Raw genomic sequence first — 72,089 nt, forward strand, 5'->3', positions numbered from 1 at the left:
AGAGAGTGAAGCTGGTGACTTTGCACAGCTCTCCCTCACTTAAATTCAATTCATGGCAATTGTGAGATTTTGAGAACAAAGGACAAACAACAGCTTGACCCATATTTTTAGACTGCATTTGTTATTTCACTGGAATAAGGAGCTCTCTATGAGAAAACTCCCCATACCAAAACAGATCAGCACCTTCTCTGCAACCTAACATCTTGGGGAATTGACCAGGACACTGAGAATTTACATGACTTTACCCACAGTCACAGCCATATGCTTCAAAAGTGGGGCTTAAACCCAGGACCAGACCAGCTATCTATTCATTATACTATATTGCCAAGTCCTAACAAAACAAAGACCTTTCTCAAACATCTCTGAAAAGTGGTCATTCAACTTCTTTTGATGACCTCCAATTTGGGGAAATACACAACTTCCAAGATGGCTCTGATTCTTATGACTTTTTTCCCTTGACATCAAGCCTGAAATAACCTTTGTATAATGTCTAAGTTTTGCTCTAACTTACATTCTCCAGGGTCAAACAGAATATGTCTAAGAGTCCTTCAAATACTTGAAATAATCTGGCTTATCATAACCCTCCCAAGGAGTCTCTTCTCTAGGCTAGACAACACCTGGTTCCTTCAATCAATCCTCATAAGTCATGATCTTCAGTACCATCCTCATCCCCTCACCCTCTAATAGGTTCCAGTTTGGCAATGTGCTTACTAAATTATAGCACCCAGAAAGTAAGCACAATACTCAAGATATACTCTGTCTGAAAAGGTCCCTTGAAACTACTACTTCCATTTCTTTTCAAGGGACTCCTATCTCTCAGGTACTTCTATTGGTAAATGGGACAGCCTTGGGACCATTCTCCCTTCTATTTGGCTGGTTAGAAAGTTCTCACAATAACTACTGGGATAGGTGGGTAGAATTGACTAGGTTGGGAAGTAATGAAGGTAATAAACAAATATTCATTAAGTACCAGCCTAATGTGTGAGCCACTCTTCTTAATACTTTAAAAAATATTACTTTGAGCTTTACAGAAACCCTGAAAAGTAGATGATATTTTTCCTATTTTATAATTGAAGAACCTGAGGCAGTCAAAGATGACTTGCCAAGAATCACAAAGCTAGTAAGTGTCTGAGTCAGGGTTTAAATTTGTCTTCCTGTCTCCAGTACTAGTGCCCTATCCACTGCACTACCTAACTGCCTTTAGTGGGGATATTTTTCAATAGAAGAAATATAGATTCAAAGGACTTTCCTAGGAAGAAAAGTAGGAAGGACAGGCATTTCTTGAAGATAAGTGATAGATAGATAGATAGATAGATAGATAGATAGATAGATAGATAGATAGATAGATAGATAGATAGATAGATGATAGATAGATAGATAGATGATGGATAAACAGACAAACATATGCATAGATGTAGACAGATGATAATTTAAAGACATTAACATAGATCATATGTTCCAATTTCAATGATGCATGCCTGTCCAGTGGAGAACCCATGATCAGTTTGAAACTAATCTGGTCAATTTTAGTTTGAGGTAGGTCCAAGAAAATATTTTGTTCTTCAGGGAAGGAAGAAATCACTTGTGACAGAGCAATCTGTCCATCCTTTCATAAAATATCCCATTGGTTCAGCTAAGAATGCCAAACTAATGATTGTAAAGACATTGGAATGTTAAATTAAAATGAAGATTTAATTATTTATATATGGTACCATAAATGGAAGCCAACATTCCTAACACCCACCCATTCCAAAGCTATTACCACAAAGAATGCTTTCTCCTTTAACCTGATCTTGAACCCCCAGATATGACTCTGATCCAGGGTATATAAACTACATGTAGAAATAATAGCTTGATAATATTAATTTTCTCAGGCTATAATAATAGCACTGAATATTGAAGAATGAAGAATATTCATTTTCTTGGTGGTGCCCTGAAATAGACAATAGTTTACTCCCCAGGGGTATGTTAGTTTCTTGACAAAACATGGGATCAGGAATGGAAATAACAGATTTCCATCTGAAACCTCATCCTTTCCTAATTCATGCATGCCAAGCCATTACCAATGGTCTCCAAACAATGGGCAGCAGATCATTGACTCCAAAGCCCATAGGGTGATCTAAGGACAAGGATCCAGGCTAAAAACACTAGTTCTTAGAGATCTGAAACAAACCCATCAGAAAATCCATTGGTCTCAGTGGGTCAGAAATGTACGAATGTTAAGAAGCTGGATCGATTTTTCTAATTTCTCTTTGGTCCTAAAGAAATCTTGTCCTAGTATGAAGCTCCCTTGAAGTCATTGAAAATTTCAAAGACTATGTAGAGATAAGAGAACAAGAATGTACACAACTTTGACTTAATTTTTTACCTTTACTGAACAGGGAAAAGACTTTTCATATATTTTTGTTGTTCAGTGATTTCAGTCATGTCGGACTCTTCATGACCTCATCTGGAGTTTTCTCAGCAGAGATACTGTAGTGGTTTGCCATTTTTTTTGTCCAGCTCATTTTACAGATGAGGAAACTGAGGCACGGGATTAATGTACTTACCCAGGGTCACACAGTTAGTGTCAGATGCTACATTTGAATTCAGGAAGATAGGTTTTCCTGACTTCCAGCCCACCTAACACTCTAACCACTGCTCCACATATTGCAATCTCATAATTTTGAGTTGCTGATTAAGGAATGGACAGTGAAGTTGCTTCCCAGAAGTCCAAGACCAACAATCTAACAAATGAAGTCGTAAAGGCACATAATTGGAATAGCCTCACACCCTTTACTCCCTATATCCTCAGGAAGTAGGCATTAAATCAATCTTTGGGGAAGTCTCAAGAACCCTCAGTCCTATCCCTGCTTCCAGTAGACTCCTTAGGTATCTCAACCTTTACCGATGAACTTCCAAGCTGCAATAGGTTCCCTAAGATTAAAGGTCCAGAGCAGGAATTCTTATGACATCAGAGCATGTCCTAAAGGTCTGAGAGTGCACTTGTCTGATACTCTGAGGATTCAAATAGTGATTCTGACCCTGACTAGCTATTTGACCCTAGGCAAGGCATCTCTCTGATCTTTCTGTAGCTGTTTCTTCATCCTTAAAATGAATATGGCAGTCCTCAAACTTTGTAAGATTATTTTGAGGAAAGTGCTTTGATAACCTTAAATGCTACTTAATGCTATTATTATCGTGAATGAGTGTGATGGCAGAAGTCCAGCTATCAGGGCTCTAGGCAGTATGGTTAGAACCTTGTATTTCCATGCATTAGGGGAATTGCAACCCAGTGTAACCTCTCTCTGTTCAGTCTCCACCCCTCCTTCTGAAATCTATATAATCACATGCTTTTGAAGTTTCACCAAATCTAGAGGAGACCCCAGTTTGACATGCAATAACTAAGGTACATGATTGTATATTCTTTCATTTTGTTTCTTAAACAAATTACCTTTGAAAGGTAATATACCACTGTGGTTACAGCAATGCTTCTTAAACTGTTGGTCGTGTCCCCATATGGGGTCCCATAACTGAATGTAGTTGTCATGAAAATTCGGCAACAGTAAAAGGTTGCATTTGCCTACTTTATATACCTATATACTTGGGGTCACATAAAAATTTCTTGGGCAAAAAGGGGCCTCAAGTTGAAAAACTTTAAAAAGCCCTGGGTTAGGGTAACAGCCTCAAAGTCAATAAGACCTGAGTTCCAGTTTCTCTTGGCTAAATGACTTTGGACACTTGCATCTACATTATTGTTGTTCAGTCATTCAGTTGTGTCCAGTTGGACACAACTGCGTTACCTCATGGATAATGTTCATGGGGTTTTCTTGTCAATGATACTGGAGGGGTTTGTCATTTCCTTCTCCAGTGTGTCCCCATTTTATAGATGAGGAACAAAGACAACTAGGGGGCAACTTGCCCAGGGTCACACAGCTAGCAAGTGTCTGAGGCCATATTCAAGCTCAGATCTTCCTGATTCCAAGCCTGGTACTCTATCTACTGCACCTATACTATGCACTTAACAAAGCAGTCTGCCAGGTTCTGGACATTCAACAACAACAAAAAAGAAACCTTATCCCAGCCTTCAAGGACCTTCAGTTCAACATTTCAGTGCACCAAATTCAGTGGTGTACTGAGGAATGTTTAACAATCAGCTCTCTGAGGGGGAAAAATGTACCAACAAAACACTTTTAGTTGATCTACATTATTAATATTTTTCCATCTCTTTCTTTAGCCTAGACAATCAACAAAAAACAAATCCTCCTCTGACTTGTAGTGTCTTCCCAATTTCTGAGGTACAAATGCTCACACTGAAAATTTAAGGAGTAGGCCTTGAAATGGTACCTATTTGGCCTAAATTAATTGGTGTGACTTTCAGCTAAAGAAAATGAAACTCAATTCCTTCCCAGGGCAGCCAATGGGATGACCACACTTTCTTCTATTGTTGCACTTAATTTCTCAGTCTCCCCAGCCAACCCTATAAGACTAGTCTCTATTGATAGAAGTTTACTCACTGAAGCTCCAGTAAAGGACTAATCCCCCCCCAAAAAAAATGTCAATATTACCATAATTTTGCCTCTACATTCATTTGCCCATACATTGTGCAACTATTTGGGGGGTTTTAATCCTCTCCTTTTTTAAACAGTAGAGAATTTGTGATATGTACCATGTGCTAGAACAATGCTTTTGGTTGTAAAAGCATTAGGGTGCCAGGGTTAAGCATCTGGTCTTATAAAGCAGTGGTTGCAAGTTTGAAGGTAGGTGGCAAAGTGGATATAGAGCCCTGGAGCCAGGAGAACCTGAACTCAAATCCAATCTCAGAAACTTACTACCTTTGTGATCCTAGGCAAGTCACTTAACCCTTTTGCCTCAGATTCCTCCTCTATAAAATGAGCTGGCTAAGGAAATAGAAGTGATTACTTTGCCAAAAACAAATGGCATCATGAAGAGTCAGACACAACCAACTGAGAAAGAAAACAAAAACAACAGAGGCTTAAGAACATTTTGACAGAATACAGTACAGTAGCTAAGGTGCCTATTGCTGAATTAAAAAGAAATGCCTTCCACTTCTGCTTTGGATACTATACCTGAGACTTGGAATAAGTCATTTAATTTCTCTGGGTCTCATTTTCCTCATTTGTAAAATGAAGGGGTTAGACTCCCTGACCTCTAAGGTCCTTTCCAGCAAATTGGGTGATATTTCTACAAGTCTCTTTCTTAGCAACCAAGTTTATAAAGCAGGTCCTAATTTCCATTTGAATTTCTAAATCCCAATAAAATTATGACTCACATTTGTTCACAGTTTCCAGGTTCACCGAAGTGCTTTCCCCACAACCCCATGATGTAAACAGTATGAATGCAGTCAGCCTCATTTTATAAAAGAGAACAATGAAGTTCGGTAATTTTCCCAAGTCTGAGAAAGGATCCAAATCCAAATCTTTGTAATCACTACATGCCATGCATTAATTCATGACAAAAATTAGTTAGTGATTAAAATTATTTCTGTCCTAATAGGGAGCATACAAACACTACTGGAATTAGGAACAGAATAATCAAATTAAAATTAATACTGTGGAAACTGAGCCAAGGTAGCAATGTACTGGTATAGGGGGAGGAGCACTGAATTTGGTATCAGAAGAACTTAGATTAAATCTTGGCTCTGTATCCTATGTGTGGGACCTTGAAAGGCAATTTCAGATGTCAGACTTAAGAATCAGAGGAAATGGGTTCAAATCCTACCTCCCATGCTTCCTAATTCAGTGACCTTGACCAAGTTACAACCTACTTGCTCCTTATTCTCCTCACCTGTAAAATGAAGGGATTGTGATAGATGGTGTTAGAGTTTCCTCTGGCTTTGTGACCCTAGTGTTTTTCATTTTTTGTGCCTCAAATTCTCCCTCTGTAAAATAAGGGCATTGGAACAAGATTGCTTTCTACCTCTGAATCTATTGTATCAGATGATCTCAAAGATCTCTGAAACCTCAAATTCTGTAACTTTATGAAAATGACAAGAACAAAGCTAATCTTTGCAAATGTAAGATTTTCCAGTAAAATGATCATAATTTGATTATAAATTGAATCTGATACCATTAGCCATGAAATCTATTTTTTTGGCCAAAAAAAAAAAAAGGCATGATGGAATCAGCAGAGCAAGGAAAGTGATTACTGATGTGTTTGAATTATAGTCAGATTAAAGGTACAATGCCTGGCTTTTGAAGCATCACGCAAATTACCAAGCGTGAACTCCTCCAGTCCCATGTAATCTCCAACCACTGCCTTCTCTCAGAGTACATTAACAAGGTTCAAATCTGAGAACTCAACATTAGCATTTTTCTATATGGACTCTTTTATTATTAATATAGAATACTAACATAAGACTGATGAATGTGAAGACAGGACCTGCTTTTGCAAGCAGGGTTGATGACATAATTATAGAATAGACATTTTAATAGTGCAAAACTGCTCCTCCCCCCTCCCCCAAAAAATCCAACAAATAGCTCCTTGTACCACCAGCAATGGCTTTTTGCCTCCCAAACCTCCACAGTCCCTGGATATTAATAAACACCTCTGTAGCCAAATAGAAGGCAGAGAAAATAATTCTCATTAAATGATTATTCAAGAGCTGGGTGAGACTACATTTATGTTCAACTAGTTTTAAAAAAATGATGACTTTGTCTTTTATTGGGAATCATCCAGGTTTTTATTTAAAACAGAAATACTGCAAATAGGAACTCTAAAAAAAATTCTACACAGTTTCTTTTCTGGACCATTAATTTTTCAGTCAGATCTAACTATCATTTAATTGGTTCCTGATGCAAAAACTTGGATTCCACTTTAAACGATTGAAAGTAGAGCATATAGAATAATTTGTTATGCTGAGCTATTCATCCCAAATGTCCAGGGAAAATAAACCAATCTCAAAATCAAACTAGGCTACCTTCTGTGATGACACAAAATTAATAACCCAGACAAAGAAATAAACCTTGTGCCTGTACTTGCCAAAAAAAATATCATTAAAGTCTCCATGATAAAGAACTGATATTTAATTCATAGTAAAAATCAAATGTAAAAGGAACTCTGTTCAGACAGAAGAAAATAACAAACTGTTTTCATTGGATATTAACCGAAGAAGTTCTAGCCACAATGACAATATATAAAAATCAGAATCCAAGCAATCCATTTCTTTCAGGTATTTCTTGTTCTTTGGATTCATGGAGCTATTTCTGGGAAGAATCTCCATGTTAATTCTCCTGATTTTCTTATGAGCTGAAATCTCCAGTTATTTTGGAGGCTGCTATGTTACTGGTTTCCAGTGTGGAAGCCAAAAGGTGAATTACCCAGTAGCCAGTTGCAAGTAGAAAAAAAATTATCTGATAATTTTGGCACTCACCCAGAAAAGTGACTTGGAAGTCCTGCAGCTGAACAGAGATGATGTTCACACTAACCAGAGTCAATTTGTAATCTGGCTCCGTTAACTAGTTCAAAAAAGCCAGCCTCCCAACAGGAATTCCGGGGGGGGGGGGACGGGGTGGAGACAGACAGAGACAGAGAAACAGACAGTGAGGGACAGAGAGAGAGAGAGAGAGAGGGAGAAGGAGGGAGGGAAAGAAGAGGGGGAGGGAGAGGGAGAGGGGGAGGGAGACGGGAGAGAGAGGGGGGTGGGAAGAAATCACCAGTGGAAATCCTTGGTGCATAACTGCTGGTTTACTTAGCCTCAACAGCCTGAAGTTTGGAACCCAAGTTTCTGGGACCAGGCCAGATTGGCAAGATAATAGTTTTAGCCAGAACATAGCCACTGGGGTTCAGTGAACACATTCTATGGATCTATGGAAGGTTGGCTTCAAAGTCCTCAGCGGCAGACCTTGCAACATGGATAGCTGTGTTTATGTAGCTCCTATAAGCTCTAAATGCTTTATAAACAAATATTTGTCATTATGGTTGAAATGAAGCTGCTTTTTAGTGCTCTCAGTTCACCCATATATATCTATATATAGATATATACATATATATAGATATAGATATAGATATAGATATGCCTTAATTCCAGGTCCTATATTCTGTCCTTTGTCACACCTCCTCTCAAGCTGCCATATTAAGTCCAATCCTTGGGTTGAGAGATATAGTTTGTGATGATAGAAGCAAATTGTGAAGCTGCACCCAGAGAACAAAACACAGTCTCATTATTGAGAAAATTAACGAAAGACCTAATGGGTTCAGATCTCCAAAGATAATACCCATCTGCTGGATCAACCTCGAGGACTCCTGTACCAGCCTGGGAAGTTTGTGAGACCTAACAGGATCCGCGAAGACAGAGCACAGTCTTTGGCCTGACAGGAAGTTATGTCAGCATCATATGGTGAGTTTGGTTTCTGAAAGTGAAGAGAATAACAAATGCCAGGATGGGGAGGGGTGGGGGGATGAAATTTTCCAAAAGACATCCTAGAGACTAGAAAAAGAGAGGAAGGGGATTTTAAAAAGTTTAGACACTAAGGAAACCACAAATCCCTTTTCTCTCCTCTGTTCTCCCCTATCCCAAAAGCAACACTGAAAGGCAAAGGAGAAAAAAATAAGCCCTGATCTCCTCTCACTAAATGTTGTAAATATTTTTTTCCTTACTCTGTTACTGGGGTGTCAGTATTTACTCATAGTGCTATGTTATTCAAGCTGGAGAAGCGAGAAGCGAAAGAAAAGGAAGGCAAGGCAAGGCAAGGGGGGGAAAGGGATTGATTTTACTCAAGCACTATCTTCAATGTAATTTACCCTCAGTTCCTTATTTTTTCTATCTGCTACCATCCCAATAAAGGGCAAAGTTTCTGCCTGGCTTGGGACCTTCTGTTGCTTTGTTTATCTGCTGTGAAGTGTTATCACAGAAAGAAAATTACAAAGCACATTATTATTCCAACTATAATTTATATGAGAAGGAATCTTGGGTTTTTATTTTTTTTAAATGGCAAAGCCATCCTATTAAGACATGATGGGATTCCAAAAATTTTGCTCAGGAATGGGTTGTTTTCTCTTCCTTATGGTGGGAGAGAAATGAGCACATCAACACAGCAGGAATAAATAATCTGTGATTTATTTACAGATCCTGAAGTGCATGGTTTCCAACAAAGATATTACCCAGAACAGCAGCAACAGGTCTGACACAGAAACAGGCCAGTTTCAAACTCCCAAGCTCCTTTTTTCCCCCCACTAAGGTTTACCTCCCTCTTGTCTGCTCTGAGATCAGTAACTTCATTCATTCACTTGTTCTCAGTTAAAGCCTCCCAAGTCATGGCTTCAAGAATACAGGCATGGAGAGCAGGCTCCCACAATGCTACTCCAAGAGGATGTCTGCGGTTTGGCCCTACTTTTGTCAGCATCTTATATGATAATTTCTTCTATAACTAAATGAAAGCTCCCTTGAAGGCAAGAATTGGGGTCTTTTGTCTGAATCCTCAGTGCTTTGAACACGGTAGGCAATTAAAAATTGTTGTTCTGTTTTAAATTTAATCAAATTAATTGTCTAATTCCTCATAGACTCAATAGGGTAAATGATGAATTAAATGATGTTGAGACGGTCCTGTTCAATTATAAATGAACCTTATGGGGAAAATCAGGATTTACAATAACCCCTCAACTGTGAGTGTTCTCCTTCCCAAACTACCTTGTATTCGACTTGTATTTGCATTTATTGATTATCTTTATATATTATATTATATATTGTATAATTATATATATAATATAATATATATTATATATTATCTTTATATATTTTGTACATATTTATGTATTTATGTATGACTTGTCTCCCCACCTTAGGATTTCAGCCCTTTGAGAGTACGGCTTATCTACATATCCACAACTTCTGCACAGTATCTGGCACATAGTAAGCACTTAAAAAGGCATTGATTGATTGATTGATTGATTGACTAATTAGAATTTCAGATATTTGCTAGACACAAGTGAATTACCCAAGGAAAAACAGCAATTTTCTATCAGATCCTTGAATAGAATTCAGGTGTCTAAGTCCCAACTGACTTTCCCCCACTGTATCATGGTGTCTTATAACCTCTAGAATGGTGCTATATGTTGCTTACTTTTTCAGTAGCTAGGGAAGAGGGTGGGAGGAAGAGAATAGTTACCTTGTAAGAAGACTTTCACCTGTGTCTTTGGAGTTCCCCTAAAAGTGAGGCAAAGGCTCAACATGAGGAATAGATTGAGAGTCAGAGGACCTAAATTAAAGTCCCAGTTTACTACCAGTGGGGTCTGGAGAAAGGAAATTCACATCCATGTGCCTTGGTTTCTTCTTCTATAAAATTAGACTGTTAGACTAAATTAAAGATTCTAAAACTAGAGTTCACGAATATATATGCACATATATGCATAAACTCTGGGTTCATGAATACATATATGTTCATATATATCTTTCATTGTATGTACATATATGTACATGTATGTATAAATATATCAAATATATCCATTTATGTGTATATGAAAGTATGCGTACACATATGTTATGATCATGTTTCAATATAAATTGATTTCTTTTGTAGTTCTTGGTATTTTGTTTTACGTAGCTTAAAATATTCTGAGGGGGCATCTAGATGGCGCAGTGGATAAAGCACTGGCCCTGGATTCAGGAGGACCTGAGTTCAAATCCAGCCTTAGACACTTGACACTTACTAGCTATGTTACCCTGGGCAAATCATTTAACCCTCATTAACCCACCAAAAAAAATATTCTGAGAAGGAGTCCATATGCTTCCTCAGATTGCTAAAGGGGTCCATGACACACAAAGACTAAATCCTAAAGCTAAAGAACTAGGCCTATAAGCTTTGAGGGCTGTTTCCATGGATAGATTCCATGCTCCCATAATGCTTCAGGGGGAGGGGAGTAATATAAGCACACAATATTGGGTCATGGAGATGGAGGGAGAGCAGAATGGTGAGTTTCACTGAAGGAAATTCTCTGGATTGCATTTCCCAGAAGACTGTGGATCAAATCCACAGCATGGAGATGTCACCCAGGGTGGAATACTATTGGGAAGGAAGACATCCAGAGTGGGAAGCTGTTGGAGTCTTGTGGCAATACATGGTTATGATAACTGAGACAAACAGGCAGAGGGATGAGGGCAAAGGGACAAAGTGGCAGCCACGTCTGGACCATGATGAGGGGGTGGACTCTTGCTGTAGAAGTGTACTGGAAAGGCCAAAAAGGCAGAAAGTCACAGAAAGAGGCAGGTGGCATGGAGCTGGCATGGACATCCTAGAGCTCTGGTTTCTGAGAGGTCAAAGCTGCACTGCTGCACTGGAACAAGCAATATTCTCCAATTCTATTGCCAAGAATACAACAATCCCCAAACTACTGCTCTGGCATTGGAGAAAGCATTGTAAATAGAGCCAGCTCTCACACACTAGTCTTTAATGCCTGGTCCCATAAGTGAAGAAATGTTTGCACTTTTCCTGTGATGAGGACTATGAAGGTTTTTTGGGGGAGTTGACAACTTAGGATACATTTGAGGAGTGTCAGCCATTTGGCACTGAGTGCTTGAGAGCGTTTCATACTAGGTCCAATTCTTGCCATTCTACTTTAATTAAATGTCTGCTTTGAATTCATGTGCCATGTGGCTCGAACTGGTGTGGAGAAACATCAATGAGGGAATCCAAACTGTAAGTACAAAGAGAAGACAATCGAAAGAGAAACCTGAACCTGGGCATCACTGGAGAGAGGAGATGTCAAGGGGGAATCTGGATTTCATGTAGCCACTGGTAATGAAAATTTTTACAAAATCTAAAAGGATGTAACAATTACATTTAATAGGAAAAGGATTGAAAACAACTCTGTGTCCCACATCTTCATTTGATCAGAGGAATTCTAACCCTCAGCTAAAAGTACTTGGAGGTGGTATTAAGGTAGGCAATGAAACTGGAAAATAAGTACCATAGGGCTGAAGATGTTAATGCTACCAAGGGGAAATTATGCTCAGAGAAAAAGGGGGGAGGTCGGAGGGGGATTTCTCTTCTGATTACTCCTTCCTAATTGCTACCATTTTTCAGACTATACTAGCTATCTTGGGATACCTAAGGTCTACCTAAACCTAAACCTAAACTAAGATTGTTTTATAAGTAGCAGTAGAAGTCCTTCCTATAAAGCCCAAACATTTACATCTCATGTTAGGCTAAGAATAAATTTTAAATATTTAGGGAGCATGCTTCAAGCTATCAAAGTGGAGAAATATGATCCTTAAACATTTCCCAGTTGAAGAATTTTTGTTGTTTCCCTTTACACAGGGAATATGCCAATTAAAAGAAAAATGTACTACTCAAAAAGGAAGATAGAAAAAAATTCTTGAAAAATTTGTCATTTTCTATCAGTTAGAGAAATTTTATACTCTAACAGTTATTTATTTTGTTGTTGTTGTTGTTTTTGGTTTTTTGGGTTTTTTTGCAGGGCAATGGGGGCTAAGTGACTTGCCCAGGGTAACACAGCTAGTAATTGTTAAGTGTCAGAGGCTGGATTTGAACTCAAGTCCTTCTGAATCCAGGGCCAGTGCTTTTATCCACTGTGCCACCTAGCTGCCCCCTACTCTAACAGTTATACTGATAGTGTTTATTCAGTTTAATATTCAACTTATAGAAAGGTAAATGCATTTCTCCTTAATATTTTAATGGCTCTGCTCACTAAGAAAATAAAGGACATTTTTCCTAATCTTTTCTCTCCACCAATAATCTTAAAAATTCTGGACCCAAAAAGAAAATGAGATGTATGGAAATATAAATGAGCAGAGAGGAGGGGGAAATAGTATTGAGTGTGAGGGCAAATGGAATCTTATCTAATCTCAATTAAAGCTAATCTCATACATGAGCTATTCATTCGGACACCTGGAGCACAAAGGGAGCAGCTCTGAGAATCTGGAGAATTGGGTTTGAGCCTGGACTCTACTACTACTCATCTTTATGACCTCAGACAGGTCAGATAACCTCTCTGGGTCTCAGTTTCTTCATCAGCAAGATAATCTATTAATAAAATGTCATAATACATAATATTTTATATAATACTTATATTATTTGTGATGTTTATAATAATATTGCTATTTCCTGTAATGCTTTCTCTTACATTAATAAAATAATCTAATTATGGGACTAGCTAATAATAACTCACATTTATATAGCCCTTTCTTCACAACTACATGAGACAGGTCATGTATTATTGTTCCTTATTTGCAGATAAGGAAACTAAGGTGTAGAAAGAGAACCTGGATCCAAATCCCACCTGACACTTCCTACTTGTGTCACTTAACCTCTGTGGGACTCAGTTGTTTCATCTCTAAAATGAAGACATTGGACAAAATGGCCTCAGAGCCCCCTTTCAGTGTTGGGTCTATGATCTCTTCATCTTAAGTGACTGGCCTGTTATCACAAAGTTAATATCTAAGGGCAGATTTTCATTTTGGCCTCCTGACTCCAAATATAATATTCTCCCCCTTAGCAGAGGTGTCAAACACCTGGCCCCAAGCCACATACAGTCATAATACTCCCAATTGGGGTCAGAACTAGATGAAAATGTAATTGGGAAATATTTAACAGAATAAATAAAAATGCAATGGAGCATAGATAACATGACATTTTAAAACTCAATCAATCTGCTGCCTTCAGGGATCCTTAGGTATGGCTTAGTGGCCCCCATTTCTATTTGAGTTTGACACCACTGCCCTATACCACAACCTTTGGCTCTAACAAGCTATGAATCCCCGCCTTTAGCCACAACAAGCACATATAGTGTCCAGGAGTTGTATTATTCCGTAAGAACATTGTCAAACATCTTGTATAAAGCCAAATTAAATATGGGTCTGAAAGCCAGTTAGAAAATCCCCCAACTGCATTTCTTTGAGAGTGCAATAATATAAATTGCAGAAGAAGAAAAAATCTTCTGGAGAAAGTCCACTATGAATGTAACAAACACCACAGACAGCAATCCAGAAACATAATTCATCAACAAAGCAAGATCTCCTTGCCAGGCCATCCCCCAAAGGAAGCTCAAACATCTGCAATATCTCTGAGTACAGGGGAAAGAAGACATTCTCTGAGTCCTCAGGGAATGATATTCACAAACTTCTCCCCATCCCCCTGCCAAGATTATAAAACATCATCTTATAGCACTGATCTTGTCAACATCATTGACCCAAACCACCTATTCCCCATCTGAATAAGAAAGAGGGACAGAGACAAAGACAGAGAGACAGAGGCAGAACAAATATGAAAGACAAGGTTAATGATGGCTAAAAAGTGTCAAGATTGCCTAGTTTAACAGGTGAGTAGGCAATCTAGAAGGAGGGATTTTTAATTTTTACTCCTTTTGTCTTTTATCACAAGCACAAAGCAGAGCAATATTTGACATTTTAAATGGCATAAATTGTCATTTCTGGAAATAAATATCCAGGGTATCCCAAAAGTCTTCTAGAAGTTTTAAGTTTATTAAAAACCTATTAAAGCTTAAAACTGCAGGAAGAGTTTGGTATATTCTACAAATCAGTCCACTGAGGAAGGAGGACATAATATCCCAACACTAAAACCTATACTTCTAGCAAAAACCTTTGAAGTCAGGAAGCATCTTGAGGTAATGGAAGAGAAACAACTTGGGATGGGTGCCTTGTAGAATGAGAAAACCAAATCTTGCCCCTGCTTCTTGCTGCCTGTATAACCTTGTGCATGACCCTTCATCACTCTGGGTTTCACTCTTGTAGTCTCTCAAATGATGCAGTTGGGCTGGGTGGCCTTCAGGCCCCTTTGAGCTCTATGTCTATGATCCATACAATGACCAGGTTGGACTTAGAAGAATTCCAAGGTTCTTTTTAAGTCTAAGTCTATGATTTTATGGCTTCTCCTTCTCACGAAGAATCTACCAGAGCTATATCACTGCATCCTAAAGGTTAGGAAATAGAAATTAATGGAACACCAACAAGGCAAATTCCAGAGTCTGCAGTTATCTAGAAGTGAGTTCAGATGCTTCAGAGTCATTTTATGCACTTGAGAATAAAAAGTACAGAATTTTATCTTGAACTAGCCACTTTAGAAGAGTGAGGGGAAATATTGGCAGTGTTAAATAACTACCCTACTTATCATCATTCCTGCTGTTTAATAAATGTTTTTTGATGGTCAAACATATATGTGTGCATGTGTGTATACATATATGCATATAGAGAGACAGAGACAGACACAGAGAGAGAGAGTCTACACTAGAAAGTAAGTTAAAAGAGCCAAGATGGGGGCAGAGCCAAGATGGTGAAGAGAAGTTATGAACTTGCTTGAGCTTTCCCATATTTCCCTCAAAAACAACATTAAATCAAGCCTCTAAACAGAATCTGGAACTACAGAACCTACAGAAAGAGAGAGAGAATCCTGCTACTTGAGCTAATTTAGAAGACTTCAGGAAAGGTTTACCTCACCTGGGTGAAAGTGGAGGGTGGCTCAGCACTACTCATCTCAGCTAGCAGCTCACTTCAGAAAAGCCCAGCTCAGTGGGCAGCTCATCACTGCTGCAACTTGACACAGATGAGAGTGGGACAGCTGAGAGTGGGACAGCTGAGAGCAGTAAGAAGCTTCCAACAGTGAACCCTGTGCCCCAGGAGCAGACTCCAACTTTATAAGTTTAAAAATAGCCTACACAAAAAAAATAACCTACGACATGAGCAAGAAACAAAAAAAGGACCCTTACCACTGACAACTTCTATGGTGAAAGGGAAGACCAAAACTCAAACTCAGAAGAGTTGGTCAAAACGCCTACAAGTGAAGACTTAAGTGGGAAGATGATCTTATCTCAAGACCAAAAAGGCTTCTTTGAAGAGCTCAAAAATACTTTTAAAAACCAAATAAGGGGGCAGCTAGGTGGCACAGTGGATAAAGCACTGGCCCTGGATTCAGGAGTACCTGAGTTCAAATCCGGACTCAGACACTTGACACTTACTAGCTGTGTTACCTGAGCAAGTCATTTAACTCCCTTTTCCCCGCAACAAAAAAAAAAAAAAAATAAGAGAGGTAGAAGAAAAAAAATGGTAAAAGAAATGAGAGAAATGAGAGTTAAACTGCAAAAAGAAGCACAAACATTGACTAAGGAAAACAATTCCTTTAAAAAAGCAATTGGCCAAATGAGAAAAAAAAATGGCCAAATGGGATTTTTTAAATGGCCAAATGGGAAAAGAAGTGCAAAAGCTTACTGAGGAAAATAAGGCCTTAAAAATTAAAATTGAGGAGATGAAAGCTGATAACTCCATGAGGCACCAAGAATCTACTGAACAGAATAAAAAACTGAAAAAATAGAAGAAAATGTGAAATACCTCATTGGAAAAACAACTGACCTGGAAAATAGATCCAGGAGAGATAATCTGAAAATTATTGGACAACCTGAAAGCCATGATCAAGAAAAGAGTCTAGACACCATATTCCAGGAAATCATCAAGGAAAACTGCCCTGAAATTGTAGAATTAGAGGATAAAATCATTGAAAGAATCCGTTGATCACCTCCTGAAAGAGACCCCAAAAGGAACACTTCAAGAAATATTGTAGCCAAACTCCAGAATTATCAGGTGAAGGAGAAAATACTCCAAGCAGCCAGAAAGAAACCATTTGAATATCATGGAGCCACAGTCAGGATTCCACAGGACCCGGCAGCTTCAACATTGAAGGATCTCAAGGCTTGGAATATGATATTCAGGAAGGCAAAGGAGTTTGGATTACAACCCATGATCAACTACCCAGAAAAACTGAACATTTTCTTTCAGAGGGACATTCAATGAATTAGGGGACTTCCAATGCTTCCTGAGAAAAAGACTAGAACTGAACAGAAAATTTGATCTCCAAATATAGACTCTAGAGAAATATAAAGAGGTAAACAAGGTAGGGGGGAAGTTGTTCAATGATGTTAAACTGCTTGTGTCCCCATGAGGGAGGATAATACTTTTAACTCTTGGGATCTGTATCTCTGTTAAGGTATTGTTATTAAATCAACTTTGATGTGATGGTATAAAGAAACTTAAGGGGCAGAATAAAAGAAGACTAGTGGAGGAGAGGAAGGGGGAGGTGGAATGGGGTTAATTACATCATATGAAGAGGCACAAAAAGAACCCATTACAATGCAGGGAAAGAAGAGAGGGGTGGGCATTGTTGCAACCTTACTCTCATCAGATTTGGTTAAGGGAGGGAATAAAATACACTCCCATTTATATAAAGAAACTTAGCTTACTTTTTAAGTAAACAAAAGGGGAAGGAGGAAAAGGGTGGTATTGATAGAAGGGAGGGCACAAGTGGAGGAAAAGGGAGCAAGAAAAAGAAGGGCAGCTGATAAAAGGGAGGGCAGATTGAGGGAGGCACTGGTCAGAAGCAAAACACTGGTCAGGTGGAATAGGGTGAAAGAAGGGAAAAATAGTACAAACAAAGGGGAAAAGAAGATGGAGGGAAATAAACAGTTAATAATTTTAACTGTGAATGTAAATGGGATGAACTCTCCTATAAAATGGAAGCGAATAGCAGAGTGGATTAAAAATCAGAATCCTACAATATGTTGTTTGCAAGAAACACATTTGAAGCAAAGAGATACACACAGAATAAAGGTTAAAAGTTGGAGCAAAATATATTATACTTCAGCTGACATAAAAAAGCAGGAGTAGTAACTCTTATCTCAGACAAAGCAAAATCAAAAATAGATCTAATTAAAAGAGATAAGGAAGGAAACTACATCTTGCTAAAAGGTACTATAGATAATGAAGTAATATCAATACTAAACATATATGCACCAAGTGGTATAGCATCCAAATTCTTAGGGGAGAAGTTAAATGAGTTACAAGAGGAAATAGACAGCAAAACTATACTACTAGGGGATCTGAATCTTCCCCTCTCAGAATTACATAAATCTAACTGCAAAATAAATAAGAAAGAAGTTAAAGAGGTGAATAGAATATTAGAAAAGTTAAATATTATAGACATCTGGATAAAACTGAACAGGGATAGAAAGGAATATACCTTGTTCTCAGTAGTACATGGCACTCAAAAATTGACTATGTATTAGGGCACAAAAACCTCAGAGTCAAATATAGAAAGACAAAAATAGTTAATGCATTGTTCTCAGATCATGATGCAATAAAAATTGCATGTAATAAAGAGCCATGGAAAGACTGAAAATTAATTGGAAACTAAATAATCTCATCCTAAAGAATGAGTGGGTCAAACAACAAATCATAGAAACAATCAATAACTTCATCCAAGAGAATAACAACAAGGAAACAACATACCAAAATCTATGGGATGCAGCCAAAACAGTGCTTAGGGGAAATTTTATATCTCTAAATGCTTACATGAATAAAAAAGAGAAAGAGGAGATCAATGAATTGGGCATGCAACTAAAAAGCTAGGAAAAGAACAGATTAAAAATCTCCAACTAAATACAAAATTAGAAATTCTGAAAATAAAGGAGCACGTAATGAAATCAAAAACAAGAAAACTATAGAACTAATCAATAAAATGAATAACTGGTTCTATGAAAAAAACAATAAAATATATAACCTTTTGGTTAATTTCATTTAAAAAAAGAAAGAGAAATACCAAATTACCAGTATCAAAAATGAAAGGGGTTATTTCACGACCAGTGAAGTGGAAATTAGAGCAATAATTAGGAGCTATTTTGCCCAACTGTATGCCAATAAATTTGACAATCTAAATGAAAGGGATGAATATTTACAAAAATACAAATTTCCCAAGTTAACTAAGGAGGAAATAAAATCCTTAAATAGGCCTATTTCAGAAAAAGAAATTGAACAAATCATCAATGAACTCCCTAAGAAAAAATCTCCCGGGCCAGTGAATTCTACCAAACATTTAAAGAACAATTAATTCCAATACTATACAAACTTTTTGGAAAAATAGGTGAAGAAGGAGTTCTACCAAACTCCTTTTATGACACAAATATGGTGTTGATACCTAAACCAGGCAGAGCCAAAATTACAAACCAATTACCCTAATGAATATTGATGCAAAAATCTTAAATAAAATATTAGCAAGGTGATTGCAGCAAGTGATCAACAGGATAATACACTATGACAAAGTGGGATTTATTCCAGGAATGCAAGACTGGTTCAACATTAGACAAATTATTAATATAATCAACCACATCAATAACAAAACTAACCAAAATCATATGATCATCTCAATAGATGCAGAGAAAGCATTTGACAAAATACAACACTCATTCCTATTAAAAAACATTAGAGAGATAATAAATGTTGGAGAAGCTGTGGAAAAATTGGAATGCTAATGCATTGTTGGTGGATCTGTGAACTGATCCAACCATTCTGGAGAGCAGTTTGGAACTATGCCCCAAGGACTATAAAGCTTTGCATGCCCTTTGACCCAGCAATACCACTATTAGGTCTTTTTCACAAAGAGATCATAAAAAAAAGGAAAAGGACCCACATGTACAAAAATATTTATAGCTGCTCTTTTTGTGGTAGCAAGGAATTGGAAATTGAGGGGTTGCCCATCAATTGGGGAATGGCTGAGCAAGTTGTGGTAATGGAATATAATGGAATACTATTGTGCTATAAGAAACAATGACCAGGCAGATTTCAGAGAAACCTGGAAGAACTTGCATGGACTGATGATGCATGAGATGAGCAGAACCAGGAGAACATTGTACACAGTATCAACAACATTGTGTGTTGATCAACTGTGATAACCTTGATTCTTCTCAGCAATACAATGGTCCAAGATAGTTCCAAAGGACTTATGATGGAAAATGCCCTCCAAATCAAGAAGAAGAAAAATGAACTGTTGAATCTGGATGCAGATCAAACCATACTATTTCTATTGTTTATATTGTTATTGTTTGTCTTTGTTTTTTTTTTTGAGGTTTTTCCTTTTTGCTCTGATTCTTCTCTCATAACATGTCTAATGCAGAAATATGTTTATTGTGTTTGTACATATATAACCTATATCAGATTACTTGCTGTCTTGGGGAGGTGGGAGGAAGGGGAGGGAGGGAGAAAAATTTGAAACTAGAAATATTATAAAAACAAATGTTGAAAACTATCTCTAAATGTAACTAGAAAATATTAAAATATTTATATGGGGAAAAAAACAAAAAAAAAACCACTAGAGAGCATAGAAATAGGTGGCGCTTTCCTTAAAATAATAAGCAATATCTACCTAAAACCATCAGCAGACATTATATGTAACAGGGATAAGTTAGAGACATTCCCAATAAGATCAGGGATGAAACAGAGATGACCATTATCACCTCTATTATTTAATATTGTATTAGAAATGTTAGCTATAGCATTAAGAGAAGAAAAAGGAATTAGAATAGGCAAGGAGGAAACAAAACTTTCACTCTTTCCAGATGATATGATGGTATACTCAGAGAACACTAAAGAATCAACTAAAAAAACTGCTTGAAACAATTAACTTTAGCAAAGTTGTGGGATATAAAATAAACCCACGTGAGTCATCAGCATTTCTATACATGACCAACAAAGCTCAGCAGCAAGCAATAGAAAGAAAAATTTCATTTAAAGTAATGGTAGACAATACAAAATACTTGGGAGTCTACCTACCAAGCCAAACCCAGGAACTCTATGAACACAATTACAAAACACTTTTCACACAAATAAAATCAGATCTATGTGATTGGAAAAACATAAATTGCTCATGGATAGGCCAAGCTAATATAATAAAACTGACAATTCTACCTAAATTAATTTACCTATTCAGTGCCATACCAATCAGACAACCAAAAAATATTTTATATAGCTAGAAAAAATAATAACAAAATTCATCTGGAAAAAACAAAAAGTCAAGAATATCAAGGGAATTGATGAAAAAAAATGCACAGGAAGGTGGGCTAGCCATACCAAATTTGAAGCTATATTATAAAGCAAGCAGTCATCAAAACTATGTGGTACTGCCTAAAAAATAGAGTGGTGGATCAAGGGAATAGGTAGGCACAGAAGACACATTTGTAAATGACTATAGTAATCTACTGTTTGATAAACCCAAAGACTCCCGCTTCTGGGATAGGAACTCAGTATTTGACAAAAACTGTTGGGAAAACTGGAAGATAGTATGGCAGAAACTAGGAATAGAACATCTTACACCTTATACAAAAATAAGGTCAAAATGGGTTCAAGATTTAGACATAAAGGGTGATAGATAAATTAGGAGAGGAAGGAATAGTTTGCCTCTCAGATATATGAAGAGGAAAACAATTTATGACCAAATGAGAGATGGAGAATATTATGAAAAGCAAGATGGAAGACTTTGATTACATTAAATTAAAAAGATTTTGTACAAACAGAAGCAATGCAGCCAAAATTAGAAGGGAGGCAGAAAACTGGGAAACAATTTTTACAGCCAGCATTTCTGATAAAGGCCTCATTTCTAAAATATATAGGGAACTAAATCAAATTTTTTTCTGGGCAATTGGAGTTAAGTGACTTGCCCAGTGTCTGAGGCCAGATTTGAACTCAGGTCCTCCTGAATCCAGGGCCAGTGCTCTATCCATTGTGCCACCTAGCTGCACTGAACTAAATCAAAGTTACAAGAATCCAAGTCATTCCCCAATTGAGAAATGGTCAAAGGATATGAACAGGCAGTTTTCTAATGAAGAAATCAAAGCTATCTATTGCCATATGAAAAAATGCTCTAAATCACTATTGATCAGAGAAATGCCAATTAAAATAACTTTGAGGTACCACCTAACATCTATCAGATTGGCTAATATGACAAAAAAGAAAATAATAAATGTTGGAGAAGCTGTGGAAAAAATGGAACACTAATTGTTGGTGGAGCTGTGAACTGATCCAACCATTCTGGAGAGCAATTTGGAACTATGCCCAAAGGGCTATGGGACTGTTCATGCCCTTTGACCCAGTGGTACCACTGCTAGGTCTGTATCCCAAAGAGACCATAGAAAAGGGAAAAAGACCCACATGTCCAAAAAATATTTATAGCAGCTCTCTTTGTCATGGCAAAGAATTGGAAATCAAGGGAATGTACATCAATAGGGGAATGGCTAAACAAGTTGTGGTATATGAAGGTAATGGAATTCTATTGTGCTGTAAGAAATGATGAGCAGGAGTTCAGAGAAACCTGGAAGGACTTACATGAACTGATGCTGACAGAGAGGAGCAGAACCAGAAGAACATTGTACACAGTAACAGCAACATTGTATGATGAACAATGGGGATAGACTTGGCTCTTCTCAGTTGTGCAATGATCCAAAACAGTTTCAAAGAACTCATGATAGAAAATATTCTCAACATCCAGAAAAAAGAACTGTGAATTATTAATGCAGATTGAATCATACTGTTTCTACTTTTGGACTGTTTTTTTTTTCCTTCTTGTTTGAGGTTTTTGCTTTGTGCTCTTATTCTTCTTTCACAAGATGACTAATGTAGAAATATGTTTGATGTGACTGTACATATACAACCTATATCAGACTGCTTTCTGTCTTGGGGAGGAGGGAAAGAAGGGAGAGGGGGAGAAAAGAAAAATTTGGAGCTAAAAATCCAGTGTAAAAAAATGTTGAAAACTATCCTTATATGTAATATATAACTGGAAAATAATAAAATTAAATTTAAAAAAAAGAAAGTTAAAGAGTATAGTAATTTCTCCAAATTTTTCAGATATGTGCCAATGTTACACTTTGTTTTGTGCTGTCTAGATTTCATCTTAGTATTTAATATGTATGTGTGTATTCTACAGAAACATACGCACATATTTGTATATATTTCAAATACAATAGCTACTTTTTTTTGCCTATTTTTTAAGACTGGATCTTCCAATCTCACCCAAGCTGGGAGTATAGCAGTCTCTCATAGGCTTGATCCCTTGATCAGCACAGGAGCTGCTCTGTTTCCAACCTCAGCCAGTTCACCTTTACTTAGGTACTCCCATTTCCAGGCGCTCACCCAATTGATGCCACACAGCATGGATATCCAGTCAGCTTAACTCTGAATCTCAAAACTTTTGATTTTAAACAATCCTCCAGCCTCCCCAGTATCAAGGATTACAAGCATCCATCACCACAATGTTAACTGATTCTTACTGTTGTTGTAAGCATATAGTTCACTGGTATACTGCATAGTGTTTAGCTAACCTCTTGGGAGTTCCAAATATGACATCTTTAATACATTCAGATTGTGCAAAACTGAGCAAAGTCAACTTGTTCTTAGTGTCCCAGGCAGGCCTATATAAGACTAGAAATTGCAAGACAACTGTTAATCTGTATTGGTGAAGTTTACTTCCCTACTGGGAGTTTCCTCTACCAAGGAATTTAATTTTTTGAAAGAAAAGTTAGAGAGGTGGAGCCAAGATGGTGGAAGAAATGTTACTCACCTTAGCTCTCCCCAAAACCCCTCTCAATATCTTTAAATAATGCCATAAGACAAAAAAAAAATGTCATAAGACAATCTCTGGAGCAACTGAACCCAACAAAGGACAGGATGAAATCATTTTCCAGCCAAAGACAACTTAGAAGGTCATCAGGAAAGATCTGTCACACCCAGGTGGAAGTGGAGCATAGTTCAGCACAGGCTGCACCAGCTCAAACCCAGACCCAGCAAAGCAGAAGCAGGCCTTGGGAGCCACTGAATCAGCAGTGGCAACAACTAATTCCAGAGCTCTCAGCCCACATATAGGAAGGGGGTCAAATAACTGATCAGAAGGAGATTTCAGGAATCACCTTTCCAACATTGAGGCAGGGCTCTGTTTCTTTGTCTATACTTTGATCTGGATATCAGTCCTGGGTAGATGTCACAGAGCAAGGAGAAACACCAGCACACCAGAGCTTGTGACCACAGTGGAGCTGGGATGCTCCTCATAGTTCTTGAGCATAAAAGAGTGATCATGGTCTCTCACAGACGAGATCACAGGCCAGGAGAGTAATAAACACATCTCTCCTTAGATCATGCCACCGTGGTAGAACTGAAAACTTACAGGTCTCTAGATATATCCCTGAAAACAGCTGCATAAAACCCCTAAAACTTTGGACAGTGCACCCTCCACCCTGGAAGTAGAGCCCCACTTTAACAAAGAACTTAAAAATTCAAAAAATAGGCTGGGAAAATGAGCAAACAACAGAAAAAAATCTGACCATATAAAGTTACTATGGTGGCAAGGAAGATCAAAACACACCCTCTGCAGAAGATAACAAAGTCAAAGCTCCTATAGCCAAAGCCTCCAAGAAAAATATGAATTTGTCTCAGGCCACAGAGGAGCTCAAAAAGGACTTTATAAATAAAGTAAGCGAGAGAGATAAAAATTGGGAAGAAAAATTAAAATGATGCATGAAAAGAAAAGAGTCAAAAAATACTGAAGAAAATAACATCTTAAAAAAACGATTAGGCCAAATAGTTTAAAAAAAAAAGTACAAAAAGCCAATGAAGATCATAATGCCTTAAAAAGATTGATCAGATCACTACTTTCAGAGGACCACTACCACCTCCACTCAACACTTACTCAGACTACGGCAGCAGGGAAAAAGTGAAGAACAGTAAAGGTGACTTTTTAAACAAGACCATAAGCCCTCAGGAAAGTCTACACCCTTAAAAGAGGAGTCCCCCCACTAGAGGCACATTAAGCAGAAACATTGGGAGGAGGAGTAATACAGCTCCCAAAGCAGGCAAGGCTTGATGATGGTGATCTGATCCAGCTATTTGTCTCTGCTTCAAAAGTACAAGATGTTGCTGAATTAAAAGAGGTTATCTTCTACAGTTGAGATTCACACAGCATCACATTTGTGTGAGCTAGTTTAGAGTCTGCCCACTTGCATCTGGAACCTATTTTATCTTTGGGTTCCTTAAAGAATGGGACCTTTTGGAAGGGAACCCAGCAGTCTATGACTTTTGGGGGGAATAGGAAAAATACAGGGAAGTGGTCTGAGCTAGTCAGATTAATATGTCAAATCAACAATGACATGTTAAAAAAAATTGATTCCAGACTAGGCTAAATCTGTTCTTATATTGCAGCTCTGAGGTGCCCCCTTATTATTTGCTATTTTTAAACTCTTAATGATTAAAATTTCTCTAAAACTTTTGAAATATCTTGTATATAGCAACTGGGAAAATATGTCATTGTAAGAGGCAGCAGCAAAGTATAATGGAAAGATTTAGAGTCTGGCTGTAATCAATCAGACATAGGTTACACATTTATGATTATGTAAAACATTACCATATGAGTCATTTTGTACAATGTGGGGGCCAAATTTAATATATGGAGAGTTGAGTGGCTTGCTGAAATATTGGGGTCCCAGAAATAATGAGGGACCTCTAGGTTCAAAGCTCCCTCCCCTCCAAACTGCCTTTTTAGATATTTCTCCCAGACCAATAAGAAAGGAGCCTAACAGCCTCTTTTCCACAAATGAATCAGGTTTTATTAATGGGAATAAAGTAAACAGCAAAGGTGAAATTAATGAAATCAAAGACAAAGGAATAAGGGAAAAGAAATACAGATAATCCTCCTAGCTCTAACCTAAGTCTCTTCAAAAGAGCAGAGTTTGTATATTAACTCACCAACTAGAACTTGTAGCTTCAATGGAAAAAAACAGCTTACACCCAGACCTGAAGAACTCATCTGCTGCTGCTGCTCATGCCATCGGGAGGAAAAAAGACTCCGGAAGAGAGAGAACACCCCTCAGGGAGCATTTACTCTTCCTCCCCCAAAAGGAGAGGTCCTTCAAAACTGCCTATGGAGAGTGGTTTCTCATTCTGACATCAGCAGCATACATCACTTCAGGGTAGGCCAGTTGTGGCCCTTCCCAATGAGTCAGCCAATTTCCAATAATCTTACCACAACAAGAAAACTTGAATAAAAGAAAATAATGAAAGAAAGTGAAAAGTTGCGTGCTTCAATCTGTGTTCAATCAATATCAGTTCTTTCTTTGGAGGTGGATAGTATGTTTCATCAATAGTCCTTTGGGATTGTCTTGGATCATGGATTGGATCAAGTCAATCACAGTTCTTCATCAAACAATATTGCTGTCTCTGTGCACAATGTTCTCTTGGTTCTGTTCATCAGTTCATACAAGTCTTTCCAGGCCTTTCTGAAATCATCTTACTAGTCATTTCTTATAGTACAAAAATATTCCATCATCCTTATATACCACAGATGGTTTAGCCATTCCCCAATTGATGGGCATTCCTTTGATCTCTAATTCTTACCCATCACAAAAAGAGCTGCTATAAATATTTTTGTACAAATAGGTCTTTTTCTCTTTTGGGTCATGTCTTTGGGATATGTACCTAGCAGTAGTATTGCTGGATCAAAGAGTATGCACAGTTCTACAGCCCTTTGGGCATAGTTCCAAATTCTGAGCAAATCAGTTAACCACAGTTTCCATGACTAAAAAATGGGGGTAATAATAATAGCACCTACCTTACAGGGTTATGGTGAAGATCAAATGAGACAATATTTGTAGAGTGTTTCACCCAGCACTTGACATATATTAGGTACTAGATAAATACTTATTCCTTGCACCTTTCCCCACCCCCTGCCCTTTTAAATAAAATTCCCTACATGTTCATGCCATGTTAGGGTCTTGGGACTGAGGGGGAAAAAGACAATGAAAAATAAACATCACAAAATTGCTTAATTGTGATTTCCAGTTTTCAAATAGTGGTCCAAGAGTCCAGCACCAATTATTTTGATAATCTGGTGCAAACAATGACTCACTCCCTCCTTAAAAAAAATCTCCCTAACACTGTTTTGGACAAATACTTTTTTGTCTAACTAATTAGCAGACAGACAGCATCTGGTATTCCCACTCTTGTTATAGCCAAATGAGATTCTCCTACTCAATTCAGAAGCAAAAGGGGGTTTTCATAGAATTATAGATTTAGAACTGGAAAGAGTCTTGAAGGTCACCTTAGGCCAGCTCCTAAGTTTACAGCTGAAGAAATTGAGACCCTGGGAAGGGAAGTGACTCACTCAAGGTTACACGGGGAGTATAGTTGGACTGAGAATATCCAATCCCAAATAAAATGTACTTTTCATTACATTATGTTCATTTCAAGAAAAGAACCTTCAGGTCATCAATAGGAAAGAGTTCCCACTTACATTGGAAGCTTTATATCACTGCTGCTAGGGCAGGAGCAAGGATGGACCTCAAACTCATACCTCCAAGAATCATTCCAAATCAACATAACATTCTCTTTTCTTATTCGCCCAAGTTTTGGATGTTCCACAGAGTACTTTTTTTTTGCAGGGCAATGAGAGTTAAGTGACTTGCCCAGGGTAACACAGCTAGTAAGTGTCAAGTGTCTGAATCCAGATTTGAACTCAGGTCCTCCTGAATCCAAGGCTGGTGCTTTATCTAATGTTCCACCTAGCTGCCCCCCACCGAGTACTTTTTAAAAATTCAGACAATGTCCCAAAATATATATAATCAATAGGAAATTTTTTGTTAATTGATGTCATTTGATGAGCTAGTACTGCAGTGAATAGAGTACTGAATGAATTTGAAATCAGGAAGGCCTGGATTCAAATCTAACCTGAGAGACACTAGCTAGTGTCACACTAGCTATGTGACACTGGGCAAGTCACTTAATCTCACTGTGCCTCAGTTTCCTCAACTATAAAATGGGGATAATTACAGCACCTACTTCCCAGGGTTGTCATGAATATAAAATGAGATAATATTTATAAAGCATTTTAGAAATTGTAAAGCCCTAATGGTTGCTGTTGTTATGATTATTATTGTGTACTAACACACCACATCACTATCTCAAACTTTGCATCATAACAAAGAAGAACAATTAAGCAAAGCCAACCAACACTGTGACCACATTAGACATGATATGCTAAAAATCATTACCCATAGTCCCTCACTTTTCTATAAATCAATTATTAGCTACCTACCATATACCAGGCACTGCACTCGGTGCTCATGCTCTCAATGAGCTTATATTCTATCCGAGAAGGAAGTATGCCTCATTAATATAAAAAATTTAGAGCTGGAAGGGCCCTTGAATAATGTCAAGTGCAAATGCCTTGTAACTGTCTTGTTATGTACCTGCTCTTAGGCACTAAGAAGAAAAGTGGGCCTTCTTTCAATGACTTTGAAAAGGAGTTGCTATTATCCAATTATATGAGTGGAGAAACTGAGGCACAAAAAATTTAAAGGATTTGTCCAAAGTTACAAGAATTTATGTTAGGTCTAAGACCAAAATCCAGCCTTGCAGGCCTTGATTTCTAACCCTAACCATGCACCCTCTCTACAAAAGATCTAAACATTTTAAAAGTTTATGAGTCTGACAACTTCAATGGCATTCCTTGCTCAGGCTGTAAAACTCTAGCTCAGCCCCTGCATGGCTGTTTTTCTTAATTTCACAAACTTTGAGATAAGACTGACAAAAGTTTTCTGGCTGGCAAAGGTAATGGAGCCTGGTACACTACTCTAGTTCCAACTTTTAAGACTAATTTCACAACCTAAAAGAACTTGTCATCTTTAAAGGCTAGAAAAGTTATTTTTCCTTAAAGCAGAGATTTCACATTTTTTTAAAAGTATGATGAGATTTCATACTAAGGGGATCATAATTTTTAATCATTTTGCAGACTCTGGATTTCCTTTTGAAATTATGTTCTATGGATTGTTTTATTTGTATCAGAGAGGGGGAGGAGCATGCTTCCCATTTTTCACAAGATTTATAGAGCAAAAGATACACTCGAATCCATTCCAAAATGAAATAATCTGCCTTGAAAAACTTGACTATGCTGAGTAATTTTGTGGTTGAAATAGTTCTCACTTAATACTTACTACACTTCACAAAAATGTACAAACGTGGTTAACTCATGTCACCATTATGCAAAAGGCACACTAATTTATGGTCTGACTGTAAGCCATAATAGTTTCAGGTATAAGCAGTTAACATGGAGTAGTACATAGACTGTTGAACATCAGGGAGAGTTGGAGTCAAATCCTACCTCTGACATTTACTAGCTATATGACCATGGTGAATTACCTAGTACTCCCTTATTCATCTGTAAAATGGGAACAATAATATTATATCTGTCCTGTAGTACTTCCCTCATGAAGTTGTTAAGAGGCTCAGATGAAATAATCCTTGAAATAAAAATTTTGCAAGCTTTTAAGTACTATGGAAATCTCAGTATGGTGATGGATTAAATCTCCACAATCATGGTAAGGTAGAGTCGTGGAAAATGTCCCATCTCTAAGGGAAGATAATGTCTCAAAAGAGTAGAGACGGGGGGGGCAGCTAGATGGCGCAGTGGATAGAGCACCGGCCCTGGAGTCAAGAGTACCTGAGTTCAAATCCGACCTCAGACACTGTGTGACCCTGGGCAAGTCACTTAACCCCAATTGCCTCACTAAAAAAAAAAAAAAAAAAAAAGAGTACAGACCATATGTAAGGTAGGAGAATTGATTAGGTCTTCTCTACCAGGGATAACTGCTGTCACTACAATGTGTTAGGAAGTCTTCACATTGCAAAACTTAACCCCTTCCCAACCCCATCTACCACATTGCCTCATGTTCTTCTAATACTTATAATGTAAAATTATTCACATATATGATTTAATAAATACCACAATTTTGCTGCCTCATTATAACCTTACCCAGAACTCTAGGAAAATCTCCAGAAATATAGTCCATGGACATCATTTCCCATTAAGATTCTTATCTTCTGTCCACTTCAAAAGACCCAAAAGAAAGACATGCTTCTAACATATATAAAACTCCAAGCAGACATACCTCCATTCATTCAGGTAAAAAATCAGCTAGTTCCATTCGCAGGAGCAACAGTTAGTTACCCCATGAATCATGTAATTCAAAACTTTACTTTATTCAAGGGAATTGAGCCAAACATAGCACAGTGTAGGCTCTTCTCTCCCCTACTCACATTTCTTCGATGTCTGCACCTAAAATCAACTAAGCCTTCATGTTTTTATTAATGAAATATTCCCCCGTGTCCCTGAAGTCAACATCTCAAAGAGAAATAGAAATAATTCTCTCATGAACATCAACTTCAAATACCACCACCCAGGGTCACACATATTCCCTCTGAAGCCATATCCCTGATGCATCTCTGGCAGGGTTTCCTCCAGTTCCATGCAACAACCTCTCTCCAAAAAAATAATAAAAAAAAATTGTTGAATGCAGGAAGTCATATGATCAAAAGGCTCTTTAGCTCCCTCCTAATGTCCTAGGTATCTATTAATATTAGCTTAGTCCTCTGCTAATACCTTAGTTGGTAACACCTTTAACAGGTATTAGTTAACAAATAAGTATATATCATGGATGCCAAGAAAAGTAGGAGAGAGCAAGGTAAAGAAGAAAGAATTCCTCTATAACCATGCCAATCTCTCTGAAGAAGAGCCTTGACTTCAATGTATCACATGGAGTCCCAGGATATCATGTGGTATCCCAAAGATGGCTGTTCTTCTTTGTTGCTGTTGTTAAAAATTTTCAATTAACAAGCATTTATTTTACTCCCTCCTACCTTCTCCCTCCACTGAGAAAAAGATATATATATATATATGGCAAAGTAAAATACATTCCCATAATGGTCATGTCCAAAATTATGAGTCTCATTCTGCATATGACCTCTTTATCAGGAGGTGGGGAGCATTCTTCATCACTGTTCCTCTGCAATCATGGTTGATCATGGTAAGTTTTCCTGAGTTCATTTTTACAACTCTGTCATTGTATTTTAAATTGTTCTCCTTATAATTGTTATATTATAAATGGTTCTACTCTCTTCACTCTGCTTCAATCCATACAAGTCTTCCCAGACTTCTCTGAAACCATCTTTCTTCATCATATCTTATAGCACAGTAGTATTCCATCACATTCATAGACTATAACTTGTTCACATCAGGTGAATATTCTTAAAAGCCCCTTTGTAAAGACAATTGACAGGCCTGTCACATTGCTGCCTCTCAATCTATTGTATCTAGGAGCTAGAGTTCATGGATCTGTGTGGAAATCAGGGAACTGTGAAGGCATATAATTACAACTATAATAAGATTATCCTTATATATCCTGCTGGACCTAGTGATATTTTACAAATATTCATTTGCTTAGAAACTGTAAAAGCAGATACAGAAATGACTCAATATAAAGTATCAATGGCTCCAACTTACACGGTGTATGGTGTCCATTGCCCAAAGGGCAAAACCTGGATTTGTTTGGCCTTTCCAATAACACTGTCATGTAATTTTCAAGAGACACTAAATCACTTAACCAGACTGGTTCTGCTTCCATGTGCACAAATCCAACTTATGACCACATTACTATGGAGATGTTATTATTTGCTTTTGTCATGATTTTAAATAGATAACCTAATGTGTAGGCATTGTCCTTTGGAGTTAAACAGTCAATGAGTCAATCACCAAGTATTGATTAGTACCTATTCTGTATCAGGCAGTCTGCTAGATATTGGGGATATTAATATAAGAGTGAGACAATCTGAAAATGAAAAAAGACAATTGAAGAAGAATTGACAGGAACAGAAAGCAGTCCAATCAGAGCCCTCAGAAAGTGGGAAATAAGAAATGGAACAACAAAATCAAAACAATGGTGAGTCAATCATAGATGTGTCTGTTTAATTGGTTTTTGCAATATTCAGGATTAGAAGAGGATTAGGAACACTCCTTAGGGTGTATGACCTAACAATAAATGGTGACAGAGAAAAGAACAAACTATTCAATGATTATCATTTTTTCTGCTTTTTTCTGCCTAGAAGATTGGTATTTGAACTGGAGAGAAAAGGGGGAGGGGAATACTTCATTGGGAATTAATACACAAACCCATAAAAGAGAAAGTAAGACAGTAGCAAGGTCAGTGGCAATGAGTTCAAGTCATGAGGACCAATTGAAATATGTTCTAGTGAATCATCCGATGTCATTCTTATACCACTGACAGTGAATGGAAGAGTTTCTGAAGAATAAGAAAGGGGTAAATGTTGTCCTTATATTCAGAAAAAGGGAAGGCAGTAAGGTCAATGAGCTTGATTGAAATTTGTAGCAAAATTTTAGAAAGAGTTGATCACACAGGACCAACATGGTTTCATTGAGAACAATTTGTGCCAAATTAATCAAAATTCCTTTTTCCACATGGTTAATAGATTGGTAGTTCAGGGTACTGATGCAGAGGTTAGTTTACATATTAGTGGAGAATTTAACAAGACATCTCATGACATTCTTGTGTATGCAGAAATGTAACTTAGATAGCAGTCTAAATGGGTGCATTCAGTTGTGCTTGAATGACTGAAGCCAAAAGAAAAGAATCATTAGAGAATCAAAGTCAAGTTGGAAGAAGGTCTCTAGGAGCATGCACCAGGGATCTCTGTTGGGCATGTAATAACATTATTGTCAATAACTTAGATAAAGATATAAATGGCTTTCTTCTCAAATTTGCAGAGAGCAACAATCTAGGAGCAAGAGTAAACATATAGCCTAACATAGTTCAGATCCCAAAAGATCTCCAGAATCTAGAATATTAGGCTAAAACAAAATTAAAGTTAATAACAATTTTTAAAAAGCCTTAGTTCAAACATAAGATGGAACAAGCTTGGCTGGAGAGCAAATCCCCTGAAAAATTTCAGGACTCCTTTAGTGGACTACAAACAAACTGTGAGCAAACAGTCAATAAACATTTATTAAGCATCTACTATGTGACAGGCACTATGGTAAGTGCTGGGGATTGAAAAAGAGGCAAAAGACAGAGCCTGCCCTCAAGAAGCTCATAATCTAACGGATGTCATATTTTAGGAATGACACTGATGAATTAAAGAATATCCAGAGTAGGGCAACCAGTATGATCAAGGGCTGTAAGATTGTGCAATATGAAAATCTGTGGAGAAACTGGGCATGTTTATCCTTTTAAGGAATAGACTGGAAGAAAGTCTGAATTCTCTCTTCAAATATCTGAAGAGCCATCATGTGGAAAAGGGATCAAATTTGTTCTACTTGGTCTTGGAACACAGAATTAGAACACTGGGTAAAACCAGGAAAGAGGTAAATATAAACAACATCTTCCAATGCAAATATTAGGGACTGTTATAGGTCTCCTTCAAAAGAAGAGGAAAGACTCTCATTTTCCACACAAGCACTCAGGCTAACAGGATATTTAGTGTGGGGCAGGTTTTACTTAACCCAACTCTCCTCCCATCAAACACACAAAACACACACAATGAATTTGTACCAGAACTACATATAGTCAATTTCTTCCCTCTCTAGTGGGCCTCTTGCCCATGGACCAATATAATCCTCCATACTTAGAATACTGTCATCAGGTTGAGGGCCTCCAAAAGACAAAAGAATTCAGAGGCTCTAGAGCATCCCCAGAACTGCACGGTATTCATAAGAGAGGAAGAGAAGGCATAAGTATTCTTATAAAAGGCCTACCATGTCCCAAGCACTGTGCTAAATGCTTTACAAATGTTATCTCATTTGATCTTCACAACAATTTAATATTTAAAACTGCCATAAGTTAGGTGCTATTATCCCCCATTTTACAGTTGAGGAAACTGAGACAAGCTCAATATGAGCAAAAGTGTGACTTCCATCCAAAAAAGTTAGGCAATCTTATGCCGTGTTAAGAAAGGCCCAATATCCCCAAATGATAAATGGTTAAAGCATATGAAGAAATCAAAGTTATAATAATCACATGAAAAATGTTCCAAATCACATGAACAAAATGCTCTAAATGCAAATGGAAACAAATTCTGAGATATCCTCTCACACCTCTTAAATTAGCTAACATCACAAAAAATGAAAATGACAAGTTCGGGAGGGGATAAGAGAAAATAGGTACATTACTGGTTCAATCATTGTAGAGAACATTTTGGAAATATGCCCAAAGGGTTATCAAACTGTGCATGCCCTTTGACCCAGAAATACCACTACTTGGTCTTTATCCCAAAGAGGTCAGAGAAAAGGGGAAAGGATATATTTGTACAAAATATTTATATCAGCTCTCTTTTTAGTGGCAAAGAATTGTAAATTGACATGATTCCCATCAATTGGGGAGTAGCTGAACAAGTTGTGATATATGATTGTGATAAAATACTATTGTGCTATAAGAAATCATGTACAAGATAGTTTCAGAAAAACCTGGGAAGACTTATATAAACTGATGCAAAGTCAAGTGAGCCCAACCAGGAGAACATTGTAAACAGTAACAGTAATATTGTAGCAATGATCAAGTGGCTCAGCTACTCTGATCAATACAATGATTCAAGGCAATTCCAAAGGACCCATGATGAAAATTGCTATTCACCTCCAGAGAAAGAAGTGATGAGCTCTGAGTACAGATTGAAGCATACTTTCTTTATTTTCCTTTTCTTCTTTTTCTTTTCTCTTTTTTTTTTTTGGAACATGGCTAATATGGAAGTGTTTTGCATGACTTCACACATATAATTGATATCACATTGTTTGCTTTCTTAATGGGTAGAGGGGGAGGCTGGAAGGAGGGAGAAAATTTGGAACTCAAAATATTATTTTGAAGTTTTTTAGAAATAATTAATTTATTTATTTTTTTGTTGTTGTTTTGAGAAAGGACTAGTGTACGGAACAAGAAAAACACTAGCCTGTTGTACTGTGCCCTGGTCAAACCATATCTAGATTATGATGTTCTGTTCCAGGTAAACTTCGACAACCTGAAGACACACAGAATAGGATGAGATGAGAGTATGAAAAATGATTCTATGTACAGATTGGTTGAAAGACCCAGGAGTGTTCAGCCTGAAAAACACAGTGTATGGAGAGGGAGTAGGAAGTAAACATGCTAGCTGCATTTTGGTATTTAAAGGACCATGATATGGAAGGAGAGTTAGACTTGTTTTCTTTGGCCTAGGGGTATAGAATCAAGATCAATAATTACAAGTTTCAGATAAATTTAGGCAAATACTATTCACCCTAAGAGCTGTTCAAAAGTAGGATGGGATGGGCTGCCTCAGGAGCTGCTGATATCCTGAAAACTTCATCTGAAGTTTTCAAATGGAGGCCAAATGACTACTTATTGGTCATCTTGCAAGGAAAGGTTGCCCAAGATAACCTTGGAACTTCCTTAAAACTCTAAGACTTTTGTATGTATGCAGGCTGTCACCACACAACTGGAGCTCAGCTCCCACTGATAAACAATGGAGTCTTCCTCTAAAAAAGTCACCATGGTGAAGAAGAGGGGCATATAGCCTTCTGTCTCCCCCAAACTCAGATACCCCCCAAAAAAGAACCAAGTGCATTACATTATTATTTTAAAAGTTCTACTAATTGTGATTTTCTGAGTGTCTTGTAAGGATTTATTTCAAATCAAGTCAACAGGCATTTTAGTACCTACTATGTGTTGAGTGCTTAGGATAGAAAGAAAAGCAAAAATAGTTCCTGTTCTCACAATTTAATAGGGGACAAAACATATAAATATCTATGTACAAATGAGATAAAACAAAATAAATTGAAGATGATTTCAATCCTTCAAATGCAAAGACATGTTTATTTGATTGTGAGCAAAGTGTAAGAGTTATTTCATGTCCACAACCCATCAGGACACAAGTCAGGGATCAGCCAATAGTAAACTCTAAATTTGTGGTTATGAAAGAATAACTGGAAAGACAGTATTTTGTTAATCAAAGGACTGTCTTTCTATTTTTAAATGCAAAACAGTCTTCCAAGTCATTTCACTTTCTTTTTTTTTTTTAATTTTAGTGAGGCAATTGGGGTTATGTGACTTGCCCAGAGTCACACAGCTAGTAAGTGTTAAGTGTCTGAGGCCGGATATGAACTCAGGTACTCCTGACTCCAGGGCCAGTGCTCTATCCACTGCGCCACGTAGCTGCCCCAAGTCATTTCACTTTCAAACATTATAGACAAGAGCTTTTTTAAATAAATTAATTTTTGAGTTGAAATATTCAAGGTCCTAGGAAATATTTAAGCTAAAATACCTTTTATAAACAATTCCCTGAAACTCATTTTATTAAAGTCTTTTCCCCATCTCTCACCCCTTTTCCCTTATGTTTCTATTGCTCAAATATACCATTTGCTTCACAACATTTGCCTGACACAAATGGGTGCCCTTTCTCTTTAACTGTATGAGCCACATGTGAGCACAGAAATATGTGTTACAGATTTTCTTGTATTAATCTTGATGAGAGTGAAATTCTCCACGAGTCATGCAAGACTCACGTGATGTCTTTGGGTGCCACAGTAAGTTGTTTACATTAGCAAATACATTTCAACAAAAACACATGTTGGCAGTTGGCTTATTCTCTGCTCCATCTCCAAACCCTATTACACACAAACTATTATTTTGAAAGCTAAATTTCTCATGGACTTGGTTAGAACAATTTGAATTAAAATGCTACCACTTTATATTTATGTAGTAGCTTCTGTTGGGACATCACAAAGCATTTTTATTGTCTTCATTCTCATTATGTTCCACAGGATTAATCATTTGCCAAGACTTATAATACAAAGAGTTACCATGATGTATCCAAGGTAAATCTGGAATTCTTTTCCCAATGTGGCATATCTCCAGAACTCACTCTTTTTCCATCCCTTTTTACCCAGCAAAACTTTTTGGTGCTACATTAGGGTGACCATCAGAAAAGAAATAGAAGTACACATAGTAATAAGTTTAGGGGTCCCCAGAATAGGCAGTAAAGGGCACAAGGTCAAAGGATACTAAAAAAAAAACACAACAGACTTCATTGCCCAGATATCTTAGGGACTTTGAAATGGCTATAAAGAACAAAAAAAAAAAATTCTAGATAACTGAAGAACCCCAAGGAACTTTGCTTAAATGTTTTGCCCCCTTATTTTACTCCAAAGTAGTTCAATAATTTTAAAATAGTGATATTTGTTTTTTAGATCACCTTCATGTCTAAATATGTCCTTTTCCTCTCCCATTCCCAGAAAGCTATCTTTTTTTTTCCTTACAAGGCAATGAAGGTTAAGTGACTTGCCCAGGGTCACACAGCTAATAAGTGCCAAGTGTCTGGTGTCAGATTTGAACTCAGGTCCTCCTGAATCCAGGGCCGGTGCTTTATCCACTGCACCACCTAGCTGACTCTGAAAGCTATCTCTTCAAATCTTGCCAACAAACGAGTCAGACAGCATTCCATACTTATTATTCTTCCACTTATTCAAAAGGGAAGAAGTCATTTTTTTTCTTTTCAATATGGACAAATGTGATTACATAATTGCATAGCAGTGAATTTCAGATTTTTGTTCTTTTTGTACATTTTTATAACCATTGTACATATATTCCTTCTTTGGTTCTGCTTATTTTATGTTCTATCAGTTCATATAATTCTTCCCTTGCTTCTCTGTAGTCTTCATATTCATCACTTCTTATAGCACAGTAATATCACATTATATGCTTACACCCCAATTTTTAGACATTTCCCACTTGATACACATCAACATTTTTTCTACTTCTTTTCGACAGTGAAAGGAAAGCTAGATTCTGAATCAAGTGAAAGATTTAAATCCAAATTAGCCACTTACTATCTGTGTGACTTTGGGCAAGTCATCTACCGAGGCCTCAGATTCCTCATCTGTAGCATAAAGAAAATGAACTTATATATGGCCTCTAAAGTCTATGGTCTATGATCTAATCTATGGTCTAAATCTATAATCCTATGATATGCCTAGTTCTGTGTTCTCCGGACTACATCTTTATACATCAAATCCCTTCACTTAAGAGATAAGGTAGTTTTGTGACTTCTCCAAGATCACTTAGGTAGTTATCATCAGAGAACAGTTAGAAACCAGGGCCCCTTACTATCATTCCAATAATCTTCCCATTACATTATACACAGAGCACACCACTAAGAATTCATTCCTAGACACTTCCTTAAGGTAAAGGACTATGAGTTATTACTTGAGTTCAGACTTTTTAAATTCTAGTCCTATCTCAGGTTCAAACGCTAAGACTAGCTAGGTCTCTTAATTCATGATTCCAGTCGTCTCCATAATATAGAACAGTTCAACCCCACTATGGCTGGGGCTCAAGAAACCAATTCAAACATTCCTTAATTGTTTTAGATATGTGAACATCCACAGAAATTCAGAGTATTTTCTTCTAAACTGATAAGCTTTTAAGAAATCTTAAGGCTGGGAAAAAATCTTTACAGCAAGTTTGTCTGATAAAGGCCTCATTTCTCAAATATATAGAGAACTGAGTCAAATTTATAATAATATAATATTTTTATAAGAATACATGCAATTCCCCAATTGATAAATGATCAAAGGATATGAACAGATTTTAGATGAAGAAATCAAAGCTATCTATGAAGTCATATGAAAAGGTGCTCTAAATCACTTTTAATTAGAGAAATGCAAATTAAAATTACTCTGAGGTACCACCTCACATATATAAGACTGGCTAATATGACAAAAAAGAGAAATGAAGGGGGCAGCTAGGTGGCACAGTGGATAAAGCACCGGCCCTGGATTCAGGAGGACCTGAGTTCAAATCCGGCCTCAGACACTTGACACTTACTAGCTGTGTGACCCTGGGCAAGTCACTTAACCCTCATTGCCCTGCAAAAAAAAAGAGAGAAATGATAAATGTTGGAGAGGAAGTGGGAAAATTGGAAGACTAATATGTAGTTGGTGAAGTTGTGAATTGATAGAACCATTCAGGAGAGCAATTTGGAACTATGACCAAAGGGCAACCAAACTGTTTATGCTCTTTGATCCAGAAATACCTCTAGTAGGTTTGTATCCCAAAGGGATCATAAAAAAAGAGGAAAGGACCTACATGTACAAAAAATATCTATAGCATCTCATTTTGTGATGGCAAAATATTGGAAATTTAGGGTATACCCATCAGTTGGGGAATGGCCAAACAAGTTGTGGTATATGAATGTAATGGAATACTCTTGTGCAATGAGAAATAATGAGCAGGCAGATTTCAGGAAAACCTGAAAAGGCTTGTACAAACTGATTCAAAGTGAAATGATCAGAACCAGGAAAATATTGTGCATAGTAACAGCAACACTATGTGATGATCAACTATGAATGACTTAGCTCTTCTCAGCAACAGAATAATCCAAGACAGTTACAAAGTATTCATGATGGAAAATGCTATCCACATACAGATAAAGAACTGATGGACAGTGAATGCAGATTGAAGCATAGTTTTTTTTTTCCACTTAATTTTGGAGGGTTTTTTTCCTTTTGGTCTGCTTCTTCTTTCACAACTGTGACTAATAAATGTGTTTTACATAATTGCACATATATAACCTCTATCAAATTGCTTACCATTTTAGGAAAAGAGAAAGGGAGGGAGGGAGAAAATTTTGGAACTCAAAATCTATAAAAATGAATTCTAAACATTGTCTTTACATAAAATATATAAAATCTATTTTATTATAAAAATAAAACACTATTTAAAAATAAATCTTAAGGGTGAGGGGGAAAAGGGTCAATTTCTTTTTGCTAGCCCTTAAAACTAATAAATCACGCACACACATTCTAAAATATCAGGATCTCCTTCATCCTTTTATCAAGAATGTCTCTCATTCTGAGGCAACAATTTGGGCATACCAAACATAACACATGCCAAGTTGGCTATGCATTTAAATCAAAGATCCCTCCATCACAGCAGGCAGCTCCAGGATAGCAAACAAATGTTTGGACAGAGAATAAACCAGTGTATACACAGGCTATAATGTTTGGATGTCAAAGCACACACCACTTTTTTTAACCTTCATTTCAAAACATTTGTTTTGAAGAGAATTTTTCCAGACACAAGCTTCCTGGTTGGTCGTTAATGAGTCATTCTTGTCAGTTTCAAAGGCAAAATGTTTTCTTATTGGTTAGCCTAACCTTATCTTTAACAGCTTCTCTAGATAATGAAGACAGAAGGGGAATGAGAAAATACATTGGTCAAACAGTAGAACACAATTTGTAAATCCTTGCCTTTCACAGCTGAAACTATCCTCTTCTGGACCTGACTGACACCAGGGGTTACTAAGACATTCTCATAATGTCAGCTTTCAGCTTATGGTCTCGAGATTTATCATTTTTCCTTCAAATTGCCTGTTTGTACAACCAGTCATGAATACCCACTGTCTGTAGGTCACTGGCCTTGTGTCTCAGTTCTCCAGATGCTTATGGTTGGATAAGATAAACATGTTTGAGAAAGGCATTTATAAACTTCCAAGGAAATACATGAATAAGTGCAAATTATTATCATCTTCCTGAAAAGTGAATTTTTCAATATCTCTGATTGCTTTCCTATGCAGTAAATAAGGAAGAATTGCCATTTCTAAACAGCCATGCAAAATTAAATCCTGGTACACATATGTCATACAAATACAATTCGGTCTCATGTTTTAGAGATTTTCTAGAAAATTGTACATTTTTTATCTCTGATTGTTCTTTGGGGCCAATTCTCCTCATGTCCACACCATGTAGAGAGGATTAACTTTAACCTTTAAACGCTCAGTGGATTATATTATCCATAAATCTCAGTAAATAAGTGTTATCTTTATCCTTTGGTATACAAGATTTTAACATTCTTGTATTTTTACTACTTATTCCAAATATTCAGTAATAACCTTTAAGTTTTTAAGAAACTGCTCTGTGACCAGCCATGGAAAAAAAAAATTCCCTCTTCTCTGTTTGCTCCAGGCTTCTCGTACCAGAACCACCTTCCAGTTATTTCTGAGTTCTGCTTCATTCAGTACTGAAGTAATAACTGTAATGTTATTTTCCTGAGAAAAGTCATAGGATCAAGTACATGAAAGGTACTTCAGAGGCAAATTAATCCAACCCCCTAATTTCAGATAAGGAAATAAGCTCAAAGGCCATTAGTGGCTTCATTTCTCTCTCGGCTTCATTGCTGATGGTTTGGACATTGTTTACCACTCCACAACAGCCTTTTCAACCTGGAAGCACATTCAGCCCCTAAAGCTCCTTCCTCTGATTAGTCAATTCCTTCCAGAATGTCCATTTTAAGAAGAGTTCCCAGGCAAGCCAGGTTTTCATTTCTCTTTGTGCTTCCCACATTGTACTCTGGATACCCCCTTTCCCCAAGCCACTTTTCCAGATCCTTTTTCTACATTGTCTTCCCCCATTAGAAATAAGCTCTTTGAGAATAGGGATTACATCCAAAAAATTGAAGTAATTGAAGTAATATTTATTGTTCATGGGTTCATTTTAAGTGACAATTTTACCTAATATAAGGACTCAATGTTATCCCAATTAAATTACTAAAAAACACTTACTGAGTTAGAAAAAAAAAATAACAATGTTCATTTGGAAGAACAAAAGGTCAGGAGCTTCAAGGAGACCAGGGGAAAAATATGTAAAGGAAATAGTTTTAGCAGTATCAGACCGTAAGCCATATTATAAGGTGAAAGCATTATTGAAGTATAAAATGGATAATTTCAATTATTTTAAATTGAATATATATATATATATGGGTATTGGTATAGCTATATATGTATATACATATATGTGTGTGTGTGTGTATCTATACTAAATTGCAGCCTTCTTTAGAGTGGGGGAAAGGGAGAAATAACAAAGTAAAAAGTGCACAGCACAGAACAAAAGGAAACCAACAAGGAAGCAAAGAAAAGCTGGGTATGTTTGAAAATAATGTATAGTATTTATTATATATGTTTTTTAAATGAAAATGTATTGTTTTATATTGAATCCTCTCCTACGTTCTGCTGTGTACCTAGAAACATTTTTCTTTTCTCATTTTGTATTTAAGATCAAAAAAAAATTTTTTTAGTAAGGCAATTGGGGTTAAGTGACTTGCCCAGGGTCACACAGCTAGTAAGTGTTAAGTGTCTGAGGCCGGATTTGAACTCAGGTACTCCTGAATCCAGGGCCGATGCTCTATCCACTGTGCCATCTAGCTGCCCCCAAGATCAAAATTTTTTAATTAAAATTTTAAAAAGAATAGGGATTGCCTTTCTTTCTGCTTCTAATTGTATCCCCAGTGCTTAAGGCAGTGCATAGTAAAGGTTTAATAAATACTTATTGACTTGACTTGACAGAGGTTAAGTGAGTTAGCTAAGGTCATTCAAATAGTAAATAACAGAGCAGGGAACTAAACTCAAGTCCCTTGGTTCCAGAGAGCTCTTTTAACTGCACCTTTCAAAAAAAATGAGGGATTTATTCAACTACCTGTATTTGGAACTTATCATTTAAAGTATTTTTGAATTCCTTACTGTTGGGGGAGAAGCACTGAATTGTCTATGACTTGCAATTTAGAAAACATTACTTATCACATTTGGATTGTGCCACTGGTGCTGTGATATTCTTTTCCAGCTGGTCCTAACATATTTCCATCTGTTATAAATGAATAGCCTCTCTTGACTAGGAATGATCACCCTCTAGTTTGAGGGAGAAAAACATAAGTTGGTGCATGAGTCATTTCTCACTATAACCCTCCATGTCTAGCCCACTCCAGATCATGCTTCCGCCAGCCAGCCATCTGCCAGGACATCAAGTACAACCAGCATGGTCATGTTGACATCTATCAGCCCTGCCATGCACAAAACCACCCATCTGCTTCCTCTCTTCACCTCTTGCACAGAAGACAAAAGATAAATCCATATTACTATTTGTTTAGGGGGGAAAAGTATCCCAATATGACTACCTTGACCAAGGTTCCCTTTCCCTAGCCACCAAAGCCTAATGGATCAACTTAGTATAAATGTAAGCTCCTTGAGAGCAGACACTATCTAACTTTTGTATTTGTAACCTCAGTGCTTAATATGTGTCTAGTCTATAATAAGATCATAATAAATGGTCACTTATTTATGTAAATGGAGGAGCCTAGTGTGATAAAAAGATCAACAGACATGAGTCAGATAACATGGATACAAAGCTCTAATTCATATGTTCACATCTATGTGACCCTGGGGAACTCATTTTCCATTTCTTGTCCTTTCAGCTTAGTGCATGCATCCCTAAATAGGTAAATGCATACATGGTGGAAGTCAAGAAGGATTTACAGGTAGAGTTCTTATGAAATTAAACACTTTGATGGAACACTACTTTACTGTCAGAAATTATATAGGGGATAGTTTCAGAAAGCCCCAGGAAAATTTGTATGAACTGATAAAGAGTGAAGTTAGAAGAACCATAAAACAGTTATACAATAACAACATTATAATGAACCTTGGAATTCTGATCACTGCAATGACAAACCGCAAACCCAGAGGACTCATTTGGAAACATGCTGCCCACCTTCTAATAGAGAAGTGTTTCATTTGGTACAAATTGAGGCATGTTTTTGACATGGACAATGAAGGAATTTGTTTATTTGACTATATATCTGTGATAGGGGTTTTGTTTTTCTTTTTAAAATGGGTAGGGGGAGGTGAAAGGGAGGGAAAGTAGATTTATTTTCATTAGTTGAAAAATAAGATTTCATTTTTAAAAAGAAAACACTTCAACTAACTGTGTCTAATCTCTTTTAAAATAACAACAGTCTGAAGTAGCAAGAAGCAATACAATGAATTCCCCACTGCCAAAACTCTTCCAAACAGATCTAGAAAATGCACAAGACCAAATCCTTATGGAAAAATACAATAAAAGGTCACAGTAGGTAATTTTTCCAGACTAGATCATCATAGGAAGATAAAGATGTCTGAGGACACTGGGGGTCAGGGTCTGGCCAGGAATATGCCAAATGAAACAGAATGCAAGGAGATGCTGTGCACCAGGACAAGAAGAGGTCCTAGATCCACACCAGGGCACTCTCAGACTCATACTAGAGAACTGCAGACAAAAAGTAGGTGCCAACTGTTGACTTTGTTGCTCATCACCCAGTTCTGGGTCACAGATTAAGAACAGATTGAGAAAAAAGTCTTAATCTAGAGGTAACAATCCAAGTGAGGAACAGTTGCAGGCCAGAGCCAATCTATAGAGAGAGGAGCAAATTCGGAAGAAAGAAGCAATGGTGTAACCCAGATCCCAGGATTAAAACAAGTTCTCAGTTCCAGCTTCTATCCCAGTCTACAGCCTGCAGAGGAATAACCAGACCAGTAATACCAAACCAAACCAAAGCCTGAAGTTCTGTCATTCTGAAACAGCAGAGCATTCCAACTGACTGATAGTAGCTGAGTTAAGCAGCAGTATATTATTGCTCCAATGAAAAGTCAAGTCAGGAACTAGCAGAGCTCAGACAACGGAGGTAACAATCAGACTTTGCTCTGGATAAGACAACTCTACAAACACTGTAGATCACTGTAGATATAGATGTATGGATGGAGAGAGAGAGAGAGAGAGAGAGAGAGAGAGAGAGAGAGAGAGAGAGAGAGAGAGAGAGAGAGAGGTGTGTGTGTGTTTGTCCTTAGATCACTGGTAATCCTGTAAGTCACTAGCCTGAGCTGTCTCAGATCCTTGAACACCACAATATTCACTAACCCAAGAAAACAACAATAGGACCATTCCAAATCTTCCTCCAAAAGTGCATGAAGCCCAGCTCTAACAACATATATAAAGTAAAGAAGTAAACTGGAAGAATGACCAATGCCCTCCCAAAAAAAGAAATCCTGTCATTAAAAAAAAAAAACTTTTATACTGACAGAGATGCTAAAAACACAAACTCAAAAGAAGAAAATAGCTATAAATATCTTTAAATAAAACCACAAAGAAAAACACATCTTGGATACAGATTCAACTAGAATTTTGGAAAGATAGAAGAAAGAATTTTAAAGAGTTTTAAATTAAATTAAATGAGCATGCTCAATGAAAAAATGGAAAAGAAATAAATTATGGAAGGGAAAGAGAATTGGAAGTGAAAATAACATTTGGACACAAGAAGTACAAAACTTTGCTCAATCAACAAACTCCTTGAAAATTAAAATGAACCAAATAGTAGTCAATTGATGATATGCCAATAAATATTTGAAACAAAGTCAAAAGACTGAAAAAGTAGAAGAAAATATAAGGAATCTTATTGGGAAAGAAAACAAATGAACTGGAAAACAGAGGAGAAAAAAATTAAGAATCATTGGATTAACTGAATGCCATGAGCAAGAAAAAAGAATCTAGATTTTTTATTTTAAGAAATCTTAAAAGAAAACTGCCCAGATCTCTTAGAACCAAAGGGAAAAGTGGAAATAGAGGGAGTCCATGATTTACCTCCTGAAAGAAACTGAAGACTCATAGGAACATTATAGTAAAAATTCAGAACTTCATATCAAAGAAAAATACTTCAAGCAGCCAAAAAAAAAAATTCAAGTAATGAGTAGCCTCAGTTAGGATCACACAAGACTTAGTATCTTTTACATAAGGGAGAGGAGAGCTTGGGATATGATATTCTAGAAGGAAAAGGGTTTAGACACAGTCAAAAATAACTTACACAGCAAAACTCAGTATAATTATCCAGGGGGGGGATGTTTAATGAAATAGAGGGCTTCTAAGTATTGTGATAAAAAGACTCAGGCTTTATACAGACTGATATTCAAATACAGAAGCTGAAAGAAACATCAAAATTAAACATGAATGAACAAAGATAAAGAAGTAAACATGGGCAAACTGTCTATATTCTAATATGAGAAGATGACACATGTCACCTCCGAACCTTATTATCATTGGCGGTCATAGAGAGATTCTGATTAGACAAGACCTGGGATAAATTCTGTTATATCTTGAAGAGCTTAAGAGAAGAATAGAAAGAAAATGGAAAAGGAGAGAAAAATTAGGAAAAATTGTCTCACATTATCAAAATGTTCAGGTAGATATCTGGACATACAAAAGAAGCATTGGAGGGTAACTGGCACTTGAACCTCACTCTCATCTGAACTAGTCAAAAGAGGAAGAAATACATAGTGGGGTACAAAAATGCATTTTACTCAAAAGGGAAATTAGAGAGAATAGGGAGAAGAGTGAATTAGAGACAAAGTAGAATATGGGAAGGGTTGGTTATAAACAAAACACTTCTAAGTTCTAAATTTAGAGTTCTAAAGCTATGCAAAATGTTTATAGCTTTTAAAAAAATAAAGAATCATGGGAATCTGAAGAGCATCCATCAGTTGAGGAATGGCTGGATGATTATGATATATAAATATGATGGAATTATTTTTGTCTTATGAAATGATGAAAATTATAGTTTCAGAAAGGGATAAAAATGCACATTAACTGATGCAGAATGAAATTAACATACCCACAAGGACAATTTATACTATTCCCAAAATATGGTGAAATTAAACAATATTGGGAGGGTGGAGTAAATATGGCAGAGGAAAGGCAGTGACTTGCCTGAGCTCTCCCTAAGACCCCTCCAAATGAGTACCTTCAAATAATTCCATAGAACAATTTCTGGAGCAGCAGAACCCACAAAAAGGTGGAGAGAAATAATTTTCCAGCCAGAGACAACTTAGAAGGTCAGCAGAAAAGGTTTGTTTTACTGGGGTGAGAGTAGAGCACAGCCCAGCACAGGCAGTGCCAGTGCAGATACAACCCAAGCACAGCCCCAGCCCCAACAACCAAGGAACAGGCCTTAGGAGCCTCTGAATCAGCAGCAGCCACAACTGCTTCTGGAACTCAGCCCACAGATGGTAAGGGGGTTGAAATAATTGGTCCCAGGTCAGGGAGAAAAACAAGTACATAAGAGCTTGCATCCACAGTGGAGCAGGATTCTGTTCATAGTTCTAGAGCAGAAAAGCAGGCATGTGGTTGCTTGCAGACCAGAGCACAGGCCAGGAGAGTAGTAAACATACCTCTCCTTAAATCATACCACCTAGGAGGAACTAAAAACTTACAAATTCCAAGAATTATCTCTTAAAACAGCTGCACAAAACCCCTGAAGCTTGGGACAGTATGCCCTCCACCCTGGAAGCAGAGACCCACTTTAACAAAGAGTTAAAAGTCATAAAATAGGCTAGAAAAATGAGCAAACAGAAAAAAATGCTGATCCCAGAAAGTTTTTATGGTGACAAGGAATATCAAAATACAGCTCAGAAAAAAATAACAAAGTCAACACTCCTGCATCCAAAACTTCCAAAAAATATAAGTATAAATTGATGTCATGCCACAGAAGTGCTCAAAAAGGACTTTGAAAATAAAGTAAGAGAGGTAGAGTAAAAAATGGAAGGAGAAATGAGGGTGATGCAAGAAAATCATGAAAAAAGTCAACAGGTTTGTAAAAGAAACACCAAAATATACTGAAGAAAATAACACCTTAAAAAACAGACTAGGAACCGTTAGGTGGCATAGTGGAGAGAGCACTGGCCCTGGAGTCAGGAGGACCTGAGCTCAAATCCAGCCTCAGACACTTGACACTTACTAGCTGTGTGATCTTGGGTAAGTCACTTAACCCCAATTGCCTCACACACACAAAAAAAAAAAAAAAAAAAAACCAGACCAGGCCGATGGCAAAAGACGTGCAAAAAGCCAATGAGGAAAAGAATGCTTGTAAAGTCAAATGGAAAAGGAGGTACAAAAGCTCTCTGAAGAAAATAACTCCTTAAAAGTTAGGATTGAGCAAAAGGAAGCTAATGACTTTATGAGAAATCAAGAAACAATAAAGCAAAAGCAAAAGAATGAAAAAATAGAAAGCAAAGTGAAATATTTCATTTAACTAATGACTAATGTGGAAAATAGATCCAGGAGAGACACTTAGAAAATCATTGGACCACTTGAAAGCCATGATCAAAAAAAAAGAGCCTAGACATCATCTTCCAAGAAATTGTCAGGGAAAATTGCCCTGATATTCTAGAACCAGAAGGTAAAATTGAAATGGAAAGAATCCACCAATCACCTCCTGAAAGAGATCCTAAAATGAAAACTCCCAGGAATATTATAGCCAAATTCCAGAGCTTTCAGGTCAAAGAGAAAATATTACAAGCAGCCAGAAAGAAACAATTCAAGTATTGTGGAGCCACAGTCAGGATAACCCAAGATTTAGCAGTTTCTACATTAAAGGATCAGAGGAATTGGAATATATTCCAGAGAGCAAAGGAATTGGGATTACAACCAAGAATCACCTACCCAGCAAAACTAATTTTAACCTTTCAGGAGAAAAAAATGGAAATTCAATGAAAGAGAGGACTTTCAGGCATTCTTGTTGAAAAGACCTTATCTGAAAAGAAAATTTGACTTTCAAATACAAGATTCTAAAAAAAGAAACAAATACAAGAGTCTAGAGAAGCATAAAAAGGTAAACAGGGAAAAATCATAAGGGATATTAAAAGGTTAAAACTGTTTACATTCTTACATGGGAAGATGATGCTTGTAGTTCATGAGAACTTTCTCATTATTAGAGCAGTTGGATGGAGTATATTTTGACGGAGGGCACAGTTGTGAGTTGAATATGAAGGGAGGATATCTTTTAAAAATAAAAGTAAGGGGTGAAAGAGGAATGCACTAGGAGAAAGGGAAAGGGAGAGATGGAATGGGGTAAAGTATCTCACATAAAAGAAGCAAGAAAAGCTTAACCAGTGGAGGGCAAGATGGGGGAGGTGCTGGTGAGTGAATGAACCTTACTTTCATGAGAATTGGCTCAAAGAGAGAATAACATACATACTCAATTGGGTATAGTAATCTATCTTACCCTGCAGGAAAGTAGGTGGGGAAAGGGATAAGTGGGGAGAGGATAGAAGGGAGGGCACATTGGGAGAGGGGGCAATCAGAAGCTAAATGCCTTTGAGAAGGGAAAGGGTGAAGGGAGGGAAAGGATGAAAAGAGGGAAGGAGAAAAGAGGAAAGAATAGAGTAAATGACATAGGGAGGGAGTAGGATGGAGGGAAATTTAGTTAGCAATAGTAACTGTGAAAAAATTTTGAAGCAAGTTTGTCTGGTAAAGGACTCATTTCTCAAACACATAGAGAATGAATCAAATTTAGTAAATAAAAGCCATTCCTCAAGTGATAAATGATCAAAAGATATGAACAGTTTTCAGATGAAATAATCAAAGATATCTATAGCTATATTGAAAAAAATGCTCTAACTCACTATTTATTAGAAAGATGTAAGTCAAAAGAATTCTGGGGTACTACCTCATACCTATTGGATTGGATAATAGGACAGCAGAGGAAAATGACAAATGTTATAGGGAATATGGGGGAAATGAGATATTAATGCACTGTTAATGGAGTTGTAAACTGATTCAAACATTCTGTAGAGCAATTTGGAACTATAGCCAAAGGGCTATAAAACCCTGCATACTTTGACTTAGTAATACCACTACTATGTCAGCATCCAAAAAGATATTAAAAAACAAAAAGTTGAAGGACCTATATGTACAAAAAAATTTATGGCAGCCCTTTTCTGGTGCAAATAATTTGAAATTGAGGAGATGCCCATGAATTGGGGAATGGCTGAACAAATTGTAGGATGAGATTATGATGGAACACTATTGTGCTGTAAGAAACAGGATGCTCTCAGAAAAACCGGTAATGGCTTACATGAGCTGATGCAAAGTGAGATGTACTGTATACAAAGTAATAACAAATTGCAAGATTATCAGCTGTGAATCACTTGGCTATTCTTAGCAACGAAATGATCCAAGACAACTCTGAAGGACTTACAAAAAATGCAATCCATCTCCAAAGAAAGAACAGGTGGTATCTGAATATAGATTGAAGCATATTTTTTAATTTCTTTTTCTTAAATTTTTTGACTCTTTTCTTTCACAAACTGACTAGTGTGGAAATGTCTTGCATGACTACACATGTATAACTTATATTGAATTGCTTGCGTTCTTAAGGGGGGTTGGGGAGGGAGGGAGGAAAATAATTTGGAACACAAAGTTTTTAAAATCAACATTAAAATTGTTTTAAAATAAACAACATTGAAAGAATTAGGAACTCTGATCACTGTAATGAACAAGCATGATTACATAGGATCAGTGATGTAACTAGCTACCCACCTCCTTATAGAAAGGACTCAAAGTGAAGAATAAGACGTGTATTTTTTATGTCAATATGGATTTTTTTTGCTTGTAACACATTTATAACAGAGGTTTGGATTTTTTTTCATTGTTAATTGGGTTGGGAGGTTAAGGAAGAAGAGAGAGAAAGTAGATTTTTGTTGATTAAAAAACTATGTAATTGCAATAACAACAATCGTAAAGAAATTTCCGATTTCACTCATTTTTTCTACATTTTAATCCATTATCTACTTGTTCTAGTACTATTTAATGTAGGCATAGATAGCATGATTATCAATTTTCAGACAATAACAAAGCTGGGAAACTTTAAATGACAAGATTGTTTAAAGCCCTACAGTTTAAAACAGTAGATTTCTATTTTAAAATAAACTGTAATTCAGAGAAACGTAAAATCCTTTAATCGGGTTCAAAAAATCATCAATGTAAGAATGGGATAGATGAGGTATGACTAGGTGGCTGGCCTTGTGACAAAGATTGGCTTATTTTAATGGACTCCAGGATTCAAATGAGTCAACAACATGACATGGTGAGCAAAAAAGCTAATGTGACCTTGAACTATATTCATAGAACTGTAGAGTCCAAAATAGGGAAGGTGATAATCCCACTGTACTCCTCCTTGGTCAGATCATATTTGTAATATTGTGTTCAGTTCTAAACATCACATTTTAGGAAGGATATTAGCAACTTGAATAGTGACCAGAGGAGGATGAACAGTATGATGAGAAAACCCAAGACCAAGCAGTTAAAATAGATGTTTGATCTGGAGAAAAGAAAACTCAGAATGATAGCTGTCTTCAAGTACTTGATGGGTTGTCATGTGGAAGAGGGATTGGAATGGTTCTGTGTTTCCACAAAGAGTAAAAGAAGCAATGAGCAGATGTTGAATAGATAAGGGGATACCCATCAATTGGAGAATATCTATAAATGAAATGGAATACTATTGTGTCCTATGAAATGATGAAAGATATGATCTCAGAAAAGCTTGTGGATATTTGCATGAACTGATGCAGAGTAAAGAAAAAAAACAGAACCAAGAGAACAATTCATATACTTAAGAGCATTGTAAAGATAAACAACTCTGAAAATTTTAAGAAGCCTAACCAATACAGTGACCAATTCTAGAGAAGTGAGGCATGCTACCAAATTTCCCAGTGGACTCAAGATGCAAAATGAGACGTACATTTTCAGAAATAGTCAACATAGAGATCAATTTTGCTTGATTATGACTATTTATTGCCAGGTTTCTCTTTGTCTGAGAAAGAAAATAAATGCTTATTAGTGGCAAAAACAATGACATTTTCAAAGAGGAATTGCAGAGTAGACTTCTGCTTGATGTAAGGAAGAACTATTTGAGCTAAAACTAACCCAAAGTGGAATGCACTTCTTGTGGATATGGTGGTTCCACTATAATGCTGAACAGAAGTTAGGTAGTGGAGAAAAAAATAGATGGCCTTTTAATCATCCTTATCCCCTTGTTGGTAAATGTTGAGATGACAAAGTGGGAATCTAATTTGCCTATCGTAAATGGATTTTAGCTGATTGATACTTTATATGATTATAAATGTATAACCGGATTTTTTAAAAGAAAAGTATCAAAATAACAAGATATTTATTGAAGAGAGATTTGTAGGTATTAGTACAGCTTGTGGCAGGAATTTTGGTTAATTAAGAAAAAAGGGATATTTCTCTTTAAGACAAGACTTTGTCTTTCTCTGACAAGGTCTCCCAGATTTCACTTTTCCACTAGAATCCTTCCTCCACATAGTTACAAAAATAATCTTCCTATAGCATGGATCTAATCATGTCTCCTAAGTCTTCAGCGGCTCCCTACTACATCTTGTAAAATATACAAATTCATCAGTCTGGCATTTAAAAACCTCTATAATCTGGCCCTAATTTCTTTTTCCAGATATTTCATATTATTCCCTTTCACTTACTCTACATCCCAAGAAGACTGTTAGCTAAATTTTGCACATCATCTTTTGTGTGTTTTCACCTCCATGCTTGAAAAATGCTTCCTTCTCATTTTCAACCTGTCAGAATCCTTAGCTTACTTAAGATTCTGCTTATGTGCCATCTCCTAATTACCCCAGTTGTTAATGCTCTACCTCTCTTCAAATTTCATTATACTTACTTATATGTATGGATCTTATATTCCACTAGCCCTTCTCCCCTGAAAAGTAAGCTTTCTGAGGTCTCTGTGCCTAGCGCAATATGTTTCATATAGTAGGTACTTATAAATGTTTAATGCTGAGAGATGTTTTGGGAGGGATGGGAGCATAGCAATTTACAAAGACCATGCACTAAGAGCAGAGGAATTGAAATCCATGTACTGTACAGTGAAAATATTGCAGATCCTACTTGAGATAATTTTTTGATGCAACACCCTGTCCCAAATCTCTATTATACTTAGCAAGCTCAACTTATGGATCAGAGGCTAGAGTATTGTTAATCTCTGTAAATTTATACAGTGGTGAGAGTATTTAGCCCCTCCTCTAAGCATGAACATTGAGTGGAAAAATCTCTTAGTTTTGTGAGAGAGTATAAAAAAGCAAAGGGAAAAGGCATTTGTATAGCACCTGCCATATGCCAGGAATGCACTTTAGAAATATTTCATTTGATTCTACCAATGACCCAGGGAGTTAGGTTCTATTATTATCCCCATTGTTCGGATGAAGAAACTGAGGCAATCAGAGGTTACATGACTTGCCCAGGGTCACATAACTAGTAAGTGTCTGAGGCAGGATTTTAATTCAGGTCTTCCTGACGCCAAGTACAATGTTCCATCCATCCAATGAGACAAATAGAGGATGCTTTAGAAGGTAAATTGTGGCTTGCAGAACTAGGAAGGGAAACTTTGGAACTTATAGTAGACACAATAACTACTAAAGGTCAAACATTAGAATCCTCCAAATTTAAAAATAAGTATATTACCTCCCGTGCAAACCTGAAGGTGCCATCTATTTCCATAAGCTAAATGTTTCACTGGAATGGGAGTCAAATGACCACCATTCTATCTGCAATACCAGTTGAATAATGTATTGAATTGTTTGTGTCTCCATTTTGTGACCTGTAAAATGGGGCTAAAAATTGTTACCCCACTTATGCCACCATAATATTGGGTGGATCAGAAGATATAGATAGGAAAGAACTTTAGAAACTATAAACAGAGACATAGTTGTAAGGTGTTGTTCTTATTATGACTCTGTTGCTGAACACTTTGCTATAAGACTATTTTCCTCCTTTTTTGTGGGACAGTGAGGACTAAGTAATTTACCCGAGGTCATACAGCTAGTAAGTGTCAAGTGTCTGAGGCTGGATTTGAACTCAGATCCTCCGGAATCCAGGGCCAGTGCATTTATCCACTGCGCCACCTAGCTGCCCCCTTATTTTACTCCTTCTAACTCATCCCAGGAGTAATATAATTGCCAGAGTGTGGGAGAGGCTTTTTTTTGTGTGTCCATTGCTGTGTAGTTCATGTTTCTATTTCATCTTTAGAGTATTTATCTTGATTCTTCGACTTGTTTGCTGAATTTTTATGTTGCTTCCTCAGGAATAAAAACCTATTCATGGACCTTCCACAGCATCCAATTACTCATTGCACAACATGGAGCTGTTGGTATATCCTCAAGAACATCTTTCTTTTAGAGTATATTGGGATTTTTTTTAAAAATTCTTAGAATCTGGCATTTATATTAAACCACAGAAATGAGAAATACAGAAAATAAGCACTTTACTGATTTTTAAATAAATAAATGAATCAACTATAAGATGCACACAACTTTCTAGGTGCAATGAGATGTGTATGATCTTGGTTACATGAAAGAAACAAGAATAGACCAATAGGCATTTCATGCATCCTGGATGCTATGGTCCCTTCTGTCCAAAATCACAAATTATGAAAATTGAAAGACTATGACTGCCTCTACAAGAGATTTTTCAACTATAAATTTCTTCTTAAATCACATATAAACTTCTCTATTCAGGTTTTAAAGGTCTTCACAACCTTGCCCCAACCTGCCTTCCCAGATTCATTGTCAATTACTGACCTTCTCACACCTCATGATCTAGTCAAACTGGCCTTCTCTGTCTCACTCACCACATCCCATTTCTGTGCCTTTTCACTGGCTGGCCCCCATTCAGTGGAATGTACTCTCTTAACCTCTGCCTCAAAGAGTCCTCTTCTTTCTAGACATGGTTCAAGTATCACCTTCTGCATGGAGATTTTCCCTATCTCCAAAATTGCTAGTACTTATATCCCAAACTACCTTGAATTTAAATAATTTGTATTTATTCTTTTATATTTATTTTCTATATACTTATGCATGAAGTTATTGTCTCCCCATTAGAATGTAAGTTCCTTGAATATAGTGATTGATTCATTCATTATATTTGTATCCTCAGCAACTAACATACTGCCTGGCACATAGTAGCCACATGATAAATACTTGCTGATTGATTGAATCAGTGAATCAGTGAATCAATGATAACAATAATGTCACTGAGAACAAGAGCAAATATACACATATACATATACATATACATATACATATACATATACATATACATATACATATACATATACATATACATATACATATACATATACATATACATATACATATACATATACATATACATATACAGCTGTGAAATTATAATGACTAATTTGGCCCCAAGGAAAAAATATGAGAAGATACCTCTCCATTTTTTGGCAGAAGTGGGAGACTATGGGTGTGGAACACTGAATACAGTAACAGATTTTTTTGATGTATTTGAGCAAAGCACCTTTGCCAGAGCTGCCAATTGTGGTCTCCTAGCCAACCAACATAGAGTGTTTCAAGCTTCTCATAACTGTTAAGTACTCAGGAGACCAGGAAATGACTGAGCCTTTAGTCCTCTGAATCAATTAAGTCTCAAGGATGATCTCAATACCTTTTAGAGAAAAGCTAGACTAACTTGAAGAAGGGAAGATGTTGGTTTACTGCTCCCACTGTAACCACCCACCCTTCCATTTCTGCAGTGATGCTGTCAGAGTAGCAGAAAGGGAGAACAGGGTGCACCAGAATTCCCATAGGTTTTAGAATGTCTATAAACTTTAATTTGATTGTTACTCACTACTCTTAATGTGCGCTCTTTGTCCAGCCACCAAAAAAGTCATACACTACTGGAAGAAATTGACTTGGATAAGCCTAGATAGTCTCACCATCAATGAATCAAGAACAAAAGAAGGAAGTCTCAGCTACACGGAAGGAGAGCTCATAAGCCCTCCTTGAAGAAGCAAATAAAGAAGAGAAGCCTCAGCAAATAAAATGACAGGCAGTATGGCATAGTTGGGAGGGGCAGAGGGAGATGCAAAGGACTCTTTCCTCTGTCCCCATCTGTGTGACTTTGGGCAACTCTCCACCTCACTGGGCCTCGATTCTCACATCTGTTAAACAAGAGGCTTGGACTCAGTGACTTCTAAGGCTCCTTCCAGCTCAAATGGTCTGATCCCATGATCCTAGATGGCTCAGGGTGCTTTCTTCAAAGTTGCTTTTTGAAATGGGCTCAAAGGCAAAAAGAAATGCTATTTCATTAAACATTTTCTCATCTTGTATTGCCATATTCATTATATATGTTTGGGAAAAGACTACCATGAAAAAATAGGTATAGACAAAAAATAGTGTGGCTAGATGTAAAATGTATTGGTTATATAGGACTCATCTGGGGAGTATTTCAGTCTGTATGATATGCACACACACATACACACACACCCACAAATATATATGTATGTGTGTATGTGTGTGTTGTATACGGGAATGCATGGGTGTGCATGCATGTGTGTGTATGTTCATATGTATGCATGCATATATTATATATGCGTGTGTATGCATATGCATGTGTACATGTGTATGTATATGTGTAATCTTATTTTAAGCTACTCATTATGAACTAATAGTCTGAGCTAAAAGAATGAATTATTTTTAAATACATTTCAAACAATGATGTGACTTACATTAAGCTTGATGAGTTTTAACTCATTTTTCAATTGATTAAAAACTTTTTTGAAGTTTAAACAGGAAAATGAAAGCTGAATTCACCACCCTCCAGTGTCAGGTCTTTGTTAGTGCCATAGAGAAAATGGTGAAAATGGATTAATGAAGATAGATCAGTGAATTTGACCCAGCATAGAAAAGCCTGTTCCTACTTTGGAGTAGTCGTAAAGTTTTTCATGGGAAAATATTGATCCTCCCTCCAAAACCTCTACTCCCCACCCCCAAATCATGTATCAACACACACTTATTCCTTTCCCCAAACTTTTCCTGCTGTAAGCACATGGAATGCCTGGATTACAACCTTCCAATGCAATTACTTTGGGAGGGGCCTAGAAGTAATGTGTTTTCCCAGTTTCCTTAATTTTCCCAAAGGCATCTCCAGAGTAAGAGCCAAGGTGATTGTATTTCAACTTAATCATATAATTCCCTGTAATGCAGGAATCTATTTGCAACAATGAAATAATTGAGAAGGAAGGAGGTTTCCTTCACTTTGAGGAAGTACTGGATTTCTTATTTAAATTGAAGAATTTAAGATTATTTTTCATCTCTGCTTAGGATATGTAAGACAACAGAACTTCCCTTGAACCTTGGTCTAAGGATCAATCCACTCTCTTTCTCTCTATGTCTCTCTATGACTCTGTCTCTGTTCTGTGTGTGTGTTTCTGTCTTTCTCACTGTCTCTCTTTCTTTCTCCAAGTCTACATGTTTGTGTCTTACACACACACTTCCTGTATATACAACCGAAACTTTGACTTGTTCAGATTCAACTAAGCCCAACTAAGACATTCCCAGAGCATCAGGGACTAATGAAATAATCATAGATCATATTTCTACAGCACTTTAAGGTTTGTAAAATACTTTATATATGAGATGAGATATCATTTGACTTAGAAATAGTGTTTTCATCATCCACAAGCCTATGACAAACTGAAGAAAATTGAACCTGAAAGACAGTTGTTTTTTCTTAACTGACCGTTTGTTTTTTGGGTTTTTTTTTTATCTCATCTTTCATTTCCTCTTATTTTTCCTTTACTCAATGTTTTATATTTGAGGAGTTATATTTGTGTTCCTCTTTTTGTAACTTAAATATATGTGTGTATATATAAACTCCATATATGATTTTAATTTCTCTCTGTACTCTATCTAGTTGTTAAAAATATATACAATAATAAAACCATATAAATGCCTTGAGGCCCATTATGTCTGAAAAGAATATCATATGAGAAGAAGGTATTTTTAGACAATGGAAGATCTACGATACATGAACCTGTCCTAAATGCTCTCATTGTACAAATACTAAGTAGAAGAACAGATGAGAGGCAGATTTAAGAGGTAGGAAGAGAAAGGAACTTTTAAAAAGGGAGAGGAAATGGAAAGTTTTTTAAGAGAAAAATTTTTTTATTAAAAAGAGCTCTCACTATGGAACAATTGGAACACTAATGCATTGTTGGTGGAGTTGTGAACTGATCCAACCATTCTGGAGAGCAATTTGGAACTATGCCCAAAGGGCTATAAAGCTGTGCATACCCTTTGGCCCAGCAATACCACCATTAAGTCTTCTTCTCAAAGAGATCATAAAAAAGGGAAAAGGACCCACACGTACAAAAATATTTATAGCTGCTCTTTTTGTGGTGGCAAGGAATTGGAAATTGAGGGGATGCCCATCAATTGGGGAATGGCTCAACAAGTTGTGGCATATGAATGTAAGAATGTGGTATATGTGCTGTAAGAAATGATGAGCAGGCAGATTTCAGAGAAATCTGGAAGGACTTACATGAACTGAGCAAGATGAGCAGAACCAGGAGAACATTGTACACAGTATCAACAACATTGTATGTTGATCAACTGTGATAGACTTGACTCTTCTCAGCAATAAAATGGTCCAAGATAGTTCCAAAGAATTCATGATGGAAAATGCTCTCCAAATCCAGAAAAAAAGAACTGTGGCATCTAAATGAAGATTGAACTATACTATTTCTATTTTGGTTTTGGTTTTCTTTTTTTGACGCTTTTCCCTTTTGCTCTAATTCTTCTTTCACAGCATGACTAACACAGAAATATGTTTAATGTGATTGTACATATATAACCTATATCAGATTGCTTACTTTCTTGGGGAGGGAGAGGGAGGGAGAAAAATTTGAAACTAGAAATCTTATAAAAACAAATGTTGAAAAATATCTCTACATGTAACTAGAAAATAATAAAATGTTTTTATGATTAAAGAAAAAAGAAAAAGAAAGGACAAAAGATGGCTCACACCAATTCTCAGAAACTCATTGAATTTGAAGAACTCACCAAGGAAATGATGTAAGGATAAGGTAAACAGAGACAAAGACAAAGTTTGGAGACTCATAATTGTTGCTAGATGATTCAAATATGTGATTGCCTTTTCTTATAGGGAATGCTAGTATTTTCAGTACATAGGTCATTGGCATCTTGGAATTAGAATTGAGAAATTTAAATGGTGCTCATTTAGGCAGCACATATACTAAAATACAGAGAAATTTAAATGAAATACAATGAGAAAAAACACAGAGCATACCTACAAATTGTAAGAATTATTTCAAAATCATAAGCTATTTGACCCAAATTTTTCACTACTCCATCAAGAAAGAATAAAATCTACACATCTTTTCTTGATGGATGAAAAGAGTGATGTATGCACAATCTCTAAATTAAAACAATAGATTGTAAATTTTAATGCTTAAAAAGGAGGGCCACTCTTAATCATACATGCTATTTGAGAAATATGTAGACTATTTCAATTTCCCCAGGTGGTATTCACTGAAAAAGTGAAATGTTTTCAATGCTGAATAATTTATTGTGTATTCAGAAATAAGAAGGGCAGATAAACTGATGCATTGAATGATAAACAACAGGCAAATGGATGAATGGACAGAGATGATGATGGTGGTGGTGGTGATGGTGGTGGTGGTGATGACAATGATGGACCTATGATTTCACCCACATAGGGGCCTCCTGGTGAGGTATACCTTCTATCCTTGCAAAATAGCAACTGTTCTGCCGCTTATACTTAGGGAATTGTCTCAAGATGTTGAAAGGTTAAGTGACTTGCCCAGGGCCACATAGACAATAAGGACAAAATTTGAACTTGATTGTTCCTGACTCCAATGTCAGCTCTCCATTTCCTAAACTCTCTATCCATTGTACCACATTGCCTCTCACAGGCATAAGTAAACTTAACAAGTTTAAACTATGAATAGGGATTTTAGAAATAGTATGTAAAGAGGTCACATGTCTACAGAGAGACACTCTTGATTGGAAAGCATTTGGTTTTGTTCTAAACCTGGCTTTGTCATGGTAAATCTCGATGATCTGGGTTGGGTCTCTTAGCTCTTGACTCCTCTAAGTTTCCATCTAAAAAAACTAGGATGACAATATCTCTATAGGAATTTTTTCTGAGGGTGAAAGAAAGATGAAATATTTTAAAGTCCTTGGAAGAAAGGTGACCTGTACATCAAATAGTACTGTGTTGTTATCATTTGCACTTTGACCTTGGAATAAACTGTATGACATAACATCATTTTCTTCAGCAATTGGAACTGAATCAATAGACAGATATACTCTCTATATATGTTCATTTATGAAGCATCAGATTGCATTACCAAGGGAGCTTATGGACTCTCCTTTTCTGAAAAGGGCAGATGGTGATTTTTCTGGAGTGATTTAAGTGTAGGCATGGGGTTAGACCTGATGACCTCCCTTGGTTCTTTTCAACCCTTTGATCCAATGTGTGAAAAATCTACTCTCACCATTGTGGAAAAAGCTAGTTATGAGCACTGCTGAATCCAGATGGCAGATGAGATATTCTACATGCCCAGAATATTTATTTCCATCCAAGACTAGGTGTTACTGAATGAAAAAAATCTGAAAGAAGCTGAGGCTTCTTTTGGCAGGCTTCACTGCATGGACTGATGTTTATCTTAAAGTGAACATCTGGATTCCCAATCTTTTCTCTACCTGAGTCGCACCCTGAGATATAATCATATTCATGGTCTTAAGTCCCATGCAACCTAATTGCAACAAGGGCACAATGCTTTTAGTTGTACCATGTTATAGCAGGAAAAGGTTTTTTTTCTTTCAATTTTCTTTTTTCATAGTAAACTAGGGAGTGACAACCTTTTATGTGTCCCTATTTTCCCCTTGCAGTCAACAAAAATTGAGCCCCAAAGTTGCACTGATATGATATTTTGGTACCACTCAGACATCACCAACAATGTCCAGAAGGTGCTGTTCTTGGTCTGTTGGGATGATACAGATTTTTGCCACAAAGTAAATTTCAGCTCCACCACACAAGGGAATAATTGGTAAATCCAATCCAAAAATTAGGTACTTGAGATCAAAATCTTTGCTCTTCACTTCTGTTAAGGACTAAAATTCTAGCTAAACTGTCTAAAATATCTAATGAGTGGTCGCCAATAAATTATAAGCTTTAGCAAGAGTTAGACTTTTAAGCATTTATTAAGGAGAATAAGAATTTGGTAAAGAGAGAGAAAAAGGCCTAGATTCCTATCTATTAAAGGGAGAGCACATTTCTAGCTCCCTTCTCCGCCAGAGTCCAGAGGAAAGAGCGTGAGACTGAGCGCCAGTCTCTTCCTTCCTCCCCCCACTAGCCCGCATCAGGAAGTGACGCCAAAGAAAAGACTCCTGGTCTTGCCCTCAAAGACCTTCGCTTCATGGGCAGAACTCTTCTACAGTTAGTATCCAGCAGGTGGCGTTATTCCAATCGTTACACTTCTCTTCCCAGACCCCTTTCCCATCATGACCTTTTCAGCAGGATACACTGTCAATTGTCTAAAATGCAAAGTTATTCTAATACAATGGGTGGAGATCCCAGACAATTTACATGTATGTAATGACAAGTTCAATTGCATTACTCACTTTAGCATGGCACAGTTTAATGTGGTTACTGGGCTCTTAACAAGCCACTCGGAGTTCACCAACAGTATCCACCAGACACTGCACTTGACCTATATATAAGTAGTGGAATGAGAAGGCTGCTTATGGTTCTGCCAGCAGGTAGTTTTATGCTGGAACAATGAAGGCAATGGTGAAGCATTCCTCCACCAAAGATTAAAACTCAGTCACTGAGTTAACCTTTTTTTGATGATCTAAGGGTCCATCCTTTGATTCCAGGTCAAAATTTCCACTTTCACCCAAATGCTGATCCAGTGGTTCTTTCCTTACCTGAAGTAAGATGTTTTTTCTTTCTCCAGGTTCTCTGGTTCTTGCCCTAGAGCTCCAGCTAGATTAAAATCCAAGAAGGTGCCTAATATTTAAAGTTCTAATATTTGTCTGATCTCCTGACTGACAGAAATATACCTGAGCTCTTCTTTCCCTTTTATAATGTGAAATATCTAGGATATATAAATGGTCAAGAGAATCTCCTGTGTTCGTTTACTCAAACCTGTCCCACAATCTAATCTTAAAGACATTCTTATCTTTCAATATCCACACATGTGGTTGTTCTGTTCTTCATGATTATCCAGTTTCCTCATACTTGCTGAACTTTCTCTTTTTTATTTAATGCTTCCATACTTCCTTTTATCATTTTTTAGCACTTTCTTGAAGAGAAGGATCTTCCAGAACTCAACCTAAATTCCCCTTCATCTTCTCTCTGCATCCATTCTCCCAAACAGAGCATGGTAATTTCCCTTCCTGATCTCTGCCAATACAGACTTCTACCTCCTCCCTTGGCCTTTACTGTATACCATCATTGATCCATGATCACATTCCCTCCACTGGAGCAAACTGCAATCCACTCAGATTTTCACAGTCATATGATTCTTCTGCACTTTGTTCCATAAACCCTCCATAAAGTTTATACCCAACACCTTCTTCTGGTTCTTTTAATATTTGTGATATTAAGAAACTATCCATGTTATCTATCATTTATTCCTTACTTTCACCATGTGACTGGGTCTTTTTCCCCTCCCTGATCCTGGCCATACATTAGCAATAAAGTATAGTGGCTAGAGAGCTGTTCCCAGAATTCAGAAAACCTGGGCTTCAATTCTTGCCTCTGACGGTGTGACCCTAGGGAGGTCAATTAACCTCTCCACAAACCAAGCAACTCTCTAAAATTATGAGTTGCCAAGCAGATGCCAATCTGTGTTAGCAGAAGACATTCCTCACTAGTACCTCCATTCACAGGTAAAATCACAGGTCCAGTGAAAACAAAAACAAACAACATATCCCTGATGAAGTCCTTTGTGCCACTTCCACGTAAATTATTATTGAATATATCTTTCAGCCTGTATATACTTACCTTGTATTTCCATTTCTTTTTGTGTCACTTATTTTCTTGTGATGCTTCTAAAAACATGGCTTTCCATGGATTCACAACAACATAGTGTCACCAGAATTAAATTGATATTTAAAAAGATAAGGCTTATATCAGAGGGCAATTTAGGAATGCTGAAAGCACTCCACAATATCCCAGGTGAGATCTACATTCCCCAATGACTATTCAATTCTAGGCCTGACTCATTGTCCACTTTATAGCACCTATCATTTGATAAATGCACTGATGGACTGAATACACTGCCCATCCAACTACATGTCATAGTTTAAACAAGTTGAATTATTCATCATTCATTTAGGATTTTTTCTGGATGGATTGTTTTCCATCCTCCTCCATAATGTTCTGCAAATGAACTTGAATTCTGAATTTGAGACTAATTTGTCTACTATGCTTTTCCCTTTGACAGTGTCACCTGTTTGTTTACTAGACTAGTTGATTACTTTGTTAACATTCTCTGAAAAATGATGAATAAGGCTATTGTAGATAATACTCGAAGTCAAAGCATATCTTCTTTAGGTTTGGGTTAAGAATTGGTAAGTAATGGAAATTTACACACACATAGATAATCATTTACAATTTTTTTCCCATTTGGTTGACTTTTTAAGTTGTTTTATGTTGTTTGCTATATACAGAATGTTGTAGAAGTCACTGAAGTTTTAAGTACTTAGATAACGATATAAGCGTTTTTAGCTTAAAACTCAACAAAGAATTGTGGGACATCTTGAATTTGAATAAATGTATTTAAAAATGGGAATTAAAATTAGAATTTATATTAAAAATAAATGTTGACAATCAGACAATGTCTTTACCTTTATCCATTTTCTATATTTTCAGAGGAAAGAATGGGTTCCAATAATTTGAGATAGATCTCCTGTTGTCATTCAAACATATCACTGGTGTCTATTTGTGATCCCATTTGGTTTTTTCTTGGCAAAGATACTGGAGTGGTTTCCATTCCTTTTCCAGCTCATTTTACAGATAAGGAAACTGAGGCAAACAGGGCTAAGTGACTTGTCCCAGGTCACACATCTAGTAAGTGTCTGAGGCCAGATTTGAACTCATAGATAAGTCTTCCTATCATCAGGTCCATTACTCTATGCACTATGGTCATTATGGACTCTTTGCTCTATGTTTTATGCACTATGAGCAATGTGCTCAGACTTTGCCCTCTTTTATTTATTAATTTTGAACCATATTTTCAAATATGGGTTCATATTACATAATAATATTCTCTCCCAGACATAGTGCTTTAAGCTTTACAAAGTACTTTAGCCTCATAACAACCATAAGGTGGATATTTCAAGCAATATTATCTATAATTTACACATGAAGAAACTATGAATCAGAAAGATCATCAGATGTACCCATTATCACACAGTAAGGAAAGGTGTCCTCCAGTTCACTTTCTATTAAGGGTAATAATAACTGACATTGATGTAGCATATCAAAGTTTACAACATGATTTTTCAAATCATTTTAGGAAATTTAGGTTCAGAGAAAGGGGACTGAAAAAGCATGCAGTAAGAAGACTGAACTAGCAGCATATATCTGCTGACTTTAAGTAGAACACTTCCTATGATGTCCCCTGATTCTCTCAGTAGTTGAATACTTTAGCTTGTAAACTAATCTAGTCTCTCAAAGAAGGACAGGGAGTCGGAAGAGAACAGTACATCAGTCCTTGAGACAAACACGAGTTCTAATGATGGTTAGAAAGTGTTGCAAGAATGTCCAGTTTATGACATTCTATCATATTTACAAAAATGTAATATGTTCATGGAAAGAATGCCATCCAAAAGAAGCATGGTCATCAATCTTCTCAAGATATAGGTATATAGGGGCAGCTAGTTGGTGCAGTGGATAGAGCACTGGCCCTGGAGTCAGGAGGACCTGAGTTCAAATCTGGCCTGAGAGACTTGACACTTATTAGCTGTGTAACCCTGGGCAAGTCACTTAACCCTAGTTGCCTCACACACACACAAAAAGATATAGGTGTATATCGACCTGGCTAGAAGTAGTCTTGTCCTAAAAGTGTTCCCACAACTACAAGAGATAAGCCAGGGATGGCAGTGAAAAGCTTAACAAGACAAATGCCACAAAGCCAAGCTTATATCAAGTGCCAGCTCAAGAGATTCGCTGTATTTTGGTTTTCCTTAGGACCCAGAAAGAACCAATTTCCTTTTTACCAAGACTTTGGTGTTATCCATGTCTTGCCATCTGGGTCTCTGGAACCTGCTATGGAGAGCTAAACCCAAGAAGAAATTGTGAGGAAATCTCCTACAGCTGTTTCAAAGGATGCTCTGATTGGGCACCAAAAACAGAGTACATGAAGCAGCTGGTACTGTATTAGTATCTAATGTCATCCAAAAAAGACAATTGTGCAGGTGAGGACTTATTTAGCTCTCACTTGTAAAACCATGGCACTTCTCCCTTTCACCAATACCTGTGGTGACGGTTGTCTTTCCTACTTAATTCTCCAGTAATGAAATACTTCTACATCTAGACATGAAATGTGTATTCTAGTGGGCCTACATAATAATGTCTTAGTATTTTGATTCTTCTTTTTTGACCAAATGTACCTTTTGCCTGCCCTCCCTCCCTCTTTCTCTCCCTCCCTAATTATTTCTCTAACACAGGTGAGATCCAAACAGAGCTGATTGACTCATGGACTTGTGGGTTCTGGTCACCAATACATTATATATGTCATCCCCTGTACTAGTTCTCTTTGTAGTCTGAGAGAATCCACTGGAGATATTGAGAGTTTATTTCCATACATGTTCAAAATCTTTTGAGAAAGGGATAAGAAAGAGATAGTTTCCAAGCTGAGGCCAGGCAGACATCAAAGATTTCATTCCAAGAAGTGGGAAAGGGGTACCTGTTAGATCCTCTACATTTGAGGGTAGAGAAAGTATGTCTTCGTATTTTTTATTGTGAAAGTAATCAGGAGGGAACCCCTATTCCATCCCTAAGTATAAAAAGCTTGAGAGATTTCTGAAGGGGGTATATGTACCCAAAGGTCAAAGGGATCAATAAGCAGGCCTACTGATGGTAAGAAGAATTTGAATAGAAAACTGCTGCTAAAGTAAAGCCACTGAGAGGAAAGGGAGTTGCTGAATAATTAAAAAGTTAAGAATAAGCAAACTCTGTTGCCATGGGGGAAGGGTTGGGGAGTAGACGAAGGAGGGCAAGGGCAGAATTTTTTTAAAAAGGCAGTTGATGTGGTAATTAAGAATTTGGTGGGAGCCTGGTCAGGTCACCTCCTTTCTCAGATCAGAGCCCCATCAGAAATTCTTTCAAGTGTCCTTCTGCGTCGCCAACTATGACAACAGCAAATCAATAAGTGCTTGAAATGAAAGGGGATGCTGGCTAGCCCCCAGGCTACAGATTTCCCCGCAGCCAGGCTTTTTCTGAACTCCTATCATGCTTTTACAGTGCCTCTTTTAAGAAGGGCTACCTTTTATTCCAATTCTCATGACGAAGGTAAGTGCTCAGTTAGCATATCTATTAAATGTGCCGGGCTGTGCTAGCTTGCTGGAACCCAACTCGGCTCTGCTCCGCTAGGCTCCCGGGCTCCTCACTCTGGCTGCGGGCTCTGCTCTGGAAGGTGAAAGAAGAACGTCTGCTGAGCAGCCAACCCCAGGCCATCCCAGCTCGGAAGCTAATCTCCTTTGGCCATGGTTGCTAGCCTGGGGGAAAGAGCGCACAGGTCCGGGGAAGCCCAGACACTGCAGAAAACCAGGAGAGGAAGACAAAGCTTCAGTTTCTCACACTTTAAAAAAAATAATAAGAATAAGAAAGAAAAAAGAAAATGCCTAAGGGGGGGAGGGGGGAGGGATGGAGGAATTTAGAGCCTTCATAACAGAGACTTAAAGGCTAGTTGGACCCAAAAATAAATGGAAGAATAGCAATGTGTTTCAGATTCCTCCGGCTGAGTAGCCACTGCTCACCTCTGATTCAGATTGTCCCCCCTACCCTAATATGCCCTGATTTAGCAATCTTTCCTGCGACCAATGTTCCCCGGACGTTTTAATTAGGTAATTCATTAGTGAATCAATACAGACATTTATATATTCTTTTAGCTCAAGTGGTTAAGTACTAATTTCGAAATGATTATAAAACACTGGAATATGCGACGCATTGTGATTTTAATTTATATGCAAATCAATTGGTTCATTTTCAATGCTGCTTTTTTCTTTTCTTTTTTTCTTTTTCTTTCTTTTTTTTTTTTTTTGGTTGTTAACAATTATTGTATTGTAGTGTCGGAGGCACGGATCAAACGCCTGAATAGGCAATTCCGCAACAAGATCTGGACAGGAAGGCAAATTTAGAGCAGCCAACAAATCAATACTGTTTGAAGCGTTTAAACACCACTAGCCATTGGTATTTACATACTCGCTTGTTGTCAGAGCTGGGGAAATTGCTTGCAAGGTTTGAGATCATAATCCAGATACGAAGAAAGTAAATGGTAGTGGAGAACCCGGGCCCGCGTGTCTTTAAAAAAAAAAATACTGTACCTGCTCCTGGTCCTGTCTATTGGGCAATGGGTCTGTGGCATTGGACACCAGACATTAGTCCAGTGAGTTGTCCTGAATTGAATCTCTATTTGTCCTTCAGGCTTTTAGATTCTCGTTCGAACGAGTTCCCTCCTTTATTTCAAAAGATTGTTGTTGTTGTTAATGATCGTAGGTCCAGAAATCACAACCATCACCCCAAATGCCCTTAACCCACACGAACATCCAAAACACTCATGCGACCACGGATATACTTTGGGACCACAACATTTCTCTCCCTCTGTCACACACACGCACACACACTCAAGTTTATGCCAGATGAAACGGAGGAACGGAGGGGGGAAAAACTTTCCAGAACACTGGTTTATTGAGGAAGATTCACTTTGGACATTTCCAAATCTTGGGAAAGCAAAAAGTATATATGCTTGCGCACCTTTTTTACGATGCTGTGGGTTTGGGGCTCTCATCCTGGATTACAGGAGAATCTGGGCCCAACTTGTTTATGTAAAAGTGTAACATCCTTGAAATTCAGGATTAGATTATGGCAGGGTCTTACCGCAGAACCCCAGACCACGAGATCTGCTTGCTATGTAACTGGTACCTTTGATGCTGAAATCTTGTTTACAGGGCGATGGATTGATTGAGTTTGTTGAGCTGGAGGTGGGGGGGAGAGAGAGAGAAAAGGGGGAAGAAATGGAAATCCAAATACAATCGCCACGGCGGACTCCAATATTTGCTGCTGGGGGGTGGGGGGGGGGGAGGAGGGAAGGATGAAATCCACATATTAAATCAGCTCCATAGTTTCCAGACACCCTAGAACCCCTGTTCCTCGGCAGCACGTCTAATGTATTCCCTGGTGATTCTGGGCATTAATTAGTTGTTTAATAGGAGTATGACTAAAAATGTAAAAGAAGGATTAGGAGCGTGAAGCGTATGTCCAGCTCCTTCCACACACTCGAGGAGGGAATGAAAATCATTCTGTATCTTATATTTCTCCAGGAGCCATTTGCATTTCCCACCAGCTGCTCACTTCAGCTGCTCGGGTGCTGGGGCAGCGGAGCACCCACAGGCTCAGCTCCGGTGCCTGCTTCACCCCCCTATTGGTGTGAGCCAACGTCCGGACTGGACAGACTCCAGACAGAAAAAAAGGGGGAATCAAGGCAAAGGGAACTTCGATAAATCCTTTCATTCCAGCCCCTGGCCATAGGGGTGCAACCCACTGAATCATGAAAGTGTGGAATTTGCACAAGCATATCCATGGGTCTCTCCAACAACTCTCTCCTTCCCTTTTCCGTCTCTCCTGGTTTGGCTCTACATCTTAGTTCGTTTCTGCTTCTACCTTTTCCTAGAGAGGGTTCCCACATTCTTCCAACAAAGCTAATAGTGAGGCCCTTCATCTCTGAGTATCTTAATCTCTATAAAAATGAAAGGCGGGGAGAGTCAAAGTAAAAACGTGAGCCAATTTCCCGAGATATTGGGAGGGGGAGAAGACAGAGAACATCTCACTTTGAGTCATAAACAGAGACCCAAATATCCATGTCAGACTCCAGGATTCTGCTTTAGATGTGATGAACTTTCAGGTCTTCTGTGACTACTTGACTTGGTGGTGAGGTTGGGTTGAAAAATTAATTTTCTGGGCATCCACAAGCTTCTAAGAATCAGAATCCGTACTAATCAATAGAGAGAAAAAGAAAAATTAAAACTAAAGGGATATTTGAGCGTTTCGGACACACACATTTCTCTTCTCTGAATAAGGTTAGTATTTGCCTTGAGTTTCCACCGGGTAAAAGGAAAGAAAGTTTGCGTTTTCATGGATGTTATATGTGGGTTAGCAATGGCTTAGCAATTTAGATCTCACATCAGTTGCTTTCGTAGTAGAAGAGGATAACCCTTTCCATAAAATTAGTCCATCTGTTGACTGTTAGTAATTTCAAAGTTAAGGGATTTAGCACTCAAAACAAATTGAGCAAGTTTGTCTGTTTTTACTACTAACTGAAATGAATTCAAAACACAAGGTAATTCAGAAGACGCTTAACCTCTCTCAGACAGCCCCAAGTCAAAGGAAGGAATCCAGTACCTCAATCCAGTGCAAAGTGAATTTGGCTCCACGCAGATTTAGCTAGGTTTGAAAACAGAGAATACTTAAAACCCCACAACCACCAGGTCCGGATATCTTTTCGAAACCATTTAAATGTGACGAAATTTTCTTCCAAAGAACAAATGAACTCTTGAATCCCCTTGATTGGAGTGGGAGGCAACTAAACTATTATAAGGGGGTAGGGAATTCTGTTGGGCCGAATTGAAAGTGAAAAGCAGCCTCTGCTTTGGGGGGACCAAGAGAGTAGGGTTGTTATGCCCAGAAAGCATCCACTGCAGAAATCGAACGTCCCCCAAGACTTTTCCCGGCCTGTCCCCAAAATATAAATGAACGCCATTCCCTCAGAATTGGAAAGGTATTTGAACCGAGTGAGGACTTCACACCCAGATTTAGACTTGGTCTATACTTACAGAATAAATGTCTAGAAATAATACAATTAGTTTTTTAGTGGGAAGGAGAAAGCCACCAAGCCCCTTCCCCTCCCACCCCAAGGCCCAGGAAAACGTCCTTCGTTTCTTTAGAATATTTTTTTCCCCTTAGGAACAAGTATGTGTTTCCAGTGAAGCCCAGTGCTGCCATTTATTATCATTTCATTCTCTTGGACACTTTACCCTCATCATTAAAAGAGAGAGAGAGAGAGAGAGAGAGAGAGAGAGAGAGAGAGAGAGAGAGAGAGAGAGAGAGAGAGAGAGATATCAGCGACCCCGGGTGAACTTGTTGGGTGTACATACAGCAAAGGAAATTCTAGACTTAAATGAGCTTCTGAGCTTGTCCCATAGCAATCCCTTCATTAAAAGTGGTCAGGGCCGCCCCAATTCGTCTCCACCCCCCACGCTGGGCACACTTACGCACGCACACAAGCTACCCACTGAGATGTGAAAAACATGTTCTATTCTAGTCCGAGATGACTTTGAACTAGTGAGCAGGGAACAGTCCTGCACTGGGCAAAGTGACACGGCCCTCCTCTCTCTGTCTCTGTCTCTGTCTCTGTCTCTGTCTCTGTCTCTGTCTCTCTCTCTCCCTCTCTCCCTCTCTCCCTCTCCTCTTCTCTCCTCTCCTCCTCCCTCTCTCTCCTCACCTCATTTTTCTTCTACACGGCTGTCCCGTCTGCTTCTCCTCTAACTCTCCCCCCACCATCCTCGGGTCCACCTATATAGTTCTGCTCGCTGCCTCGGTTTTCCCTTCCTGTCTAATACTTGCAGTCGAGTCTCACATCTCATTGCCCCACCCCGCCCCCCGGTTCTCCTCAACCCACGCCAAACAAACACACACGCACGTTTTCTTTTGTTCTACCTCTTCTAGTTTCCCCGACTCTAATTCGCTTATCCCATAGGTTTTGCCCCCTTGAGCTGCCAAAAAGAAAGAAAGAAAGAAAGAAAGAAAGAAAGAAAGAAAGAAAGAAAGAAAGAAAGAAAGAAAGAAAGAAAGAAAGAAAGAAAAGAAAAGAAAAGAAAAGAAAAGAAAAGAAAAGAAAAGAAAAGAAAAGAAAAGAAAAGAAAAGAAAAGAAAAGAAAAGAAAAGAAAAGAAAAAAGAAAGTCATGTCTACCAGATGCTCTATCTGCTGTATTTGGTCATTTCTCCTATAGCCTATCCCGGCTTTCTAATCTTACTTATCCGCACCGCTCCCCCACCCCCGCCCCCCACTCCCCCACCCCGCCGCCTCCTTTTTTCGTCCTCTCTTCCTTGCTCTGTATTCTCTCTTGCTCTGTGTGCGTAGGCGTGTGTACTTCTGTCTGGCTCTCCCTTTGCTTGTTTTATTTCCTCAGTTCTGTCAATCCCTCCCAGCTCTTTCTCCTTCTCCTCTCTCCTCTCTCCTCCCTCCCCTTTTTCTTTTTCCCCCCTCCCCCCACTCTTACTCCCCCACTCTTCTCTGCTCTGCTCTCTCTGCTCCTCTCGGCTCAGCTCGCCTCTCTCGGCTCCTCTGTGGAGTTTTAGTTTGGTGGAATCTCTGCTGACGTCACGTCGTTCCCAATACAGAGACTGAGAAAGGGGAAGGGAAGGGGAGAGAGAAAGAGAGAACGCTGGAGAGGAGCAGAAAGAGAGAGCCAGCAGTTGGGAGATCTCCGGGTCCCAGAGAGAAAAGTCCCAACTCCCTCGGAACTTTGCACACTATTTGGGATCCCTTTATTTCTCCTGGCCCCGAGTTTCTGGTGTTTACAGGGAAGCCAGCACCTCGGATTGCTCAAGCAGTGCGGTGGGAAGCAAAGGACGTGGTAGGGAGCTCAACTCGGAGCCGGTAAGTGGGGGCCATCCCTCCTGCAGGGATGTGAGATAATGCGAGTCCGCGAATTTGTTCCACTCCGGAGAATCGTCCACTGTAGGTGATTTGTAGAAACTCTCTCTCTCTCTCTCTCTCTCTCTCTCTCTCTCTCTCTCTCTCTCTCTCTCTCTCTCTCTCTCAACATATCTTGCAAAGTCCTTTCTCTTAGCAAAGACACTACTCTTTTCGAAGGAACTGTGCAGGACTACAGCAGTGGAGGTCACGGATGGCATTTAAACCGATGCATCTTCCTTAAATCTATACACCACCTCGATGTTAACAAATCCTGCGGCAGAGGGATTAGTTTTCTAGAGATAAAAGAGATAGACGGAAAGTTTCAGGACTTTAAAAAAAAAAAAAGTGACCACCTATCCCGCTGCTACCCTCTGAAAAAACAAAATTTTTATTAACTAGCAATTAGTGACTTAGACAGCAGGCCTAACTAACTATATTACCTGGGAGACAGGCCCTTTTGCCAGTCAGTGTATCATTACTTTGGGTTACAAATTATCTCTATTGTACTGACCAATTCCTTCCCCTTTCATGCAACTAAAATTGTGCACTTCTGTAAATAAAGTTTCAATCAATCATTGCTTGTTTTTTTTTCCTCCGAAATCGCAATTAGTAAAATTGTTGATTGTGCGATACGGAAAGAAATATTTCCCTTGTTTCCATTCCATTTTTCATCGCAGTGTTTTTTTCAATACTTCCAAATGATTTCTAAATCAAGCCATTGAGATATTGTATGGGGTTTTTTTTACATTATCTATTCTGTAGGTGTTGTCTGATTTCCTAAAATGAAATAATGAGTTAGAGAAAGACAGAATCAAAATAACGAAATAAAAATAGCCAAATTCAAAAATCCTGGAAAATTTCTTACTGATGCTTACCTAATTTCGAAAGATTTGCTGTCATCAAAGGTTATTTATTATTTACCAGAGATTAAAATGTCAAGTAAAATATTATTTCCTAGAAAATTCAAATAATTATAGTAAGAAGGAAATAAAAGAAGGTGGAGATGTAAGAGAGT

At 37.6% G+C, this 72,089-nt stretch overlaps 1 protein-coding gene across 3 annotated transcripts in view; it reads left to right on the plus strand.

Annotated features, from left to right (window-relative positions):
* Nucleotides 1-70,685: 70,685 nt before the first annotated feature.
* PITX2 (paired like homeodomain 2) overlaps nt 70,686-72,089 on the plus strand; it is a 22,198-nt gene continuing 20,794 nt past the window's right edge. For all 3 annotated transcript variants that reach the window (XM_043971579.1, XM_043971580.1, XM_043971581.1), the window contains exon 1: nt 70,686-71,035. The gene's annotated coding sequence lies outside the window, so the exon portion shown is untranslated. The remainder of the gene's footprint in view (nt 71,036-72,089) is intronic.

Source organism: Dromiciops gliroides, chromosome 6 (assembly GCF_019393635.1).
Source record: "Dromiciops gliroides isolate mDroGli1 chromosome 6, mDroGli1.pri, whole genome shotgun sequence".
NCBI classification, from domain to species: Eukaryota; Metazoa; Chordata; class Mammalia; order Microbiotheria; family Microbiotheriidae; genus Dromiciops; species Dromiciops gliroides.